This window comes from Enhydra lutris, unplaced genomic scaffold (assembly GCF_002288905.1).
Source record: "Enhydra lutris kenyoni isolate GAN:26980312 unplaced genomic scaffold, ASM228890v2 scaffoldscaffold39, whole genome shotgun sequence".
Lineage (NCBI taxonomy): Eukaryota > Metazoa > Chordata > Mammalia > Carnivora > Mustelidae > Enhydra > Enhydra lutris.
The window spans coordinates 27,753,727-27,825,506 of NW_019154123.1; the positions used below are offsets into that span (position 1 = coordinate 27,753,727).

The window sequence follows — 71,780 nt, forward strand, 5'->3', positions numbered from 1 at the left end:
AAATCATCCCATTTGAGAGGTGCATGGCTGGCTCAGTTGGTAGAACATGTGACTCTTGACCTTGGGGTTGTGAGTTTGAGCCCCCCATTGGGTGTAGAAATTACTTTTAAAAAATATAATCTTTACTAAAAAATAAAGCTTATAGCAGTTCATATCAAATGAAACTTTTTTTAAAAGTTATCTCCACAGCCAATGGGGGGCTTGAATTCACAACCCTGAGATCAAGAGTAGTATGCTTTACTGACCCAGCCAGCCTGGCAGCCCTGTAAGCTTTATTAAAGAAGAGAAGAGGGAAAAAAAAAGAATTTTGGTAAATCAGTAAATTCAGTAATGTCAGTGTATTGGTTTTGGCAAAATCGGCTAAAGACTTCTTAAAATGCTAAACTGTGGGAAAAATGGAAATTAACTTAGAAAGATATTCAAAATTAATCATTATAAATGAAGACATTTCCATGTGAAATACTAAAATTTTAATTACATTGATTTTAGGATGCAGTTACGAGAAAACAAAACCATATTAAAATCCATGTTTATTTTCAAATCTAGGAAAATGTTGTAAACATAGTGTAATACCCCTATACCCTTCACTAAGATTCACCAGTTATTAAAGCTTTGCCACATTTGCTTTCTCTATATAGACAATCCCCAACTTACGGTTTGACAGAATTTTTTGACTTTAGGATGGTATGAAAGTGATATGCATTCAGTTGAAACTGAACTTAGTGTTCTAAACTTTGATCTTCTCCCAGGCTATTGATACTCTCAGTAGATACTCTCTCATGGTGCTGGGCAGTAGCACAGCTCCCTTTCAGCTAGGTGACTTGGAGGGTAAACAACTGATGCATTTACGTCTGTTCTGCACTCATACAGACATTTAGTTTCTCACTTTCAGTATTCAATATATTACATGGGATATTCAACCCTTTATTATTAGATAGGCTTTGTGTTATAGGATTTTGGCCAGCTGTAGGCTAATAAATGGATATGTTCTGAGCATTTTTAAGGTAAGCTGAGCTAAGCTATGATGTTCAGTAGGTTAAGTGCATTTTTAAAAAAAGATTTTATTTATTTGAGAGAGAGAGCATGAGCAGGGAGGGGAGAGGCAGGCAGAGGGAGAAGCAGACTCCCTGTTGATCGGGTAACATGATGCAGGTCTTGATACCAGGACCCTGAGATCATGACCTGAGCTGAAGGCAGATGCTTAACCAACTGAGCCACCCAGGTGCCCCAGTTGAAGTCTATTGAGTGCAATTTCAATTAATGATATTTTCATTTCAGAATGGGTTTATCAGGATGGAACCCCATTGTAAGTGGAGGCAGATTAGTATACAGATACACTGATAGCTGTAATTCTTTTAATTTTTAAAAAGTTTTTTTTTTTAATTTATTTGAGAGAGGGAGAGCGAGCGAGCAGGGGCAGGAGGAGGGGCAGAGGGAGTCCAAAGACTTGCGGCTCCATCCCAGGGCCCTAGGATCATGACCTGAGCTGAGGCACACACTTAACTGACTGAGTCACCCAGGCGTCCCCAGATGGCTGTAATTCTTATTTGTTGTTGTTGGACAATAAGAGAGTAAATTCCAGACATCATATAGAATATATCTCTAAGGATATTCTTTTACATAATCACGCTAAAACGATCAAATTCAGAAAATAGAACATTGATGCAATTCTTTCTCCGATGTACAGTCTATATTTAAATTTTGCCAATTATTCTAATAAATAATTATCTTTTATAACTTTTTTTTTCAAACTAAGATCCAACCCAGGTTCACATTTTGCATTTCTTTGTCCTGCCTCTTTTGTCTCCTTTAATCTCATAAAATTTGTCAGCTTTTCTTAGTTTTGTATGATATTTATATTTTTGAAGATTGAAGGCATTTGTTAGACTGTCCTCCATTTTAATTTGTCTTATTGTTAGCCCGTGATTAAATTCAGGTTATACACTTTTATCACGAGTACTATGTATGTGATGTTGTGTCCTTCTCAGGACTTAACATTAGGAGGCACAAGATGTCATCTTGTCTTATGGGTAATTTTAACTTTGATCACTTAAGGCTATGTCTGCCAATTTCTCCATTGTAAAGGTACCTCTTTTCCTTATTTCTAGTGAGTAAATGATCTGTGGGGAGATAGTTTGAGACTGTATAAATATCCTACTTCAGAACAAACTCACTAATGGCTTTAGCATCCATCCACGATTCTTGAATGAACCAATTATTACAGTGATGGCTACAAAATAGTGATTTTTTAAGTCTATCATTCATCTGCATTCATTACTTGACATTCTACTGCGGAAAATAGTTTTCCCTTCCCCCCTTTCTTTCTTCCCTTTTCTATTTATTTATTATTTGCATACTTATTTATAAATGCATGTAAGTTTCCATAGAAATTCAGACTCATCCTGTGTTCAAAATTATCTTTTGAAAAGTAAAGGGGTAAAGAGTGTAAGGGCCATGCTTGCCTTTTAAAATACTGTGGATATGTATACATTTCATGGATTAACTCATTTTGATGCTCAAATTCATTTGACTTGGCCAGCGGGAGCCATTCCTTAGCTTTTAAAATTTAAATATTTTTTAAAATGTTGCTAAGAGTAATTTTAGTGAATATAATGAAAAGAACATATTCATGAATATAACTGATATTTAATATATTTAAGAAGACTACTTTTTTTTTTAAAGACTTTATTTGACAGAGAGAGAGAGAGAGAGAGCAGGCAGAGCAACAGGCAGAGAGAGAAGGGGAAGCAGTCTCCCTGCTGAGCAGAGCCCAATGCGGGGCTCAATCCCAGGACCCTGAGATCATGATTCTAGCCAAAGGCAGATGCTTAACCCACTAAGCCACCCAGGCGCCCCTAAGAAGTCTACTTCTTAAAGTGAGATGAAAACAGAGGGGGAGGCAAACCAGAAGAGATGCCAAACTCTAGGAAGCAAACTAAGGGTTGCTGGAGGGGAGATGAGTGGGAGGATGGGGTAACTGGGTGATGGGGATTAAGGAGGACACTTGTAATGAGCACAGGGTGTTATATGCAAACGATGAATCACTCAATTCTATCCATAAAACTAATATACAATATATGTTAACTAAATTGAATATAAATAAATTTTGAAAAAGACCACTTGAAACCAAATTTTGGCAAATTGGTAAATGTAATGAGCTTTAAAAATCCATTATTTGAATAATTGATTTCTTTTTTATTTGACAGAGATCACAAGTAGGCAGAGAAGCAGGTAGAGAGAGGACAGAAAGCAGGCTTCCTGCTGAGCAGAGAGCCCGATGTGGGGCTTGATCATGACCTGAGCCAAAGGCAGAGGCTTTAACCCACTGAGCCACCCAGGCATCCCCTGAATAATTGATTCTTGAGTGAATCTGGCCTTCTGCCATTGGTACTCTAGGATCTATTACTGTTTGTATAAAACTAGCATCCTGGTGATCTTGAAAACATTGATCAAGATCAAACAATATTCTTTAGGTTTTTTGACTTCTAAAATATTACCTCAGCAAGCAGTTCTAAGTAAGACCATTACATTTATGTGACTTATTGAACACTCATGCTAGAAATTTTTGCCAAAAAATTTTTGCCAAAATTTTTGCATTTGGGACTCAAATTTTTGCCAAAAAATATTTGACAATTTTTGCATTTGGGCCTCAGAAGCACAATATTGTACTAACAATCCTTGGTTCATGACATACCTTGGTCATCATCTTCCATGCATGGCCCATTTTTATTTGGTTAGTTAATTTTTTTTAAGATTTTATTTTTTTGTTTGACAGAGAGAAAGAGAGAGCGAGAGAGAGAACACAAGCAAGGGGAGCGGGGGAGGGAGAAGCAGGCTTTCCACTGAGCAGGGAGCCAGCCGGATGGGCGGCTTGATCCCAGGACCCTGGGATCATGACCTGAGCCAAAGGCAGTTGCTTAATGACTAAGCCACCCAGGGGCCCTGATTAGTTAATTATTTTATTTTATTTCATTTTTTTGGTTATTTTAAATAACCACTTATAATTAGTTATGACATCATAACTAATTAGTTATTTTGAAAACTGTGTACCTACAAACCCACCACTCAAAACAAAAGCTAGAATAGACAATAGCCCTATGACCTAGCAATTCCACTTCTAGGTATGTACCCAACAGAAACCTTTGTTTACATACAAGAGGGTACAGTAAGATAATATTAATAGCAGCACTGTTTACAATAGCAAAAACCTAGAAACAACCCAAATGCTTATCAATGAAAGACAGCATGAATGAACTGCTGTATTCACACAATGAACTATTATACAGCAGTCAAAAATCAATGAACTACAGTGACATATGATAATGTGAATAAACCTTATCAATGTAACATTAAGCAAAAAAAACCCAAGGCCTCAAAGAATAAATACAGCTCACTATACTTTTTGTGAAATTAAAACACAAAAATTTAAAAAAATAATAATTTCTAGGTATATAAATTGATACAAAGAAACTATATAAAAAGGGAAAAAGTGAAATCATAAAGCAAGGATTCAGGATATGGCCATCTGGGGTGAGGGAAAGCAGAAGGATAGGACAGGGGGACACATGGCTAATGTAAATCATTATCACATTTATTAACTGCTTTAAATATGTTTAAACCCAGACTTGGGTGTAACCTTTCTCAGAACTTTTACTATAGAACTGAGACATTTTGCAATTTTAGTTCTAGAATTTCCTGATAAAGTGGGCTTTCACGTAAATATGCTAAGATCATGTGGTGTTATTTTGGGATTATACTGCCTGCCAAAAATAAAGATCATAGGGGGCGCCTGGGTGGCTCAGTGGGTTAAGCTGCTGCCTTCAGCTCAGGTCATGATCTCAGGGTCCTGGGATCAAGTCCAGCATCGGGCTCTCTGCTCAGCAGGGAGCCTGCTTCCCTTTCTCTCTCTCTCTCTCTCTCTGCCTGCCTCTCCATCTACTTGTGATCTCTCTCTGTCAAATAAATAAATAAAATCTTTAAAAAAAATAAAGATCATACATTCGTAGAAATAGAAGTGAAATCCCAGTGATTAACACTGCCACTTTCTAAAAAAGTATAACCCTTTAGTAGGATAATATGAAAAAGTTTGAACGAGGTGTATTTTTTATATAAATGGAAGTTGAAAATCATAACTTGCATTAAAAACCTCCTTCATTTCACTTTTAATCCACGAAAAAGTTTTCTCAAGTTTGAAAATTCCTTTAAGTCATATATTATTTTTAATAGAGTAACTGGTTTTCCACGGAGCTAACCTAGAGATCCCTCTCACAGAGTAGTACTGATTCTATTGCTTTACCATTGCACTAATCCCAACCTTCTTATTCCCTACTGCCCCAGTTCAGGCCTGAACTTGCAAACTAGTAATCCAAAGGCACATTTAGCCTACAAACTTTTTTTTTTTTTTGGACTGTGTAATGTTTACAATAAAAAAAAAATTGTTACCGATTTTTTCTAAAAATTAAAAGTTGTACTTAAAAATGCAGACTCCAGCTTCTATTGCAAAATCAGAATATTAGGCAATTCTAGGCCTATATACCCATTTTGCAACATTCAATTGTAGAAAGGGTAAGACCTCCCTTCTTGGACGAACTTTCCAGTTCAGAGTTTCTGCCACTCTCCAACAACCAGCTCACTTTTCTCATTGGCATTACTTGCTTGGCCTCTATGGGGATTTTCAATCTCCTCTCATATCCATTTTTCCAGTTTTACCTCCAACATGGTACATTCCTCATTCCCTCTTCACATTGTCAAAAGTAGTTTTCTAAGCAAGTTTGGTCAAACCACTTCTTGATTTGCATATTCTTAATTTGCTCCTAATTGTTTTAAAGATAAAATCCAAATTCTTTAAAATGGCACTTCACGATTTAGGGTACTTGCTCACCAACACCATTCTGTTCCCCACCTCTTCCCAGGTCTTATTACTACTCAGAACCAGTACTTCCCAAACCAGCATGCTTCCTTATGCCCGGGCCACTGTTTCCACTTTCTCTTCTCCTGGCTAATTCATACTCATCCTTAAAAACTCTGCTCTGACCAGTTCTGCCGGAAAACTTCCCCGCAAAGCCTTTCCCTCCTGCTTTTCCTTTGCGATTCCAAAGCAAGCTGAGCTCTTCAGTTTGTGAGTTCTTCATTAAAATGCTTGAGGTCCCCAAACATCACCGATAGGTGTTAAACCCGGGTAGGCTGAAGAGGGGTTAACTGTACTTGGATTAAGATCAGCGTTATTTCCTAGTCTAAACTTCTGATCCCGTCCGGCCCCGAGGGCGAAGCACGACCTGGGTGTGTAAGGATTCGCACCCATACGTATTCCACAACCTAACACTGGTATTCCCCGCCTAGTGTGCGGTCGCGAGCACGCAGCCAGAGGCGGCATTCGCCGCGAGCGCGGCCTCGGATTGGACCGGGCGGAGCATGCCGGGAGCGGCCGAGTCTTCGAAGTGCTTGCTGGGAGTTGTAGTTCTTGGAGCCGGAAGTGGGGGTGGCAGGGCTAGAAACCGCAGCTGAGACAGCAATCACCGCTCCTGCTGTCAACCCGGGTGTAGTGCATCACCCTGAGCCCACCCACCGAGGGTGCCTTCCTCCGCTTCTTAGGGCTTCGGGAGCCCTTAGGGACGAAGCGGCAGGGGCGCCTCTCTTTAGAGAGGAGGCGACCTCGTAGCCCCGGATGCGGCCAGAGGGCGCGGGAATGGAGCTCGGCGGCTGCGAGGAGCGCCTGCCGGAGGAGAGCCGGTGGGTTGGGAAGGGCGCTGGGGGTCGGAGGCCGATGGTGCACCGAACCACCGGGAGGATTGGGAGGGCTCGGAGACCACCGGCAGAAGTGTCGGGCGTGATGGACTTTGGGCGACCTGTTTGGGAAGAAATTGTGAGAAGAAGGACTGGCAGGGAGTGAATAGGACGGGAACGGGTTTAATGTGGGTATGATATGCAGAGGGCAGGGGGAGCAGGAGAGGAGGTAGCTATTGAGAGGTGCTTTTGTGAGATTTTGCAGGCGAGAGTCTATAGATAGGAGTAGGGCACAATGTTGGTAGCCTGAGTGAAACTTGAGGTGACAGCATATGGGACCAATATTAAGAAGGTTGGTGTTGTGAGAATTTCTGGGCGCAAAGGTTAGGCACTATGGCCTAGAAAGAAGCTTCGGCGGAGATGACTGTGAGGAAGACGACGAGAAGGAGGGCCTGTGTATGAAAGTGGACGATTGTAATGGTCATGGTGTGGGGGAGCGGGCTTGCTAATGAAACTAGAAATTGTGTGCGTGCCTCTGTCAGAGTGGCAGGATCTCTCTGTCATTTCCTTTTCGTCTTCAAACCCTTCTCTCTTTCCCCACAATGCAATTTAGCAATTTCACATTTATTTATACGAAACTATTGACATCTTGTTCATACCCTTTAGAAATGGAGGATTTAAGATTTTACAAACTACTTTGATTAAATGGTGACTTGTTCTCTGTATAGGTGCTTCCCATATTTAGGTTTGCTTCAGTGAGAAAACATCAGCAGGGGGGAAATTAATGAGATACTGTGCCCAGGTGAAGACCTGGCTGTTTTTAAGTTTGACTCCTCTTTTATGTACACTGTTAACTTGTGGCCTGTGTACAAAATGTGGACTGACAAGCCTGGGTTCCTGCCTGAGATGTATGAAAGATGAATTCAGTGAAATTGAACATCTTACTTCCCTTTTCCACGTTTCAGTTTCTGCTTATGTATATTTGGCTATTTATTCTTCCTCCAGATGTCTGTGAAATGCTTCGTGTGAAAGGTCCCATATAAATTTTAAATAAGGTTTTGGTTCAGTTTTCTTTTCCTTTACCAGTTCATGTGGGAGAGGCTGGGTTGGAAATTTCAAATTCACATTTCCTCCACATCTAGCTGGGTTAGTTATTTATTTGATGTATTTAAATAAACACTTATCACATGCCAGGCACTACTTAGGAGCCTTACAAGTATTAATTTATTTATTTCTCATGACGGCCAAACAAAACAGGTATTATTATTATCCCTGTTTAATAGATGAGGAAGCTGAGACATGAACAGGATAAATAACTTGCCAATTTCCTACAGTGAATCCTGGTGGAACTGGGATTCAAGCCCAGGCAATTTGGCTCCAGAGTCTGAACTTTTAATACTTATGCTATGCTGCCTCATTATGTTAATATACTGGGACAAAGAAACGTATAAGATAATGAATTTTATAGTATTCTTTGCCTATCGTTCAGGACAGTAGGGACAGCTCCTTTGCAGGTATATTTTTCTCTCTATTATTTTTCCCATGCTTACCTTTTATTCTTTTTAAGATTTATTTATTCATCAGCGAGAGAGAGCACAGGAGGGGCAGAGAGAGGGGGAGAGAATTCCAAGCAGACTCCCCGTGGATTGTGGAGCCCAACATTAGGCTCAGTTGCAACCCCAGTTGGTCGCTCAACTGACTGAGCCACCCAGGTGCCCCTCTAATGCTTGCCTCTTAACCAAGCAACTCTAGTCAAAATTTAATTTCTGCAGTGGGATTATCCCCACGAGGTCACTAGTATTGTTGCTATAGCCTACTCTTTGTTGGTGGCTGAGTTAACTCAGAATGTGTTGTTTGATGAAGTTTCATGGCACCAAGGCCCTCTTAGCTCCAAGTAGACAACTGGCATATACATACTGGTGCCTGAGAATTGAGGCATTGTGGCTGGGTCACTCCTAACCTAACTTTCTATGGTCAATAAAATACCCAGTTCAGAAAAAATCTTCATGATGAGGTGGCATCATTTTTTATAAAAGATTTTATTTACTGGAGCGCCTGGGTGGCTTAGTCAGTTAAGCGTCTGCTTTTAGCTCAGGACATGATCCCAGGGTCCTGGGATCAAGCCCCGCATCCGTCTCCCGTCTCTCCGCTAGGCGGGGAATCTGCTTCTCCCTCTACCCCTCCCACTCTCTCTCTCTCTCTCTCTGTCAAATAAAAAAAATAAAATCTTTTAAAAAGAAAGATTTTATTACTTATTTGATAGAGTGAAAGAGAGAGCATTAGCGGGGAGGAGCAAAGGGAGAGGGACAAGCAGACTCTGAGCTGAGCACAGAGCCCAATGTGGGGCTCGATCCCATGACCCTGAGTTCATGACCAGAGCTGAAATCGAGAGTTGGATGCTTAACCAACTGAACCACCCAGGCGTTCTGAGATGGCATCATTTTTATATACAAAGGATAAACTTATCAATGTATTTCTGAAAATATCAATATATTTTCTGAAAGCAATTGATGTAGTGAAATGTGCATTATAACCAGGTAGACCTGCCTGTGAATCCTAGCTTTACTGCTTAATTTGGCTCATCCATCTGAGTAGGAAAAATAATGCCCTCCTGACTGGTAACTTGTGAGATTTTGAAAAGATAATTTGCACAAAACTCTTCATGGTGTGCTTGGTATGTGCTAAGTGCAAAAAGTGTCTACTTGCTGTCTCCTCCCCGGTTTTCTGGAAATAAGGTGGATATGTGCTTTTCTGGTTGTTGTTCTCAATTGTACTTCTTGTTCTTCTTCCTTCCATGGCTTCTCTGAGTTCAGCACTCCACTCTGAGGATGGGGAGTGTTAGCCTAGCTTTTCACTTTATCCTTGGAGTTTAGTTATTTCATAGGTTCCCTTAATTTTCATCTAGCTAGTTATCACTCTAGCAAAACACTATACTGCTTAGGGATAATGCTTCTCTTTCTTTAGTTGGGTAGTAAGTGCCAGTCATTTGGAGGTTGTTCGGTGAAACTACTAAATGATGAAAGGAATGGTTCTTCTGGCTTTACTCTGCCACCCTACACTGCGTTGGGCTGTGCAGTCTGAACTTGGAACCCAGCTATATGCAGTTTTTCTGGTGCAGTGATCCAGATAGAGTCAAAATTGAAGTATTGAAATCCTTTTTAGTGTCTCCAAACTGAGCTCAGTCCATTGGTTAAAACTGGTGCATCTTCTGTTCTCTATCTCAGTTAATAACATTTCCCACTCAGCAAACCCAGAAGCCTCAAAGTGAAATTTTGCTTTCCTCCTCATTCCCCTTATCCAGGTAGTTTCCAGGTCCTATGAATTTTGTTCCTGATTTTTCTCTGGGAGCTTTATTTCTTTCTCCATTTCCAAATATATTTGCTTATATTACTGAAAAATCCAGGGAATAGTATTGCTTCAGGCCTGACCAAGTATAGGTGCTTAAATAAGAATTTGTCCCTCTCTGTGGGCTCCTCTTCCCTATGTGTTGCCTTCATTCAGACTTTTCTACAGGATAACCCTAAGCAAGCCCAACCAAATCAAACCAAAACAACAAACAAACAAACAAACAAAGCAATCCCAATAGGTATAACAAAAACAAAAATTTGGAGGCTGAGTATTTTTGGATTGACCTGAGTTATGTTCCCCTTCTTATAATCAGGGTATGGAATATGCCACTTAGTCAGGCCCAAATTATGTGCCCAACTCTGGATCCTGAGGCAAGGGTATACTTTCTTGGAACTTCATGGACCAGAGTATATGGCAGAGGGGTGATTCCCCTGTGGAAAAGGAGAGTTCTGTTACCAAAAGAAAGGGACATGAATTCTGGGCACATATAACCAATATATTCATCAAGGACCCTTATGATCTCTCATTGTGGGCCGTCTCAGTAGCCTCCTAACTGACCTTCCAGTCTGAACTCTGGCCCTAATTCCAGACAGTCTCCGCATAGCCACCACTTTAATCTTTTGGAAGCAAAGTTATTATACTATTTTACTCAGAAATGTTTAATCTTTTCTTCTTGAAAAATAGAAAATAGTCAAAACTCGTCCCTGACATTTAATCCGTACTTTAATCCCTGCGACATTCCCAGTTACAAAACCATGGCATTCACTCCCTCCTACATGTTCTTCTTCACCACTCTCATCCTTGTGTCTCCACATTCCCTGCAGTCCCTCCTCCTTCACCTGGAAGGCAATTAGTCATCTTTTAAATAATGCTCCTTTAGAAGGCATCCCTGACCTGCCCTTCTCCATCTCTCTTTGTAACACTTCTCTCTGCAGAACATAGTTATGTAAGTGCCCATTTCCCCCATTTCATTCTGAATACCTTGAGAGATGGAGACTCTTTGTCTTTAACCACCAAAAGCCCAGTGCCTCCCCCAGTGCCTAACGTAATCGACATTCTGTATTTATTCAAGGAATGGAAACGTTAACAGTTTGGTCACGCGTCTTATAGTTGGGCAGCTGCCAGTGGTACTGTTGCCTTTGGAAGGGCCTCTTTTTTCCCTTTATCCCTATTCATTTTCACTTTTTTACATTTATCTTCATTTTCTATTTTCTTCCTTTCTTTCTCTTTTTTCTTTGACCGAGGTAGGGGTTGGCAGTTTATATAGAACTTGTAGTAAAGCAGGAGGATCAAATAATTTTTGAGCAATCCATACTGCTAGTCCAGTTATTAGTACACCTACCCCCATTGTCCACTGTCCCCCCACCCCCAACAACATACTGTTGAAGCTTTTGGGGGAAATGCTATTGTGCAGAACACAGGAGAGGGAGGCCTATCAGCAAACAGCAGGGACCCTAAGCTGAAGCTTATCCCAGTATCTATCCTCCCCACAGCTGGTCTGCTTTTTTTTTTTTTTAAAGATTTATCCATTTATTTGAGAGAGGGAGAGAGAGAGAGCACAAGCCGGCTGGGGGAGGGGCAGAGGGAGAGAGAGAATCCTGATGCAGACATCACGCTAAGTGTGGAGCCTGACATGGGGCTTGATCTCAGGACCCTGAGATCATGACCTGAGCCAAAACTAGGAGTCGGCTGGTTAACTGACTGCACCACCTCGGCACCCCTGTTCTGTTTTTTATAGCTCCTTTATCACTTCTTTTATTAAATGAAATCTTTTTGTATGTGTTTTGTAATCTTTCCTCCCTAAGTTTCACCAGTCTGCCTATCTGGGTGGTTATAGACTAGCTCTGTCCAACATAATAGCCACTGGCCACATGTGGTGATTTAAGTTTAAATTAATTAAAATTAAATAAAATCCAACATTTCAGTTCTTTAGTCATACTAACCAGATTTCAAGTGCTTAGTGGCCCCTGGGGCTACTGGCTGCCATATTGGACAGCATACATATAGAACATTTCCAGCATCATAGAAAGTTCAATTGAACAATGCTGTTACAGATTTAATTCTGAGTTTTTCAGGAAACAACTAGGTCATGCATGTTTTTAGTTCCTCTGCATCAGGCTGACTTGAAGTTTAACCCACACTTGATTGAGAGGAGAGAGGATTATTAAAGGAAATCATAAATTATTAGTGACTAAATAGGGACTTGGCAAACTTCCTTTGTAAGGCCATGAAATTTACAGAAATCCTGCTAGATCATAGGAGTGAAGAGATAATGATTTTTTTACTAGAAAATAGCAGGATCCCATAATTTCTAAAAGATTCTAAGACAGTCTCCCTATGAGCTTTCTCACTTGGATGCTTTGGCAAAGAAAGCATTCAGAGCCATAACATCATTCCCTCTCCACCCCCTTCAATACCATGATTTTATTTTTGCCTCCTCAAGAATCCTTTGAAAGTTTTAAATTTTCCAAGTTTTTTTTTCCCCCTCTTTGTTCTACTTTTGTTATCTGCTTATTGTCTTATTGCTTTGTGGACAGAGAATATGCCTTGGAGGATTGATTAACTTTTTTTTATTGTGTGTACTTTAGTACAAGGCTAGTTTTTGTGATTGTCCTATGCTTAAAAAAAATGTTCTTTAGGATGTAGTTTTCTAGATTTAAAGAACAACCTTATTATATATAATATTATTCATCTCTTCTAATCACTTTTTTACTTTTGATTTTCATGATCTCATAATTAATCTCCCATTACCATTGTTTTTTCTTTTCTATTTTCACTTTTTTAAAATTTTATTTTTAAGTAATCTCTATATCCAAGGTGGGACTTGAACCCACAACCCTGAGATCAAGAATCTCATGCTCCACTGACTTGGCCAGCCAGGCACCCCTCAATTTTCTTTGTATGTTTTCTGTAGTTTTTGCTTCATGTGCGTGTTTTGTTTTATATATATATGTATATGTATGCACATATATGTAAAATCATATATGTAATTTTTATATATAATTTATATATTTATATATTATATATTATTTATATATATTTTATATATTTTAATCTATATTTTATATATATACCTTTTAGATATATATACACATATATAAAATTTAAAATTTAAAAATTTTTTTAATTTTAAATTTTAATTAAAAAAATTTTTTTAAAAGATTATTTATTTGAGAGAGAGAAAGAGAGAGAGAGTGCATGAGTGCACAGGATGGGGAGGGGCAGAGGGAGAGAGAGAGAGAGAATCTTAAGCCAACTCCTTGCTGAGCATAGAGCCCAAAGCAGGGCTGGATCTCATGATCCTGAGCTCATGACCTAAGTTGAAATCTAGAGTCAGCCACTTAACTGACTGAGCCACCCAGACTGCCTTGTTTTATATTTTGGGGCCATGTGATTAGATACATAAAATTAGTGAGAGCTATATCTTCATTATGGCTTCTTTGTTTTTTTAAATGATTTTTGCCTTAAATGCAGTCTTGATGTAATATCATAATTTCTGCCTACCTTTTTGTTTGATTGGTTCTTTGGTTTTAAATAGTTGAGTTTATTTCATTGACTTTTATTTTTATTTCATGTCTGTTTTATCTTAATTCTGTCATCTTTTAAAAATGACTTTTTATTATGTTCTTTTGCTTTTTCTTTGCCTTGGCAATATTTAAGATAATCTAGTTTTAGTTGTAATGATGATTAGCTTTTACTTTAAAATAGTGTCCCTAAAACTGGAGGCCACTGAAGCACTGTCTTTCCTCCCCTGCTTTTGCTATCGAAGGTGGGGGGGGTGCCTCCTTGCTCGTAAAGCATTGTGCTACCCAGATGTGACTGTAAGGTAATGAGATTGGCTTTCTTCTATGACTCAGGAAATTAACCTTACTGTTTTACAATAAAACCTTCTATGTTTCTACCATTCTATTAAGTAAGCAGATTGAATCTCTGTTATATACAAGATACTTCCAAGAGACTTCTGAGGAAGTCTTCCTAGCTTTCCTGCTTAAGCAAGAGTACCCTGAGCATGATCAGGCCTTGGAATCTGTGCTTATGAAGTGGAGATTTAGCCTGGTTTAAAATCGATTGAGATATTCTTTAGATGCAGAGCATAGTGACAAATCTTAATTTGTGTTACAGACAGCCCTATCCTAGATAGTTTTCGCAGATTTTTCTCTGAGGCAGAATAGGTAAGAAGGCTTTATTCAGGTACCCCTTCTGATGTAGTTTGACTTACTATATTTATGCACTGGAAATTCGAAGAGGGAAAAGAACAGAGAAAAGAAAAGGAATATCATTATCTACCCTATGATGGTGCTTTCTGTAGATTATCAATCACACTGAGGGAGCTGAAGCTTAAAAAAGTTAAATGGCTTACCTAAGACTGCTTGGCTAGTTTGTGGAGAGCTAGGATTCAAATTCAGGTTGGCCTGACTGTGAACCTTGCTCTCTTTCTTCTGCATGACATTTTCTCCCTCTTTCTAATAACAGCACATAAGAAATAGGAAAGACACGGTCTCTATCCTTAAGGAAACAAATCACATACAGCAACAATTAAATAGCATATTTTTAAAGGATCATCAGGAGGAATGGTATATTGACAGCATATATTATGGGGTTTCCAACAAGGGAGTTATAGCTGGTCAAATTATTTAGAACTTCTTAGGAGAAGGTTGAACTAGAGCTGAACCTGAATCCCTAAATGAGACAAGAGGAGAAGTATTTTAAGTGGAAAGATCTGCTAAATAAAACCATGGAAGTAGGTATGAGGTTGGCATGTTTATAATAGAGTGTGGTGGGGAGAGACTGTTTTCAAATTAAGGAGTACTGAGTGGGAACATTGGTATTTAGACTGGGGCTACATGATGGAGACTTTTTGAATTCCATACCAAGGAGTTTATATACCATCAATGGTTAGGTTTCTGACATAAGGGATTTTCCTTTTGGTAAATCTGCTCATTGTTGAAATTCAATAAATTTAATATTCAAATGTAGTGTGATTGGTGAGGGATTTGTTGAATAGATTTGAAATTATAGGCATGCCTAGGAGGACCACTTACTCCCCTCTAGACATTAAGATTCTGCTGTCAGCCATTAAAGAGCTGGAACTAGCCAATGGTTAGGTTCTCCTAGGTGCCCCAGAGCTGAGAAACTATAGTAAAGTCAAGGATGTTTTTTTCTATGAGCATTATTTATTTAAAAACATCATAAATATTAACTGCATGCTGTACTCATTAAATACTATATAATTGAAACCAGAAAGTATGGAGCCAGATAAGAAAATTAAACAAATTAAATGTAGTAGTCTATTGTTACTTAAGTGTTACCAATAATTATTTCACTTAACGATATTTTCCTCTATTTTAAAGATCACTTCTTTTCAGGGAGTGCTTTTTGGTATTAAAAGTCCCAGGTGTTTTTGCCTGACCACAATCTTTCAACCTAAGATGCCCTTGCCACTTTGGGATTTAAAAATCCTTGATGGTACTTTCCAGCCTCTTGTTTGCTAATTTTGTTCAGATTCTTGATCTTTCATTAATTGCTAGAATTGTTTAGGAAGGGCTAAACAGGGATGACTGGGTGGCTCAGTTGGTTGAGCATCTGCCTTCAGCTCAGGTCATGATCCCAGAATCCTGGGATCGAGTCCCTATCAGGCTCCCTGCTTGGCAGGGAACCTACTTTTCCCTCTGCCTGCCACTCTGCCTGCTTGTGTGCTCATGTGCTCTGTCTCTCTCTCTCTCTCTGACCAATAAATAAGTAAAATCTTTAAAAATAAAAAGAAAAACTAAAAAGAAGGAAGGGCTAAACAGTTTCTCTCCTCTGTATTTCCCTCACAGAACTAGAGGTAACCATTATTACATATCTCCATTTCTCTCAATATTTGTACTTGGGATCATAAATACAATTTTATATTCTGCCTTTTATACTTTAATATATCATTAACTTTGGGAACTTTTTCTAATCAAAGATTTTAATGGTTTCATGATATTCCATCATTTAGATATCACATACCTGTCTTCACATTTTAGGGATCAAATCATAATCTGACTTGGGACAACCTGACCTTCAGTCTTAATTTCAGGTAGATACCACAATTCATTGCAGATAAACGGCACACTGTGGAGGGGGTATGCCAATAAGTTGAAGCTATTTCCTTGTCCTTCCTAAAAAGGGCACTGGGGATTGAAGATATGCTTATATGTATTTCTTGGATTGAATCTCACTTTACAATCACTTATTATGTATATATTATTTGTCATATATTTCACTTATTTTTAGTGATTATGTGTTAGTTATATGGCATAGCACTTTTCATTTATTTATTTATTTATTATGTTTTCATTTAAATTCCAGTTAAATAGTGTAATATTATTTTCAGGTGTACAATATAGTGATTGGACACTTCCATATATCACCTGGGGCATTGCACTGTTTTAAAAAGATAAAATTTGTGGGGCACCTGGGTGGCTCAGTTGGTTAAGCATCCAGTTCTTGATCTTGGCTCAGGTCATGAGATCAGGGTCATGACATCCAGCCCTGTACCAGCTCTGCGCTAGGTTGCATATATCTTTTCAAATTAGTGTTTTCATATTACGTAAAGAATATGGGTAGTAGAATTACTGTATTATAGGGTAGTTCTATTTTTTAATTTTTTGAGGAAACTCCACACTGTTTTCCACAGTGGCTGTACTAGTTTGCATTCCTACCAACAGAGCAGGAGGGTTCCTTTTTCTTCCACATCCTCACCAGCACTTGTTGTTTCTTGTGTTTTTGATTTCAGCCATTCTGGCAGATGTAGAGTGATACCTTATTGTGGTTTTGATTTGCATTCCCTTCGTGATGAGTGAGGTTGAGCATCTTTTCATGTATCTGTTGGCTGTCTGTATGTCTTCTTCTTCTTTTTTTTTTAAAGATTTTATTTATTTACTTGTCAGAGAGAATGAGCACAGGCAGAGGAAGAGGGAGAAGCAGGCTCCCTGCTGAGCAAGGAGCCCGATGTGGGACTCGATCCCAGGACGCTGGGATCCTGACCTGAGCCGAAGGCAGCTGCTTAACCAACTGAGCCACCCAGGCGTCCCTCTGTATGTCTTCTTCTTTTTTTTTTTTTTTAAATAGATTTTATTTATTTATTTGACAGACAGATCACAAGTAGGCAGAGAGGAGGCAGGCAGAGAGAGAGGGGAAGCAGACTCCCTGCTGAGCAGAGAGCCTGATGCGGGGCTCAATCCCAGGACTCTGGGATCATGACCTGAGCCCAAGGCAGAGGCTTTAACCCACTGAGCCACCCAGGTGCCCCTCTGTATGTCTTCTTTATAGAAATGTCTATTCATGTCTTGTGCCTGCTTTTTAATTGGATTATTTATTTTTTTGATGTTGAATTTTGGAAGTTCTTTATATATTTTGGATACTAACCCTTTATCAGATATGTCATTTGCAAATATTGTCTTTCATTCTATAATTGTCTTTTAGTTTTGCTGATGGTTTCCTTTGCTGTGCAGAAGCTTTTTATTGTGATGTAGTCCCAGTAGTTTATTTTTGCTTTTGTTTCCCTTGCTTCAGGAGACATATTTAGAAAAGTATTGCTACAGCTAATGTCAGAGAATTACTGCCTGTGCTCTCTTCTAGAGCTCTCAGGTTTCAGGTCTCACATTTAGGTCCTTAATCCATTTTGAGTTTATTTTGTGTATATGTAAATTGGTCCAGTTTCATTCTTTCGCATGTAGCTGTCCGGTTTTCACAACACCATTTTTTGAAGAGACTGTCTTTTTCCAGTTACATCTTCTTGCCTCCTTTGTCAAAAATTAATTGACCATATAATTCTGAGTTTATTTCTGGGCTCTCCATTGTGTTCTATTGATGTGTGCATCTGTTTTTGTGCCTGTATCATATTGTTTTGATTACAATAGCTTTGTAGTGTATCTTGGAATCTGGGCTTGTGATACTTCCAGTTTTGCTCTTCTTTTTCAAGATTGCTTTGGCTGTTTGGTGTCTTTTGTGTTTCCATGCAATTTTTAGGATTGTTTGTTTTAGTTCTGAGAAGAATGCTATTTATACTTTGCTAGGGATTGCATTAAATCTGTAGATCGTTCTGGATAGTATGGACATTTTAACAGTATTTGTTTTTCCAATCCATGAGCATGGAATATCTTTCTATTTGTTTGTGTTGTCTTCAGTTTCTTTCATCAGTGTTTCATAGTTTTCAGAATACACGTCTTTCACCTACTTGGTTAAGTTTATTCCTAGATATTTTATTGTTTTGGTGTAATTGTAAATAGGATTTTTTTTTAATTTCTCTTCCTGCTACTTCATTATTAGTGTATAGAAATGCAGCAAATTTCTGTATATTGATTTTGTATCCTGTGATCTTACTGAATTCATTTATCACTACTAACAGTGTTTTGGTGGAATGTTTAGGGTTTTCTGTAAATAGTATCATGTCATCTACAAATAAGGAAATTTTTACTCCTTTTTTTTTTTAAACCAATTTGGATGCCTTTTATTTCTTTTTGTTGTCTGATTGCTGTGGCTAGGACTTGCCCTACTATGAATAGAAGGGGTGAAAGTGGACATTCTTGTTTTGTTCCTCTTGTTCCTGATCTTAGGGGAAAAGCTCTGCACTGAGTATGATGTTCGTTGTGTTTTTCATATAAGGCCTCTATTATGTTGAGGTATGTTCCCTCTAAACCTATTTTGCTGAGCGTTTTTATAATAAATGGGTGTTGTACTTTATTAAATGCTTTTTCTGCATCTATTGAAGTGATCATGTAGTTTTTAATTCCTTCTCTTGTTGATGTGGTATATCATACTGATTGATTTGTGAATATTGAACCACTCTTGTATCCCAGAAATAAATCCCGCTTGATTGTAGTGAATGATTATTGTAACATATCGATGCTTTTGGTTTGCTAATATTTTTTGAGGATTTTTATATACATGTTCATCAGAGACCTTGGGCTATAGTTCTCTCGCTCTCGCTCTCTCTCTTTTTTTTTTTTTTTTTTGTAGCATATCTGGTTTTAGTATCACGGTAATGCTGGCCCCTTTAGTGTTACTTCTGATTGTGACATGACATGACATGACAAACTTAAGACTGAGCTGGCATTTAGGAAAACTTTTTCCGTGAATAATCTTATTTGAGTTGCTTAAGCAATTTCTGTTCCTTTTTAAAGGAGGAATGAAGTCAAAATTCTCCCCCCCCAAAATATGTGGGACTTTATTCTGAGGTTTTTGATGAAAGTGATTCGGGTAGGGATGGATTATGCTGTCCCTTGCCACTTAGGCCTGATTCTTCCTTGGCACAGGGTGAGATGTTAAGAAAGACTTTTAATTTATGGTGATTAAGGGAGAGCACTCTGTGTACTTGCAGAAGTGGCTCTGCAAAGAACTACTTTGAACCTAATATACTTCAAAGACCTTACCTTTGCCCAGGTAAAGATTACATATGAATCCAAGGTGATACTATTCAAATAATTATTACCAAGCAGGTTTACCCCAAGAAAGACTGACCTTACTTGCTGAAAATGTGATTCAAGAATGCAGAGTCATATTTGATTTCTCATGGTGATCTGTTTACTTGCATCCAAGATTCAGGTATGAATAGATTAGTCCCACCACTGTGTATGGGCTTCAGTTGAGTTTAGCATTTCAACTCTCTGAAAGGGTAACTGTATCATTAGGGTAAAGGAACCTCAAAAGGTAAAGATACTAAATAGACTATGTAAATCAAAAATTTTAAAAGCTTACTTTTCTTTGAGCATATACCAAATGTAAGTGATTTGGTATATCTTAGAATAAGAGCCACATTCTTTTGTAGCTTTGGTACCTTAGGGACACTGTAGTGTGGGGAAGGAAAGTTCCTTAGCTTTGTCCAGAAGTTGGTAGTAGATGTGAATGCTCAGGTTTCTTGGATTTCAGGATTCTTTATATAATTTTGGAATCACAGCCTAGTAGGATGATGGGGTATTTGGTGTCTGCTTTCAGAATTTATCACGATAGTTCTTTGACAGTTAAGCTTGTAAGATCAAGAATAAATCAGAAGTATTGCTCAGCCATCAAAAAGAATAAAATCTTGCCATTTTCAATGACATTAATAAAACTAGAGGGTATTATGCTAAATGAAATAAGTTAGAGAAAGACAAATACCATATGATTTCACTCATATGTGGAATTTAAGAAACAAAATAGATGATCATAGGGAAGGGAAGGAAAAATAAAGTAAGATGAAAACAGAGAGGGAGGCACACCAGAAAAGATGCTGAACTCTAGGAAACAAACTGAGGGTTGCTAGAGGGGAGGTGGGTTGGGGAATGGGATAAATGGGTGATGGGCATTAAGGAGCGCACCTGATGTAATAATGAGCACTGGGTGTTATATGCAACTGATGAATCACTAAATTCTACTCCTGAAACTAAAAATATAGTATATGTTAACTAAACTGAGTTTAAATAAAAAATTTTAAAAAGATTAAATCAGAATAAATCAGAACATAGATATGCAAAGTTGCTTTAGTAAACAAACTGCTCTCAGGCCTACGAGACGTGATTGTAACCTGTTGGAATGTGAAAACCGTGTCTATCTGAATAGATCAGATTAACCCTAAGGAAGCATAGGAGATGGAGAATCACTGAAGCAGAAGTTGGTAGTCAGTTGGCCTCTGTGATGGTAGTTTCTCACAATGTAACAATAAGTGGCATTTTAACGGCCATCTAAGTCCTGTGTGCATCTTAGTTATCTTGAGATATCTCTAAGGACTGGTATGGAAATAGAACAGGGCAGTGGCCAACAAGTACATGGAGGGGTGCTCAGCATCATCAGTCATCAGGGAAATGCAAATCAAAACTGCTATGAGTTATCACCTCACACCTCTTAGAAGGGCCGTTATCAAAAAGATGAATGACAAGTGTTGGTGAGAATGTAGAGAAAAGGGAATCCTTGTGCACTTTTGGTGGGAATGTAGTGGTGCAGCCACTGTAGAAAACAGTATGGAGATTCCTCAAAAATTAAAAATAGAAATACATTTGGTCCAGCAATTTCATTTCTGGGTCTATATCCAAAGGAAACAAAAACAGGATGCTGAAGAGATATCTGTACCCCGGTATTCACTGAAACATTATTTATAATAGGCAAGGCATGGAAACAACCTTAGTATCCACTGATAGATGAATGGATAAAGAAAATGTCACACACACACACACACACACACACACACACACACACAGGAATATTATTCAGCCCTAAAAAAGGGCTGCCATTTTTGACAATATGGATGGACCTTTAGAGCTTTATGTTAAATGAAATAAGTCAGTTCGAGAAAGACAAATACTGTATGCTCTCACTTATATGTGGAGTCTAAAAAAGTCAAACTCATAGAAACAGAGAACAGATTGATTGGTGGTTGCTAGAGGTGGGGGTGTGGGGAATGAGGGTGAAGGTGGTCCAAAGATACAAACTTCCAGTAATAAGATAAATAAATTCTGGGGATGTAATGTACAGCATGGGTGACTATAGTTAACAATACTGTATTGTATATTTGAAAGTTGCTAAGAAAGTAGATCTAAATGTTCTCATCACAAAAAAAAATTTGTAACTATGCTCGGTGATGAATGTTAACTAATTTTATTGTGGTAATCATTTTACAATATGTATATGAAATCCTTATGTTATACACCTTAAAGTAATATAATATGTCAATTATATCTCAATAAAAGTGGGGAAGAAAGAAATGGCACAAGTGAGTTTGGTGACTTGAATGTTGAATGGTGTAAGGTTGTCTCCCAGTTTGAATAAATTCTTGGTCTTAGGTCTTGAGAGCGGAAGACCAGATTGAGATTCATCTGACTTTCTCTTTTTAGATGACACTTTTATACTGGACCTAGCTTTGTTCATCTTTTTTTGTCTTTACTGTACTCATCCACTTTTAAAAATGACTCAGAAAGTGTACGAATAAGTTATAAATAGTTTTGTATACATAGTTTTGTATAAATAGTTTTGAATAAATTTGTATAAATTTTGTATAAATAGTTTTTGTATAAATAGTTTTGAATACAGATAGAAAAGATTCAGAATGCTTCTACCCCATAGGTATTTAAATGATGTAAAATAGTATGATGAAAGTTACCTGAAAAAAATTATTCCTGTGACTGTCCTTGGAAAGTATTAGGAGTAGTATTCTAATGAGAAATGGAAGGGCAAGGTAAAGTGTGCAGTATAACAATTTTCAGACTTTTCATCTTCAGTACTTCAGATTGTTCAGAATAAGCCAAAAGTTGACTGATTTGGGGGCATGTCCCTAAATGACTTAGTGCAAACAAAACATTTTTGTCTTTATTTTAGCTTAAAAAACTATGGGGGGAAGTCATGGATAATTTATATTCTTAACCATAATACTTGTGTGCAGGTATATGTACTCAGTGCATGGAAATATAGTGAATAAAAATTCATTTTTGACTTTTTTACTTGGAAAAAGATTTCTGGTTTTGAGCAATGCCCTCATCTCTTTATATGTTGCTCATGTACTATCATTTCCAGAAATGGATCTTAATGGGTCACACTCCTAGAAACATGGGTTATAGGTTATTTATGTGAGAATTAAATGAGATAATAGATGAAGATCACCTTACAATGCATAATATGCCACATTAAGATTGAGGGAGTTTTCTTTGTTTTGTCTTGTGTTTTTTTTTTTTTTTTTTTAATCTTAGTGTTCTTTACAACTTAAGTTCTTTCAGAATTGGGTTTTATGCCCAAGTAAAAAATTAATAGGGGATAAAATGTTAGGATATAGGGCAGGAGGCTTCTTGGCTTAGACTTTCTTTGACATGATTAGGATCAGGTACAACAAAGTTAACTAACCATTGGTATAATTGATGCCCTTGCAGGAGGGAGCACTGGCAATTGCTGGGTAATTTGAAGACTACTGTGGAGGGTTTGGTGTCAGCCAACAGTCCCAATGTCTGGTCCAAGTATGGTGGCCTGGAACGGCTTTGCAGGGACATGCAAAGCATCCTTTATCATGGGCTCATCCATGACCAGGTATGTGAACTTCTTCTTTTCCGCCAGATTGACTACACCACTTGTTGGAAAGACAAAATTGCATTAAGGTGTTGGCAGGGAGAAGATGAAGGCTTCTAGTCTGAGAGTCCTTGAGGGTAGGACTGTAACATGATGATCATGAGGAGGACAATAAGGACAATAATGACAAATAACTAGGATTTTTCTCTTAGGAGCACCCTAGGAGAAGTATTTACAGAATATTGTCATTTTTAGAATATCCTTTGAGCATCATTTTGTAGGTAACTGGTTGATTATTGGGAGTGGTAGTTTAAGTTATAGCTTAATTTTTTAAAATATAAACTTTATTAATGTTGAGTTTCTTTTCTGTAATATCCTCAAACACTCTAAAAACTTGGAGTATTGATAATGAGTGGAATGTAATAATACTTAATGGTTTTTGCTTCGTCTTTGGCAGTTACTCCATTTGCAGTGTTTTAGATAAGGTTCAGATCTGGGTATAATTGTCAAGTGAGTCATTGGCTCTGGTATCCTACTTTAAAAAAAAATCAGGGGACGCCTGGGTGGCTCAGTTGGTTAGACAACTGCCTTCGGCTCAGGTCATGATCCTGGAGTCCCGGGATCGAGTCCCGCATCGGACTCCCAGCTCCACGGGGAGTCTGCTTCTCTCTCTGACCTTCTCCTTGCTCATGTGCTCTCTCTCAAATAAATAAATAAAATCTTTAATAAAAAAAAAAAAAATAATAATAAAAAATAAATTAAAAAAAATCAGACCTCACAAATATGTGCATAATCATGTATTTCCAAACACTCATGCTCATCCCATGTCAGGGTCTAAGTACTCTTCCCTGGAACTCTCTCCCTTCAGCCAAGCTTGTCTTTTTCTTTTTCTTCTTCTTTTCCTTTTTCTTTATCTCTCTTTTTAAAAAAAGATTTTATTTATTTATTTGACAGAGAGAGAGATCACAAGTAGGCAGAGAGGCAGGCAGAAAGAGAGGGGGAAGCAGGCTCCCCGCTGAGCAGAGAGCCCAATGCGGGGCTCGATCCCAGGACCCTGAGATCATGACCTGAGCTAAAGGTAGAGGCTCAACCCACTGAGCCACCCAGGCGTCCTGTCTTTTTCTTTTTTAATCAGAATTTATTCTCAACTAGACTAGCAGTCACACTGAAAAAGAGCTAATCAAATAATTAGTGTTAAGGAATTCATAATTGATAGGATTTAATATGCTACCCTCCCTTCTAAAAATATGTGTATATTCTGAACAGTATCTTTAAACTAATGTTCTTACTGGATATTTTCAGAACTCAGTGGAGAAGTTGGCTTAAGTTAGATTTTCTTTATTCAGAATAGGTTCTGAAAGTGAGGCTCTCTCAAAGGGTTTCTTTTTCTTCTTTTAAAGATTTTACTTATTTATTTGACAGAGAGAGACAGATCACAGGTAGGCAGAGAGGCAGGCAGAGAGAGAGGGGGAAGCAGGCTCCTCTCCAAGCAGAGAGCCTGATGCGGGGCTTGATCCCAGTGCCCTGAGATCATGACCTGAGCTAAAGGTAGAGGCTCAACCCACTGAGCCACCTGGGTGCCCCTCCAAGAGTTTCTTAATGGTTACTGTTATTCAAACACCGTTCTAGGAATTTGGAAGCAGCATTGTGTGGTAGAATGATAAAAGTCTTTGGAATCAGATAGAACCCAGATTGAAATATAGACACAATGCTCAGGTCCTTGGGGAAAAAAGTGAAATAGTAGTTACCGTTACAGATTTCTGAGTTGGACTGTTCATATTTTAATCCCAGCCTCAGCACTATGTGGTATGGATAAGTTACTGCTTTATGCCTCTGTTTACTCATTTGTAAAATGAGGTAACACTGGTACCTACCTCATAGGATTATTGTGAGAATTGAATGAGATGATATACATGAAAAGCTTTAAAAAAACATAAGAAATTGACAGTTGATCTTAACTATTAGGTAATATTAATTTTTTGAGCCTTGTTTTTCTCATCTATAAAAATGAGGATAGGGGCACCTGGGTGGTTCAGTGGGTTAAAGCCTCTGCCTTCAGTTCACGTCATGATCCCTGGGTCCTGGGATCAAGCCTCACATCAGGCTCTCTGCTCACCAGAAAGCCTGCTTCCCCATCTCTCTCTCTGCCTGCCTCTCTGCCTACTTGTGATCTCTGTATGTCAAATAAGTAAATAAAAATCTTAAAAAAAAATGAGGATAATATTATTTACATCATAATGTTTGATGGAAAGATTAAATAAACTAGTGTAAAAATTTGCATAGTATAGTTTGTGGCACACAGGAAATAATAAATGTTTCTTTCATTTTTTAAGTTTCAAGTTACATGTAGTCTGATGGGAAAAAAAATAGTTATAGTTATGAAGACGGGAATTTATAGAACAAATTAGTTAACCCACTACAGTCTGGTTTTTGGCCATACCACTGGTGATTTTGCTACTGAAATTTAGGTAAAATGATGTCCATGTTATTAGATCCATGAACGTTTCTTCTCCTTTGAACCCTATCTGATGTTCTTTACTGTTGACCATCATCACACCTTGACTTATACAGCATTATTATCTTCTAATGTCATAGAGTCTTCCTACCTCTGTGACCATTCCTTCTTAGTTTCTTTCCCTGGAATCTCTTCTTCTTGGATTCTAGCTTTTAATGGGATTCTGTCCTACATCCTTATGTTATCTTACTTTGTACATTTTCTGGAAACGGCCTCATCCACTTGCATTGTTTTAACTATCACCTATGTACTAAAGACCCCCAGCTCAGACACCTCTGCTGAACTCCAGATCCATAAGACTAGCTGTCTGCTATGCGTTACATCTAGCAGTCTGTCGTACAGGCCAAGCAGAACATGACCCAAAACAAACTTATTTTCCTCATGAGATTGCCCTTCCTCCTGTTTTTAACACTGATTTGTGGTATTGCCAACCACTCAGTCTCCCAAGCCAGAACCTTGGGAATCATGCCACATGTTGTATAAAAACTCAATATAAGTTTCCCAGGCTGATGACCAAAATAACTACCAGATTAGTGTCGCTACCATTTAGTGGTTAAGCACTTGCATCTTGATAGCAAAAAGGTTCTTTTCTTGGCTCTGTTACTAATTTTACTTTGTCGTCTAGAGTAATCACTTCCCCATATTACAAGACAGTTTTCCCATATGTTCCAGAAAGAGAAAATGTCATAATGAAATAGTAAAGTAATGGGATTCCAAATGAAGGATGCTTGGTAAATGCGAAACAGTATTAGCGTATCTTGTTAGAATTATTAACGAGTGATATCTGTGAAAGCATGTGGTTATCAGAATGAAAAATATTAAAGTATATGGTCATGTGCAAAAAAGCATTAGTGTTAATAAGTGAAAACAGAGTAAACCAGGCAAAGCTGTCATGCACACACTTTTCAACTGCAGACTGTAATGGAAAGAATCATGACCAGAAGATCCATACCAGTTTTCACTGCTACTCTCTTCTGCTTTGTGAAGACCTAACAATTAATGGCTGTGTCAGGGACTTATTTTTCCCTCTCATTTCCTCCCAAAAGATTAAGGCTTTCAAAGGCTTCTGGCTGCTGCGTCATCAGGAAGCTATTCTGGGTGTTGTGCCCTTGGAGAGGGGGAAGGGATACAGTGATTCATGCTGGTCATATCTATTCTGTGCTTTCATAAGGATGTGTTATGGAATGTGAACTTTATTTTTTAAATCACTCAGGGCCTTATGAAAGCTATAACATCATGATCATATTTTTAGAGAGATCTCCTTTTTCTTGACAGCCTGCATCTGGGCTATCTTTTAGTTTTCCCGTAAGGCAAGGCATATTTGATCTTTTCCTTTCTACTGCTTAGAAATGTGGAGACATTCAGTCCATAAGATTCCTCAGCTAAATACGAGAAATAAAAAGATCCCCCTCTTTTCCACCGCCAAGAAGAAGCCTCTTCTTGGCAATATAGGTGGTCTAATTTTAAAAATAACTGTAACAACACAAAGACTTCTGTGTGTTTTTTTTTCCCTGAATATATTAGTTACATATTTTTATTTGTTGGAAAATAGCAGAAAAGAATTTGAAGAAAGTAAATATCACCTTCAAGTCAACACCAAGTATTATTGCTTCTTAACATTTTGGTAGATCTTATTTTTTTTCTACACATTTATGTGCTTTTTAAAATATTAAGATTATATTATACATATCATTCTGTAACTTGCTTTAAAATATTTAATTTTTTAAATAAACAATACATTTATATGGTTTTAAAAAAGCATATAACTATAGTCAGTGAAATATCTTGTTTCCTTCCAGTCCTGTAGGTAACTACTGTTTACCAGTTTCTTTCCAGAGAATTTTTATGTTTATAAAAGACTTTATGAATAATTTTCTTTGCTACACTTCCTGATTTTTTTCACACAAATAAAAGCATGCTATAATTACTATTCTGCATCTTGGTTTTTTCTCTTGATATATCTTGTGATTCATGCCAAATCATTATATAAAGCATTTTTTTTCTTTTTTACATGTATCATTTTATAATATTCCATTGTATGTACCATAATTTATGTAGCCAGTTCCCTGGTAATGGACTTTTAGATTACTTCCAGTCATTTATAGTTAGTAACAGTGCTATAATGGATAAATCCTTTACCATAGGATATTCCTAGAAGTAGAATTTTTAGGCTAAAGGTTATGAGCATTTCAATTCTGATAGATACTGCTAAATTGCCCTTCAGGAAGTTATGCCTATTTACATCCTCACCAACAAGGTATAAGAGTATTTGCTTCACCAGTATAGCGTGTTATTAAACTGTAAACTATCCCCAATATGATAGGTAAAATGTTACATTTCTCTCATTATGAAAGATGTTTATGAGAGCCTTATTTTTCTGTGAACTTTTTCCAATTTTCCCCCATTTTCCTTAGATTGTTAGTCTTTTCCCAGAGATTTGTAAGAGTTCTTTATTAATGGTATTAATCTTTTGTCTGTAATGTGAATTGCAAATATTTTTTTCCTGGTTTGTCTTTTGCCATTTCAAATGGTGGCTTTTATATGCAGAAATATCTGATGGGGGGGCAGAGGGAGAGGGAGAGAGAATCTTTTATTTATTTATTTATTTGTTTGTTTGTTTTTTTAGAGACACACACACATATGCACTTGTGGTGGGGAGGTGCAGAGGGAGAGAGAGAATCTCAAGCAGACTCCCCACTCACTGATCATGGAGACCCACACGGGGATTGATCTCACAATCCTAAGATCATGACCTGAGCCGTAATCAAGAATTGGACACTTAGGGACACCTGGGTGGCTCAGTCAGTTAAATGGCTGCCTTCAGCTCAGGCCATGATCCCAGAGTCCTGGGATTAAGTCCCACAGTGGGCTGCTTGCTATGTGCATGGAGTCTGCTTCTCCCTCTGCCTGCAGCTCCCCCTGCTTGTGCGCTCTCTCTCTCTCTCTCTCTCTCTCTCCCTGACAAACAGATAAATAAAAATCTTAAAAAAAAAAAAAAAAAAAAGAGTTGGACGCTTAACTGAGCCACCCAGGCACCTCTCTGATTTTTAGTAAGTCAAATTGATCATTTCTTTCAGGGCTTCTGGGCTCTGTATGATGCTTTGAAAGGGCTTCCCCACTGTACGATTATTAAAAACATTTCTCCATGGTTTCTTCTATTAATGACCCAATTTTTTACATTTAAACCATTTCATCTGTAATTTATTTTGAATATACTTAATTCTCTTGACACACATCTATTTCTGGTTTTTTATTATGGTCTCTTGTTCTCTATTTTGTGTCATCACCACTCAGTTTTAATTATTGTAGCTTTTCATTATGGTAGGAATAGCCCCTCACTTGTACAAAGACATATGTTGTTGATTTTTTTCCCCCGACATTCAAACATTTGTCATTCTATTTACCCCTTAACTGCTTCATCATTTTTGGATAAGGACAGGAAAATCTTATACAATGTGATCTGAATCATTTTCTGATTAAGTGAGGGCAGTTAAGGAGTCACTCACACATTTTATTTTATTTTAAAACATCTAAAATTACATTTGTTCAACAGTCTTTAGATAATAGAGCCAAAACCTTTTCTGGGAGTATGGAGCCACTGATGAAGTTTCATATCATCTTTCTTGAATACCTTGTACTCATAATCTGTGATACAGGACTTACGATTTTAATTTCTTTATGCTGGACTGGCAATTTAAATATCCTATAATGTGAGTATAAAACCAACATTTTTAGTTTTTTTTCCTTCTAACTTTGAAAGTCATTTTGCCTCTACATAATTTGACATCAAGTTTTTATAGAAGTTTTTGTGTGGCCATAAATTTTCAGCTCCTTTGGGTAAATACCAAGGAATGTAATTGCTGGATCCTATGGTAGGAGTATGTTTAGTTTAATTTAGGTGTTTTTTTTTTTCAAAGTTGGTAAGTATAGTTATTTTTTTCCTTTTTTTATTAACATATAATGTATTATTTGTTTCATGGGTACATGTCTGTGATTCATCAGTCTTACACAATTCATAGTACTTACTATAGCAAGAGTATGTTTAGTTTTGGAAGAAACTGCTAAACTGTCTTCCAAAGTAGCTAAACTGGGTCGCCTGGGTGGCTCAGTGGATTAAGCCTCTGCCTTCAGCCCAGGTCATGATCTCAGAGTCCTGGGATCGAGTCCCACATCGGGCTCTCTGCTCGGCGGGGAGCCTGCTTCCCCCCTCTCTCTGCCTGCTCTTCTGCCTACTTGTGCTCTCTCTCCCTCTGTCAAATAAAAAAATTAAAAATGAGGAAAAAAAAAAAGTTCAAAGTAGCTGTACCATTTTGCACTGTCACCAGCAATGAATGAGAGTTCCTTTGCGCCATATCCTCACCAGCAATTAGTGTTGGCATTGTTTGGGGTTTGGGCCATTCTAATATAAGTATATAGTGGTAGTGTGTTGTTTTAATTTACATCTCCCTGATGATATATGATGTGGCATGTCTTTTCATGTGCTTATTTACATATCTGTATATCTTTGGCAAGGTGTCAAAGTCTTTGGCCCATTTTTAAAGTCATATTGTTTGTTTTCTTATTGTTGTGTTTTTAAGAGTTCCTCTTATGTTTTGGATAACATCCCTTTATCATATGCGGCTTTGCAAAAATTTTCTCCCAGTTTGTGGTTTGTCTTTTCCTTCTCTTGACATTGTTGGTCACAGAGCAAAAGTGTTTAATTTTAGGGAAGTCTGCCTTATCAGTTCTTTGTTTCATGGGTCATCCTTTTGGTCTTGTATCAAAAAAGTCATTACCATACCCAAGGTCATCTAGATTTTTAGCTGTGTTATCTTCTAGGAGATTTATAGTTTTGCATTTTACATTTAGGTCTATGGCTCCTTTTGACTTAATTTTTGTGACAGGTGTAAGATCTGTGTCTAGATTCATTTTTTTGCATGTGGATGTCCAATGTTTTAGCACCATGTTGAAAATACTATCATTGATCCATTGTGTTGCCTTTGCTCTCTTGTCAAAGATTAGTTGATTTTATTTATGTGTCTGTTTCTGAGCTCTCTATTCTGTTTCACTGATCGGTTTTTCTGTTTTTTTCCCAATACTACATTGTCTTGATTACTATGCCTTTATATAAGTCTCCAAGTCAGATAGTGTCAGTCCTTTTTTTTTAGATTTTATTTATTTATTTCACAGAGAGAGAGATCACAAGCAGGCAGAGAGAGGAGGAAGCAGGCAGAGAGAGGGGGAAGCAGGCTCCCTGCTGAGCAGAGAGCCAGACGTGGGGCTCGATCCCAGGACCCTGAGATCATGACCTGAGCTGAAGGCAGAGGCTTAAACCACTGAGCCACCCAGGCGCCCCATCAGTCCTTTTTGAAGAAAAACTTTGCTCTTGTCTTTCAATATTGTTTTAGCTATTCTGGGTCTTTTGCTTTTCCATATAAACTTTACAATGAGTTTGTTGATATCCAAAAAATAACTTGCTAGGATTTTGATTGGATTGTATTGAATCTATAGATCAAGTTGGGAAGAACTGACATTTGACAATATTGAGTCTTCCTATCCATGAACATGGATTATCTCTGTATTTATTTAGTTCTTTGCTTTTATCAGTGTTTTATAGTTTTCCTCACACAGATCTTGTACATATTTTATTAGATTTATATCTAAGTATCTCATTTTTGGGAGTGCTAGAGTAAATGGTAATGTGTTCCTATTTTCAAATTCCACTTGCTCATTGCTGATATATAGGAAGGTGGTTGGTTTTCATACTAACCTTGCATCCTATGATCTGGCTATAATTACTTACTAGTTGCAGGAACTTTGGGGTTGATTATTTAGAATTTTCTACTTAGATAATCATGTCATCTATGAACAAAAGCAGTTTTATTTCTTCCTTCCCAATCTGTTTGTCTTTTATGTCCTTTTTTTCCCCCTTAATGCATTAGTTAGGACTTCCATTAGGATGTTAAAAAGTAGTGGAGGGGAGCCTGGGTGGCTCAGTGGGTTAAAGCCTCTGCCTTCGGTTTAGGTCATGATCCCCGGGTTCTGGGATTGAGCCCTACATTGGGCTCCCTGCTCAGCGGGGAGCCTGCTTCCCTCTCTCTCTCTCTGCCTGCCTCTCTGCTTACTTGTGATCTCTGTCTGTCAAATAAATAAATAAAATCTTTTTAAAAAAAGAAAGATGTTAAAAAGTAGTGGAAAGAGAAGACACCTTTGCTTTTTTCCTGATCTTAGTGGAAAAACTGTGAGCTTCTCACCATTAAAGTATAATGATAGCTATAGGTTTTTGTAGGCTCTTTATCAATTTGAAAAAGTTTCCCTCTATTTTTAGTTTATTGAGAGTTTTTATTATGAGTGGGTGTTGGGTTTTGTCACATGCTTTTTCTGCATCTACTGATATGATCATGTTTGTTTTTTTTTTCTTATTTAGTTGTTGATGTAATGAATACCATCACATTCCATTGATGTGATTTGATGTGTTGATTTTGGAATGTTGAACCAGCCTTGCATACTTGGTGTAAATCCTGGTTGGTCATGGTGTATAATTCTTTCTGGATTTGATTTGCTAATTTTTTTTGAGAATTTTGCATCTATGTTCATGAGAGATACTGATCCATAATTTTCTTGTGTTTTTTTTCCCTGGTCTTGGTGTTAAGATAATCCTGGCCTCGTAGAATGATTTGGAAAAGTATTTTCCTCTGCTTGTATTTTCTTCAAGGGACTATAGGGAATTGGCATGATTAAATGTTTAGTAGAATTCACCAGTGAACCTATCTAGGCCTGGTGCTTTTGGTTTTAGAAAGTTATTAATTGTTGATTCCATTTTTCTTAGGAGATATAGGCCTACTTAGGTTATCTATTTCTTCCTGGTAAGATTTGGCAGATTGTATCTTTCGAGGAATTGATCTCTTTCACCTAGGTTGTCACACTAGTGACCGTAGAGTTGTTGATAGTATTCCTCTGTAACGTCCATAATATCTATAGTGATGTCCCCAGTTTTATTTCTGAGTTAGCCTAGAATTTTATCTAAAGAAGGGAAACCAAGTGTAGATCCTATTCACATAGATGTAACTAACCAGAGGACATGCTGGAGTTGATATTCCACTGCTGCCCATCCCTGGCCACTCAGTGTTCACTAAGCCACAGAACAGAGATCAGAACACTGCCACACTGCTGCCAAGATCTTAAAGATATCCATGACTCCAGCTGGCAAAAGAGCCTGTACATTTGACACCTCTTATTATCACTTTTGCTTTACCAGTCTAGGTGAGAACCCACCCATTTGAGATGACAATTCAGTTGCTTTTTGGGTCATATATTAAGTTTCAATTTAAGGACTCTTTCTAGGCTGTTTGTTTTGTAATGTTGGTTAGTCTGTCTCTTAATGCTTGTGCTAGGTTTGTACTTCTCAATTATTTAGATTTCAGTTTTAATCTGTGCCCAGTAATCTTAGAACGGATTCTCAAAAAATAAGAATTAGATTTTCCTAGTATAAACATTTGCCTTCTCCAGTTCAGGCCTTCTCCAGTATGAGACTATTTTATCTAGCATCGATCATTTCTTTGACTCTAAATACAGCCCTTTCCTGATCTGGATAGCATGGGAAAAGCAGGTCTTTCCTTACTTGGTTTTGCAGTAAGAACTGAAGACATACATCTCTGATTTTTAACAAATAACTTAAACTCTTCACTAGTTTTAAGATTTACCTTCTAGGGCTGAATGGTGGAGAGATAAGGGAGAAATCAGGTTATTTTCATTGTGTGACCTTCTATGTTATATACATGCATTAGCTGATCAAAAGAACAATTAAAATGATTTTGGGGGCGCCTGGGTGGCTCAGTTGTTAAGTGTCTGCCTTCAGCTCATGTCATGATCCCAGAGTCCTGGGATCAAGCCCTGCATTGGGTTCCCTGTTCCATGGGAAGCCTGTTTCTCCCTCTCCTACTTCCCTTGTTTGTGTTCCCTCTCTCACTGTGTCTCTGTCAAATAAATAAATAAAATCTTTTTTAAAATGGTTTTAACATTATCCTTAAAAAGGGTGAACAGGTGTTTATCTCCTGATTGCTGCTGAGAACCTTAGTTGAGGCAGGGAAGGTTAGACTTTTTTTCCCTTCTGTCTTTGAATGTCAACACCAGAACTAGATTTGGTCTAAAGTGGTAGTGATTTCTTCACCTTGTATGTTCCCACAGCAGGTTTGTTGCCGCCAGACTGATTACTGGCAGTTTGTGAAGGACATCCGCTGGCTCAGTCCCCACTCAGCCCTTCATGTGGAGAAGGTAAGAAAGGAAAAGTAACCACAAGGCTTTGTTGTTTGATGTTCTGTCTGAAGAGTCTCCTAGGCTAGAAAGATGGTGTGTGTCAAGGTTCCTATTAACTGAGGAAGTTATTCCTGTAGGACTAATTTGGAAGGGAGGATTATTTGCCTTAAAAAATAAACCCCGTTAGACCCGTTGCCCGAGACCCATTTTCTCTCCTCTGGGGAAGGGGTGAAAAAGCTTTGTTATTTTTAAAAGATCTGCATATTAAGATCAGAATGAAGCTGTTCAAAATCCTAGGAAAATGTCAAGAGGTTCCCTGAAATGGTTGGGGAAGCGGGACTGAGATTTCTGATCAGGGTAACAGCTCGTGGAGGTTAGTGACTTGGCCAGCTAGTTCCAGAGCAATCACTGCCTAATGTATGTATATATTTACTTAACTCTTCATGATGGAAGATTTTAAATATATACCAAATTAAGAGAACCCTGAAATATCTATCTGTTATACTTATCAATATCTAGCCAGTTTTGTTTCATGTATATCCCACCCACTGCCAGGTTCATTGCTGAGATGATGTCAGGAAGAATAATTTGTTTTTAAAAGATTGGGGAACCAAATCACAAGGTGTCAGACCGGCCTCTTTTTGTGAGAAAAATCCAGAGCCCAGTCGTTTTCTTACATAGACTGTCTTTGTCCTTTTCACATAATTTTTCTTACCACCCCTCCCCTTCACCTCCAGCTAACTTCCTTTTCTAAAATATATTGCTGTGGTTGTTTCTTCTTAGAAGCTGCCTGTGAGACCTTACTTTTAGAAACAGCCAAGTAGAAGGAGGTTCCAAATAGAGAATGCTATGACTAGAGCCAAACGAGATGCTCAGATGGCTTCTCTTTGGTGGCGAATCTTAGGTGACATCCTCCCAGATCCTTTCCCCCCAGGTTTTTGTTGCATTATTTTCCATAGACCACCTGAAACGGAGGACTCTGTGAGAGCAGCCAAGAGGTCAAGTTTATCCTTCCTCTGAGTACCGCAGGCTAGATGTCTCTTCAGATCTAGAACATAAAGAGACATATGTAGCAGCTTTGTCCTCTCCTAGAGCTGCATATCAGGTCACAACTGCTTCAATCTTCTCCAGTGGTCTAGTCCAGCAGTGGGGCCGCTAATCCCTTCCTCCCCTGTCCTCCCTCTGTAACTTTTAGATGCTCCCTGGAGGCAGAGTCCCTCTGATCGCTGCCTCTTCCCTGTCTCCATTTAGTTCTCGGGTCCTTAGGCCTCAGTCTTGCCATCTTTATCAGGATGCGCCTTTTGACCCATGCCTCCTTGCCTCCCAGTTCATCAGCCTGCATGAGAACAGCGAGAGCGGTGCGGATGGTGAGAGCGGGGACAGTGACAGCGGGCGCGCCGTGGCTGAGCTGTGGCTGCAGCACAGTTTGCAGCGGCACTGTCTCTCTGCCCAGCTCCGGCCTTTGCTGGGGGACAGGCAGTACATCAGAAAATTCTACACTGGTACGTGGAGGCCCCTCACCCAGGATCCTCGCACACTCTTCTCCATCTCTTCCACTTTACTCTTCCTCGAGAGGCTGACTCTCCCCCCCAGGGCCCGATACTTTCACTTGGTGAAACAGAGATTCTAATCAGAAGGATGCATCTGGTCTTCTCCTTCTTGTGCAGAACACAGTCCAGCTGGAATCCAAGGTCTTCCCCGACTCCCACAGGTGCAAACCGATAAGAACCACCACCATTTACTCCGAGTTTTCTAGGTGCCAGCCACTGTAATGTTGGGTTGATACATGCACCCCTCCCAACAGCCCTGAGAGCTGGGTATTCGTACCCCTGTTTTCCGACCAGGGAAGCAGAGCCTGGGGAGGCCAAGTCACCTACAGCCAGGATTCAAATCTGGGACTTTGTGACTTTGAAGCCTCTGGGCATGGCCTCTCCTACACTGCGTGTGTATCACTTAGCCTCTCCTGTACTTATGTATCCCTGATTCCTCTTCTCCCTGCAGTGGCGTGATTCTCCTTAAGTCATTTTCACCTGTTGTGTCTTTCCTTCCCTGAGCCTCTCCCAGGCTGTACAAGGAAGCTAAAGATCTCCCTGTTGGGCTCCATTGCAATGGTAGCATTTCTCTCCCCAGACACTGCTTTCCTGCTAAGCAATGCCCACGTCACGGCCATGCTCCAATGCCTGGAAGCCGTGGAACAGAACAACCCCCGCCTCCTGGCTCAGCTTGATGCATCTATGGTAAGGGGGCAAGGAGTGATCTCTGTCTGTGCTGGGTCCCTGGGCCTCCCCATGATAGAACCTTCTGTAGCAAACTCTTTCTTTGCTTAGGCAGTTGTGAACTGAAAGGCTTTTGTTAAAAAAAAAAAAAAACTTGCAGAAGAAGGGGAGGTACCATTAAGTATCTACTGAAGTAAAAAGTCTAAGCATAAAGTCTGTTTAAGGAAGGAGGTGTCTATTTTTTTCTAAATCCTTTTTTAAAATCCGTAGCCTGAGTAAGCGCTTCCGTAAGGGCAGGCTTGACAAGCCAGGGGAAGAGGATGATTTTGAATGAGGGGTAGGATTGAATCCAGAGTAGGATTGTAGAGTGTCCTACCTGGTAGGACCTAGTGTGACACAGGACCATTTTCATCCTTGAAGTATAAAGAAAATTTTGTTACTTGATATTGCTTATTGTTAACCGTCCAGTTCACTTACCCCATCACTAATATCAGTGCCTCAGCTAGAATGGAATCACAGTCCCGGCTCCTTTTCAGGAGGGAGCCCCTCTCTCTCGTGGTTTTTAAATTTTGATTCTTAGTTACCACCTATTAAATGCTTTCTGTGTGCCTGGAACACATGTGTCATCCACTGAATTCTCATGACTCTATAAGGGAGATATTAATCTTATTTTATAAAGGAAGCCAGCTGAGGGACAGAGCAGGTAAGTCACTTGCTCCAAGTTGGTAAGCAGTAGGGTCTGAACATGAACACTGATCTGATTTCTGACTCTATGTGCATAGTCTGAAGAATTTTGTTGTATTGCTTCCATGGTAAAGCGCTCCCCGTGTCCCGCCTGGGGTTCCAATTTCAGAAGCTGTGCTGTATCACAGGACTTCAAGGTTTCAAAGTTGTGTGCTCGAATAGAGCAGTAGGGCTCTATGTCCAACCTGCGGGCTCTGGCTGTAGTTCCAAGCCTGCCGCCAAAGATCAGCTTCTCCCAGCATTTCTGTGGGGTCGAATGTTCCTCCTCACAGGGCCTCTGTCCTCAGCTCGGACACGTTCGTTTTGTAGTTTGCCCGGAAGCATGAGAGCCCGCTGCTGGTAACCAAGAGCCAGAGCCTGACAGCTCTGCCTGGATCCACGTGCACGACTTCAACCAGCTACGCTCAGCATCCCTACTTTGGGTCCTTCTCTAGCCTCCACCAGTCCGCACCCAACCACGGCTCAGGTATGGGGGCAGGAAGGGGTAGTCAGGACATGCATGCCCAGCCCCGGAAAGGAGGGAACTTTGTGGGTGCACAAAGGTCTAGATAGAGCTGTGGGTTGGTGCAGTTTGGTCACATTCCATGTGTTGATAGTGGATATCTTAAGAAGTTGTATAGTAACTAGCCTAAGGTAATTTAGCAGAATCATGAAAGTAGTAGAGGAAAGAGAGATGTTTTTAGATTCCCCTGGATTTCTAATCCCCATTGCCAAGAAGGTATTTCAGTAATAATAGCTAACACTTACTGAGGGCTCGCCCCATGCGAGGCTCTGTTATAATCAATTTATACGTATTACTTCATCTGATCCTCAGAACAGTCCTTTGCCGTGGGTATTGTTGTCATTGCTCATTTTATAGGTGGGAAGTGTACACTAAGAAGCACCGAAGCCACTGTGTCAAGAGCCCACGCTCTTACCTTACCTTACCCAGCTTACCTGCTTCTAAGCAATTTCTGCTTATTTCACATGGTGCGCCTTTTCTAAGGTGGTACCGGTGTCCCGGGCACCCATTCACGATAGGGAGTTTGGCCCTTAGTTGTCGAGAAGTCCTTCCTATGTACCAGAGCTTTCCAGCTCACCTTTTTCTCCCCTTTTTATATCCTAGAAAGAAGATCCACTTCCTTTTCACTCTCTGGCCCTCCCCGGAAACCTCAAGAAAGCAAAGAGCATGTCTCACCAGCGCAGGATCAGACCTTCCAAGCCCCCCTGCTTGCAGTCTCCTCATTAGCTGGGGATCCCCCCTCAACCCCAAATGAGATGAGCTCTAGCACTCTGACCAGCCCCCTAGAAGCATCCCAGGTCAGCAGCCAGAATGATTCTCCAAGCGATGCCAGCGAGGGGCCTGAGTACTTGGCCATTGGCAACCTGGATCCCCGAGGCCGGACTGCCAGCTGTCAGAGTCACAGCAGCAATGCTGAGAGCAGCAGCTCCAACTTGTTCTCCTCCAGCAGCTCGCAGAAGCCGGACTCTGCTGCCTCTTCCCTAGGCGAGCAGGAGGGAGGTGGGCAGAGCCAGCTGTCCAGCGTCCTTCGCAGGTCCAGCTTCTCCGAGGGGCAGACACTCACTGCCACCAGCGGAACAAAGAAGAGCCACACTCGCTCCCATTCGGACACCAACATTGCCTCCAGAGGAGCCCCAGGTAATGATCGTCACCAGCCTCTACTTAGTAAGTTATGTTTCTGATGACATGGTGGGCTGTCCTGCTTATAAAGAAAGAGGAAAGTTGATAGTGTGATATGAATACCCAGGAGATCTCTCTGAGAACATTGATGTTTGTTCCTTTATACATTGCCAAATAGTAAATGTTTCCCTGGACTCTTTTGGCAGTTCCTTAGCATCAGGGGATAGTGCGACTTGTCACAGTTTGAGTTTTTAATGTTTCTCTCAGACAGAGGGAAATTCTTAGGAGCTTTGAAAATAATCCCATTACATTCCTCCCCTTTCTGTGATTCCTGAGAAATGCGGTCAGGTGTAATATGAGAGAGGCAAAGTGATCTTGGGGTTTCCTCATTAAAACTAGGATAGATGAGTGTGGGATGATGGGACCGAGGAAACCAGTTGCGGGGGCTAACTGTTGCATCACTAATCCAGGTTGGAAGGCAGCCTGGTAAGGAGGCCCTGGCCACTGAGCCCATCCTCATGCAAACGCCAGCTGCTAGCAGAGGGCACCCTCAGCAGGGGAGACCTGGGGCTCGTTGCTTTGGCCATCTCCCTGCCATCGGGCTCGTTGCTTTGGCCATCTCCCTGCCATCTTCTGTCATGGGTTGTTAGTGTCTGGCAGGCTTTGATTGGGTTTCATTTGTAGGAAAACTTCCATAACAGCAAGTGTAACATGGATCTCTGTGCTCAAAGCCAGTTCTGGGTAGGAAAGCTCCAGAAATAAAATACAAAAAAAATTTAAAAAGAGGAAGATTTCCTGTAGCAACTGGAGCTGCCATTGATTTCTCATTATAATTTCTAGAAAGGTGAGATCTGAGGCCCTCATCTGAAACTTGTGAGTGACAAACTTTTTTCTGTTTTCCATTCAAGATGTAGTTTGCCTTATTGGAACTCTCTAGGAAAAAAAAAAAAATCTCCATATCAAAGCCTGTCTTCCCACGAACTTTCTTAGATGTGAAGAGTACTTGGGTTAGCTCCTCGCTTCACATCTCCTGCTGCAGGCCTGCTGTCTGTGTAGCCCAGGCCCCTGGTCTTTGAGCATGGAAAACTTCCCTGCCCCCGTTCTTGAATCCACATGGATTCCAGAAACCACGGTAACCTGCATTGGAAAGGGGAGCCAGAGAAAACCTAAGCAAAAGGGTCTGAGGGAGAGAGGGTCGCACGTAGCTTCTTTTGAGTCAGCTGCCTCAGTTCGGTAGCTGAGGATTTCAGCACTACGGTTCCCTCCTGGGGGTTAAGTCCCCACCTCCGCTAGATAAAAGGACGCTCTTTTTCTCACTCTATTCTCATTTCCTCTGTTTGGACTCTTCTCTGCACCTGTCTGTCTACGAACAGGAGGCCCCAGGAATATCACCATTATAGTTGAAGATCCCATTGCAGGTTTGGGAGCCAGTCCTTTCTGTCTGCCACCTCCTCCTCCTCTGTGCCCATCTTGCTTAGTTCAGAACCTCCTTTTCCGTTCTGGTGTCAAATCAAGTCTGGCGAGGCTGGGTAATCCTGCTGCGGTTCTTGGACCTGTCTCTGAGATGCCACCGATACTTTGCATCCTACATTTTCTGCCCATGACTTCCAGACGCCTCAGTCAGTCTCCCAACAGCTTCTGGGAGGCAGAGTCAAGATTTGTCAATCCTGATTTGCCTGAAGGTGAAACCGAAGCCTGCTATTTGTCTAAGGCATCATGATGAATCGGTGGGAGAATTTTTTTTTTAATAACTGAGTACTTACTATGGCTTACTTTATTTTCCTTGAATTAACACCAGAATGTGTTTTCCCCCCTTTCTGTGGTCTTGGATGTGGATGCATGTTTTCTGCCTCTCCCAGAGTCCCATTTCCTTTTTCTTTCACCTGTTTTCCTTCCTCCATAAGTCCCATCCCACCCCCATTCCCGTTTTTGCACAGGCGTTTTCTAGTGACTTAAGTCTGTTTCTTTGGTTTTCCTGGTGGTGTTCAAATTAAATATTGTGTTCAGTTCTGGGTTCAGGGAGATAGTAGTAGTAGAATATGTCTGCACGATAGAGTAGGGAGGGAGGGCTGAGAGCTGTGGCCTCCTGGGGAAGCCACAGAGTAAATTAGCTTGGAAAGGGGAAAGTTAAAGAGGAGGAGGTTGATAGGACCACTATTTGGAAGAGCATTGTTGTGCTTAAGGAGCTGAGAAATTGTAAGAAGACTCAAGTGAGTGTGAGGACTAAGAATCAGAGCTGCTCACTTAAAGGAGCAATGTCAGGAGGTAGTTAGCTCAGGAAGCAAAGGCTGGATGGCCTTTACATGTTGTAAAGGAATATGGTGCTGGTGTTGGAGTTTGTGTTGGGCACTAAATTTTATTGGGGACCCCAAAGGTCCCCTCTAAGTCATAGTTTCTTACCAAGGCATCCTGGTGACTGCTGGTCTGTCTTTAGTAGTGAGAAGGAGAGCCCACTGCCAGGACCAGCAGAAATCTTGGAGACCCAAGGAAAACACAAAGTTACCTCTTATCACATAGTAGCTTTTTTTTTTTTTTTTTTTAAATAAGAGGAGCAGCTGACAAGCTGGCACCATCTCTGGGGGATGTGGGTTGGATACAGCTCAGTCATTCCCTCTCCAGAGCATCCTGCCCATTTCCCAGGCACCCACCTGCTTTTCTGCCTGCTCTTCCTTAGGTAGCACTGGGAATTTTGTGTTTTCCTTTGGAGAGTATCATTTTCTCATTTCTGCGAGCCCTGCCTGCCTCTCTTTCTCTACTCCAACCTCTCATTGTTCCTTGAAAACTTCTACCCCACCACTTCCGACTTTGCCAGGCTTCTCTTGAAACCTCTCCCTTCCTTCTCCAGGAAGGCTGGGCGTGCAGCCCTGTGGCCAAGCCGTTTGGATATAGGGCCATCGTCCTTGGCTTCTCGAGCATTTTCTTGATGCTTCTTTTAAGGAAATTGCTGGATTTTATTTTGTTTTTCTAATTCAGAAGCGGGTTAAATACATAGGTATGACAAATTTCAGGTTCATTTCTGGTTCAAGAGAGGCTGTGTCCTAGTCTTCCTAGTGTAACCATTCTGAGATTGTTTAAAAGCCCAGTGTCAAGGTATCAGAAAAGTTTCAGTGTACCTACCTTTGTTTTACCATATGAGGACTGTTTTCTACATTGGTTCTTGTCAAGAGGATGGAAATTGGCCAATATTCCTAGAACATTTGGTAAGAAGGTGGAAGAAAAAAGAACTGAATTCATGAGTCCATTTTGATTTGATTCTTTTTTACCTTTGTGTTGCTGCATTCTGGGTCATGTTTTCTCTTCTCCTCTTAGAATATACTGAGTCCCCATCTCCTTTCCTCCATGTGTGTTCCTGCATTCTTGGACTGTTCCCCATTGGTGTGCCACCTCTCTCCTGCGTGGGAGGGCATTGGGAATGGGAGCAGTTAAATGTGGAAACTCCTAAGTTGGGAATGTATGTGTTGCTCACCTCGTATGTGTGTTTTTACTCCCTGGTGGTCACTGACACTAGAATCCTGCAATGATAAGTCGAAGTTGAGAGGCCCCTTGCCCTACTCTGGCCCAAGCAGTGAAGTCAGCACACCCAGCTCTCTGTACATGGAGTATGGTGAGTACTAGGAAGGCCAGGGCTGCAGCTGTGTCTTTCCTTGGCTCTCCCCTCGTGCCTGCTAAGCTCTGAGCTGTCTGGCTCACGTCGGCTCCGTGGAGGGTACGCACCGTACAGTCTCACCCTTCCTTTCATCATTTATAGCCACCATGCTAGAAATCACACAGCCCTGCCATTTCTCTTGCTCCTTTCTGACATAAGGGGTACCACCCTCTCTTAGGCTGTGGGTGTTATCACTATGAATGTCTGTCGCTCCAGATGGAATGGCTCTCTGAGTGGGTGAGAGGGACCTTGAAAAGAAGCTTTGAGTGTTGAGGCTGAGTTACCAGAGGATAAGCTCCCCATGGAAATCATCCACAGGAGGAAGCTATTTGTTCCCCTGTCTGATTCTCAGCACAGGTTTTTTTGTTTCCTTTTTTGTAGGGTAGGAGGCCAAGTGTGTCATCCTTACATTTTGATGGCAAAAGGATTGTCTCTGGGCTCTCTTCATTTATTCTGTTCTTTAACCAAGAGGCTTAGTGCTTGGGGATTTTGAGATTCCTTTAGAAATTCCTTTAGAAGGTAGACATCTTCTTTCCAACCTGTTACCCGGGAGAACTTGGGAGTGTCTCTAGTGGTAAAATCATCAGACTTCTTAAGAAGCTTGTCTGTTACTGATTTGCTTTCCAAGTCAGAGCTTTTCACATCCACATTCTGTTTTCCCACAGAGGGTGGTCAGTACCTGTGCTCTGGGGAGGGCATGTTCCGAAGACCATCAGAAGGACAGTCCCTCATCAGCTATCTGTCTGAGCAAGACTTTGGAAGCTGTGCAGACCTGGAAAAGGTGAGGAGTCTAAGGGACACTGAAGAGCTCGTGAGTTAGGGCATCTGGCTTGAGGGGCTGTGGGGCCATTTGTTCTAAAGAGGTTTTGGATACAGAGCAGGAAGATGAGCAAAGACCACAGGTAAAAGTGAGTTCAGAGTAAAGATGAGCTCAACAAGTTCAGTCTCTAGAGAACTTTGCAGGGAGTATCTGCTCCTCCCTAAGTCCAAAATACTACTAATTTTGTGTTAGAAGCTGCCTTGGGAAGTATTGAATTTTAGCCACGTGGTTGTCATTTCCTTGACCCTGGAACTTAGGTCAAAGCTGTTTCCAGAATCAGCTTCTCTATTTTGTTCTAATATGTTCAGATATGTAATGAATAATGTCTCTGTAGCATTTTAGAACTTATAAAGCACTTTATCCTGAGCTATTACATTTACCTTAATGCTTTGTCTATAGGGGTATGGCTTTAGGGAAGACCTAAAAAGAAAGATACCAAATTCTGGATGTCTTCTCTGTCATAGTTTTATGTAGAAAGTAGGACAGGAAGGCCAGGCATAGCAGGTTTGAGAGCAAAGAGGAAGTAGAACAGTTTTTTGGCGTGTTTGTTCACCCTGAGTGTTTTGAATGAAAGCAATGTGTGTGTTAGAAGCTCTGCTTTCCAGCATTCCAACCAGTGAGGGGTTCAACACATCAAGCCCCTCACTCATCAGCTTCTTTGGTGCTCTCCTTCCCCCAGGAGAATGCGCACTTCAGCATCTCAGAGTCCTTGATTGCCGCCATCGAGCTCATGAAGTGTAACATGATGAGCCAGTGCCTAGAAGAGGAGGAGGAAGAGGAGGAGGACAGCGACAGAGAAATCCAGGAACTGAAGCAGAAGATCCGCCTTAGGCGCCAGCAGATCCGCACCAAAAACCTGCTCCCCATGTACCAGGAGACTGAGCATGGAAGTGAGTGGGGCTTCGAGCACCTTATTTCCGCTGCTGCAGGGCTTCAGGCTAAGACTTGGTTCCTTGTGTGCTTCCTTTCTTGTCTGTCTTTGAGATGTAACCAAGCCAAGGGTTCCTCTGGTGTCAGAAAGATTTTTTTTTTTTTTTATGTTGTTCTAATTTTTTTTCCTGTCAGACCCAGAGTCCTAGAGTTCATCCATTTCCTACTTCAGAAATATCTTCCAAAAAATAGGTTTCCAGTATAAGAACTAAGATTGCTGGTCCCAGAGCCACTTCTGAGACAGTAGTATCTCCTGTTTCTGTGAAACTTTCAAAATTTGGGGAATAAAATGGGGGACACCTAGCAAGAAGAGCTGTTTCCATTTCCCCCAGCATCACTCCTGGCCAAGGTTCTATTTCCTTTGCTGTTGAAGGCATACCAGGTGCCTTTCATTATGACCCTTGGAATAGGTAACCTCCTTCTGTCCCACTTATTACCTTTCTTTCTTTTTTAAACATAGCAGGCTTTCGGGTCATTTCTAGCAGCTCCCAGTTTAGTTCACGTGATTCAACGCAGTTCTCTGACTCTGGCTCTGCGGACGAGGTTGATGAATTTGAAATCCAAGGTAAGGAGTGACGCTATTTCAAGCCACATTCATTACCTGTTTCTTTCAGTTTGAAGTCATAGACTGAGAAGCTTTCCCTAAGTATAGAGAATCTTCAATATGGCCCATCTTGGAACGTTGTCAGTAGTTGTAAGAGACAGCCTCTCTTGCCAAAAACAAAACCCTTTTAGTAAAATTTAAGCAGCAGAGAACACTGAAAGGAAGTGCTTCAGAGTGGTCTGGCTGCTGGAGCCACCTTGATGGGTCTCAGTTGCACCTTTCTCTTGGATTTTCACTCTGATTTCTCCTATTTACAGCCTAGGGCTGGCCCATACCTGCTTGAAATTAGAATCCTATTCTCTTGTGTTCCAAAACACAATCAAAATTGTTTCAAAGTGTTTAAAAGGAGCTTTGTTATAATCCCAAGAGAAAAGGACAAAAAGAGTCATTGTGGGGGAGAAAGCAAAACGGGGAAAAAAATGAAGTTTAGGAAGTAGAGCTTTATTCTGTTCTATCAGTGCTACTTGCTTAGCAGAATCACAGACCCTCATTGTCGTAGTAGTAGTAGTTGTTGTAAGTATATGCACAGAGAAGGGGAAGGGGTCTAATCTGGGAAGGCAGTTGCATTAAATCAGGTTAGCCCATGATTAGTGGATTAATCCATTACTGCAAATCATAAATTTCTTCAAGTTCCCATCAGTGCAACAAATAAACCAAAAAGCAGTTCTGGGACATAAGTTTTCCTCCATGAGTTATTTTCTTATAGAAGTGAATTGTATCTGTAATTCCCCATTGTAAGATGATGATGAATAGATCTTTTTTTATAGATCTGTTTATATCAATCTAGAGAATTGAGGTAATTTACTTTTCACCTGCACAGTCTTCCAATAGTAATATTGGAAGTACCTAGTGGTACTTGGATTTCCTCCCCATTCAGAAATACAATTTTTAGACATATTTTTCCAGGTCTCTAGGTAGTCTTCCTTCTTTGTTCTCTTTAATATATCTGATTTCATGACAATAATCACCACTTAAAACTCCATTTTGGGGTTTTTTTTTGTATGTGGTTTTCCAATATTTCTCCAGTTCTCTGACACCAACCGAGTATCTTGCAATTTAATTCTGACATGAACACCTGGAGGTACTATAGACCCCACAGTTTAAGGGCTCAATCCCATAGAATACTCCCATTGCAGATGTCAACCACAAATGGGTTCACCAGGTTACCTGCTCTTTTCCCTAGCCAACTACAAATTCAGGGGTTTTCCACGACCCCCAGTTTCCATAATTTGCTAGAATGACTTACAGAACTCAGGAAAACACTACAGTTAAGATTACTTTTTATCATAGAGGATACAAATGAGCAGTCAGATGGAGAGGTACTTAGGGCAAGGACCCAGTTTCCCAAGCACAGGAGCCTCTGTGTCCATGCACTCAGGGTGGGCCAGACTGCCAGTCCATCAGTATGTTCACCAACCAGGTAGCTCTTCCACTGACAGTCACCAGTGTCAGTGTTTTATCAAGATTTCATTCCATAGGTAGGCATGAGTGCTTAAATCATTGGTTATTGATGATCGAACTCAATCTGCAGTCCCTCTCCCTTTTGGGGGTAATGGGGGAGGGACTAAAAATTCTAATCCTCTAACCTGGTGGTTGGTTTTTCTTCCGGCAACCAGCCCCATCCTGAAGTTATCTGGATGCTCCCCAAGCTTACCTCATTAGCATAAATTCAGATATAACAGAAAGGGACTCATTATGAATAACAAAAGACATTCGTATCACTCTGGAAATTGCCAAGATTTTAGGAGCTCTATGCCGGAAACTAAGCAGAGACCAACTCTATATAGTTTCTTATACCACAATCTGTGATTGACTTGATCTCCAAATTAGAAAAAAATAAAGGGTTCTGCCCTATCTCTCGGATCAGCAGATTCTCACGAGGGTAATATTAAGGTAAATTCAAAACACTGCTTCATTACGTGTGGAGCAGCCCACTTGACTCCTAAGTGTTCCTTGCAGCAAAGCAGGGAGCCCCGGGAAGCTGTTCAGTCTGGAAGGAACCCCATTCGAAACAGCCTGTGGCGGAGGCATGGAATGCATTCCTATGGGAAGCTGTTGTCACACTTGTGGCCCCACAGGAGTTGTTTAGGCAGCTAACTCTGGTCAGCTCAGGATGGAAATCCTTAAAGGAAAAGACTTTAGGGGAGGGTCTCTCAACCTCTAGGCCAGATAATTCTTTGTTGTAACAGACTGTCCAATGCATCATAGAATGTTTAGCTTCCTCCCCGGCCTGCACCCAAATATCTGCAAGGGTGCAAAATCTCCCCTGGTTGAGAACCACTACCTTCGAGGTCTTTAAGGCCAGGCTGATTTGGGGAAGCTGCAATGACTGTGTTCCAGGATATACTGAGTGCCCACCTGTGGATGTGATCCTATAAGCAGTTCATTTTTTGGAGCAATGTTAAGTCCTGATTCTAGGAACATGTGGTACAGAACTGTCATTCTCATCAATTTACCTCCTGTCTGAATACTAAAGGGCCCCTTTTATAATCATTATCACAGATGGTAGCGAAGGATCTAACCTGACTCACATGTCAAAGAACGGACTCTCAGTGTCAATGGCCTCGATGTTTTCAGGTAGCCTGTGCTGGAAGTGTGGGTGTGCTCATACGTGCATGTGCGTGAATGTTCGCATCAGCTTATGTACATCCTCTAACTTGTGACACCTGTCTATAAGGGTTAGAGAAGTAGTTGGGGAAAACCAGACTTGAGCCAGCAAAGAATATTTCAAATGCTCATTTTCTTCTTCATATGACCCCCAGTAATCCTCCTTCCTGAGATCGTCCTTGTTGATCCTTCCCTACAGCGATATTTATAGTCTGAGTGGTCATTACGACTGATGGAGGTAGTAGACAGTTTAGAAAGCAATGGTCAGGTGAAGAGGTTTTAGTTCAAACCACTAGCTAAGCCACGGCTACATGTTCAGACAGCAAAAGTCAGATAGAATGGTATGGAAGCGGAATGTGTCTTTAGAGTTTTTAATTTGCAGAGTCAGTTTGCAGAAAGCTATCTCTTCTTGGTATTTTGTGTACGATTAGGATTTACTGTTGCTTTATGTTTGGCCTTAGTAATTGATTTATGATTCAAACGGGTAGGCTTTCTGTAGGTGGGGTTAAATGAAAGGAGCAGTTTTCAACTCAAAGTGCTTTTAAACACACACCAGCAAAACTCAGGACTTTTTATTAAACAGTTCATTTAAAAAAATACTTTATTTATTTGACAGAGATTACAAGTAGGCAGAGAGGCAGGAATAGAGAGAGGGGGAAGCAGGCTCCCTGCTGAGCAGAGAGCCCAAAGCCGATGCCAATGAGGGCTCGATCATAGGAGCCTGGGATCATGACCTGAGCCGAAGGCAGAGGCTTTTAACGCAGAGCCACCCAGGCGCCCCTAAACAGTTCATTTTAACTGTTGATGGTGTCAGCCACTAGAATTTGAAATACTTATGTAAGATTAGGTAAAGATTTGAAGAAATAAGGGTATTTAGGCCCATTTTTCTCTATCCCCAAACAGCTGTAATTTATTCCAACATCATCTTCCCTTGCTTGAGAAGTAATTATCCTATCACTTGTTTAACTGCTTTCTTATGTGTTTACAACCACAGTCCATTTGTGGGTACATTGATTGACTGCCTGCCATTTGTCAGAGCGTGTTCCGTCTGCTTTAACCATAAGGCAGACTTTTATTTGGTCTTCCTGGCATCTTTTCTTCCCCCGTTTTGGGAGCTTTAAAGTTTTTCATACATTTTTATACATTTATACATTTTACATATATGAAACATTTTACAACTAAAAAACTACTTTTTCTTGTACCCGCAATCCTAGCACATTATGGGAGTTACAGGGAAAGCAATCAGAACAAGTTCTCTCGAAAGTAGTAGCTTGTTTTACCTTCTTTCTACATATGGATTCTTATTTATGAAAATATCATTTATATTTCATCTTTCTTTACTCTAGACTTCTTTATGCTTTCTCTTCCTTTTCATCTATTTCTGGTTTATTAACAGTACAAAATTCTTTCTAAAAAGTGTCATTATACTTCTTGTTAGCAGTCTTCTGATTATATCCGGAGGTTTACAGATGTGTATCTTTTTGATCATCCAAAGTGATTTATGCTATTGAAGAACCTCTCAGGATACTTTCAGAGGAAGGTCATTAAAATCTATAACACCCTTGGAAAAATTTAAATGCTTAAGCATCATTATGGATGGTAATTTCTTAGATCCTGATTCATTGAGTAGAGCATATGGAACAGAAGTGTTTCTGAAGGAAATAGATTTGGAAATTACTTCCTCCCAGCAATAAAGTAGATATAAACCTTGTGATCACAGAAAGCTTATTCATAGAAAGCTATATATTCATCAACCTACTCCTTTCAGTAATTTTTAGTAAATTTACCAAGTTGTGCATCCATCACCATAATCCAGTTTTAGAATATTTATATCATCCCAATAAGATTACTTGTGTCCATTTACAGTTAATTTCTGTTCCCACCCCAAGCCCCAGTCCGTTGTTAATCTGCTTTTAGTATCTATAGATTTGCCTTTTCTGAACATTTCCTATAAATGGATCCTACAACATGTGATCTTTTGCATCTGGCTGCTTTTATTTCATCAGTTCCTTCTGATGGTATCTGCCACACTGGTATCAGGTCATTCATAAGCTCCCAATCCCAGACAGTCTTTTCAGCCTCTTGAGGTTTGGGGTTTTGTTCTCCACCCCACTTTCCCCTTTTATCACAGCTTTATCAATTGTTCTTTATCTTCCTTTGTTGGTTCTTCTAGAATTTCAGTCTTCCACATGCACGTATCTGGTCATGGTCCAATCAGGAAACAGAAACCACAGAGTAATTTGAATAGGGAAGATTTAAAATAAGAATTATTAACTGTCATGGGGGACTGAAGTAATAGGAGACTGGCTCATAAGGCATGAAAAGAACTCTAAAGAATACAGGAATAGCAGATACAGGTAGCAGTCAGTATCCCTGGGCCCGAGGGAGAGCACCCAGGAAGGAACACGTGTAGAAGGTACCCACATCCCCAAGGCTGAGATCCAGACCTCCTGGCTCCCTAGAGGTGGATACGTTCGTTCTCTAAGGCTGCAGAGCTGCCCTAAGAGAGGGCCTGGGGATGCTGTACCAGGCCAACAGCACCAGGAAACCCTTCTGTGGGGAGCTGGCAGAGGCAGCCACTAGGGAGGTGCCAAGATACTCAGAACTGAGCTGAGAGACGCTGGGGAAGGTTGTGCATGGGAGGTGCCAATCCTGTGGCACTTGCCTGAAGCTTTCCCAGGAGGTGCCGGGGTAAGCTGTTTATGAGAAGTTCCGCCGGTGACACTCTGCTAGAACTCCACCTTCATGAAGGTGTGCTTCCCCAGGGGAAAGTCATGTGTCCTACATGCAGGAGTCTGCCTAGAGGAGCACAGCAGACTCGGCAAGAGAAACCCCTTCCTCCTCAATGTCCCCACAGTGCCGGCTCCTGACAAAGCTTAACATGGTGCCGTCTGGTGGAGGGCCACTGTATGAGTCCGGTTCCATCATCATGGAGCAGACAAAAAGGAGGGCAGGTTTGGAACTGAAAGGCAATAAGTTGATAACTGGCATAATATATAAAGACAGAAGTTCATAAACCATGTTTTCTGACAAGTTTTTCAATTATGTCCAATTTAGGTAATCAATTGCTTCTCTCCACACTGCCCTTCTGAATATTTTTTTTCTTTTTTAAAAAGCAGAGTAATTGTGATTCTCTATTTTAAAATGTTTCCTATCTCGTCAGCAGTTACAGAAAATTCAATGGAGTTAGACCTTCAAGTGCGTTGGGTATCACCTTATCTGCTGGAAGGAAAGCAGGAAGGAAACCAATGTCAGACTGGCCAGTAAATTCTGAAGTCGAATCTCTTCCTGTGCCTCACTTTGTTTAAAAATTTGCAGATTTTGCCGAGGTTTTAACCAGTTCTTTCCTGATCATCCCAATACCAGTGTCTGGGCATGCAAAATTTCTTATAGCATGTCATTTTGAATTTTTTTCAGTCAGTAGTAATAACCTTATCTAAAGCATCAGGAGCATTTGAAATCAGTTCTCTTAGGAACAGATCCTTGCCAAAGAATCAATTAAAAGTTTCATAATTAAGTTAATATCTGTCCAATTGAATGGCCTCCTCTGCTCTTTACTTCTTAATTTTCTGTCTTGGACCCTGGAAAAATCCTTAATTTTCATCCAGATCTTCAACTAGTGTACAACCACATTAATGTGATTACATGCTTGAACTGGCCAGAGAGTCGGCAGAATGCAGCAGAGGCCCAGGACCCACAGGGCCTTCACGGTACTTGGCCAGTGTCAGGTGGGATGTCTCTTTCAATGTCAGGGGCTACTTCTCCCTCTCTGCTCCCAGGGTGAGTGTCACAGCCAAACCTGTGTGGTCCTCCACGCTCTTGGAAGTATTCATGATTAGGTAGGAAGCCATCATACCTCTGGTAAAAAAGAGGAAATGTGGCAAAGTAGGACTGGACTATGTATTCCAAAGAGCAGAGAATGATTTTTTTTTTTCCTCTCAAAGAAAAAAATAACTTCTTCTCTGTGAGGTTGAAGAACTACTAAATAGTTTTTCGAAGACAATGGTTTCCTTAGCAACCATGAATTATCACCACTTCTCTCTGATGTGCAGAATTTTCTTTAATAGCCTGGGCCTACAGTAGCAATATTGGCTAGCTCTTTATTCAAGGATATCCAAGATTTTCTCTCGTTTTTCTTTCTGTCACTCCCTTAGCAGGCTGGTATTTGCTTTTTTCTTTTAGCCAGTTAATCATTGATTTAGGAAATATTTTCTGAAAACCTATTATGTACAAAACAGTCAGGCTTATAAGAGCAAGACAAGACTTATGTACAAATTCAAAGCAGTATAAGTATTATTCATATAAATGCTACAAACCAAATGGTCTGTGAAGGTCTGCTGTTGCCTAGAATTGTTTTTTCCTTCACTAGTACTATTTAGAATGGAATAGGCAACTAGCAATGTATTGACATCTGGATTTTGGTGGTATAAAGTCAGATAGAAAATGTGATATAGGTGAACTTTGTTAAATAAAATAGAATTTGCTATTTACTAGTCAAAAGTTTTGTTGCTGTCTTAAATCTTTTCTGTGCTTAGAGAGCATATGAAAATTCATTGACAGACATCAATTCTGCTCTCTTGTGTATGTAGCTTTGAAAACATTGATTTCTTAGGAATATTCTTTGAGTATACAGGGCTTATATAGAGAGCCCTGTACTAAATATTTTGGGTCAAGCAGAAGAATTAGACATGCTCTCATTTCCTCACAAGGAAATTTTATGATCTAGTGGCACATATAAAAATATATATACAGAGGAAGCATGAAGAACAGTTGAGCTACTTATGGCCAATTGCCAAATGACAACTAAAGCTCTACTGAGGGGCTCAAATGCAGCAAATTAATCATTGTGTAGCTTTAATTAGGAAAGGAATGTCTTTCCAGCAGGCATCAAAGCAAACAAGGAATGAGACTTACCACAACAGTCTTGTTTTCATGACTTGAATACACTCTATCTGCCTTTCTTGAACATGAGTGTTCTCTTTCACATTTTCCCCATCAAACATATTTGGGAAGACAAGGTCCTTGGAGGTTCAGGCATATCGTTATTAGGAATCCTCTTCAAAATCCTTCAGCGGAAATGGGCTTTGGAAAGTCTGCCATAGATTCCTGCCATTATACCTTAGAGTTCTGTAGAAAAGATCGTGTTGAGTATTTCCATGAACATTTGTTGATTACCAGGCATCCAAGGAGCTGCAAGAGAAGTTCTATTCCCGTTCCACCAGACAGAAAGGAAATCCTCCCATGAAGCTTTTATAAGGATACAGAAGACTTCGCACATTTGGAAGCAGTAGCAATAGTAGTCAGACGTTAGGAGCAAAGCTCCAGTTCCACCTAACATCAAATGAGTTACCTCCGTGATCCAACTTCTGCATTAAGTCCGATTTTGATATAAAAAAGAGCTAGACAGAGTTCTTATCTTGAGATTTTATCATTTAAGAGGGCTTGAGATTTAGAGAATGAGGGAGAGATTGGAATAATTTCTTTGTGTTTCTGCTTGATAGAGGGTGTGTCCCTGTGTGCCTTAGGTTGCTTCCTTTTCTCATTCACTGTTTTGCACCAATCTGAGTTTGTGTTCCCACCTTGATTTGTAGCCATTTTGACTGTCTCCATGCTGTGCATAACGTCACTAATTCAGCCTTGTTGTGACTTGAACAGAGCCAAACTATAAATTATGTGTAGAGCTTCACTTGGTCTCTGCTCCTTATCCTGTGTAGAATGTAGCTTGTAGTCCCTACCCTGAGTGCTGAGCTGTCAAAAGCTTGGAATGGTTTCCATTACTATCCCTTACCTCCTCCCTTCCCATTTCCTGCTCCCCTTATCTCTGGTTTCCATTTAGATGCTGACATCAGAAGGAGCACAGCCTCAAACAGCAAATCCTTCACTTCTTCTCAATCCTTGTAAGTACTCTCCCTGCCCCCAATAAAACCTTAGGTATATGGAGAAACAAACCCAGTTCTTGGTGTATGGATGGGAAAGGCCATAGATGAAGTAGCCACATTCACAAAGAGACAAGGTAAAAGTTAAAGTGATGGGCCTACCTGATGGTGGCAAGCCCCCTGGGATCATTCGTTTAAACGGGGTGGTCTCTGGTGGAGGAAAAGTTTGCAGTATGGATTGTTTCTTCTCTGCTGACTCTGATGATACCAGAGGCCCCCAGAAGATCAGGTCCCCAAAGAGAGAACAGTGATCATGATTTCTGATTATGAAATCTAATTGAACAGATTTCACATTGTAGATCCAACTAGGGGAAATAATGGGCCATTTGGGAGCAACAAATCGTCCTTTATTGTTCGCAAGACAGTTTTACTCCATTGATTTTGTAAACAGGTCTTATAACCCCCATTTTGCAGTTAAAGAAACTGAAACTTTGAGAAGGGAAGTGATATAGAATCCTTAACTAACAGTGCTGTATAATGCTGTTAAGTGGGATTTGAGCCAAAGTCTTCAGACCATAAGATCAATATATTTTCCTCTCTATGTGTGTCTGAAGATGATGAGAAAAGAAGCCAAGCCGAGGGGGTGCTGGGAGTGTTTTCAGCCTGGAAGTCACAAGGCATAATATCAGATCCTGGAGGGAAGGCTCCCATCTTCCTGTCTTTTCTCTACACTCAGCCTTCCTTGAATCTCCTTTCCAGCTCTCACTGCTTTCTTCACTCCACGTCTGCGGAGGCAGTGGCCATGGGACTCTTGAAGCAGTTCGAAGGCATGCAGCTCCCAGCTGCCTCAGAGCTGGAATGGCTAGTTCCAGAGCACGATGCCCCTCAGAAGGTAGACTGCATCAGCTTTTTTTTTCTTCTTTTTTTTTTTTTTCAAAGGATTTTATTTATTTGACAGAAAGAGAGAGTGTGTGCAAGTATGAATACGGGGAATGTCAGAGGGAGAGGGAGATGCAGACTCCCTGATGAGCAGGGAGCCTGATGTGAGACTCCATCCCAGGAGCTGGGATCATGACTTGAGCTGAAGGCAGATGCTTAACTGACTGTACCACCCAGGCGCTCTTCTTCAGCTGTTTCTTTCTCCCACTGTCCAGCCCCAGGAGCGTGTGAGCCTTTCTGATGCTGTTCTCTTTTGTCACATACCCCTCTTCTAGAGTGAGTCTATGTATTTCTTTCCTTACTCATAGAAGCCATTTGTTACAAGTGTGTTGAGTGAATGAATGAATGAATGAATGAATACATGCTTGCCTGGGTTTTCCCTAGCAATATTCAAAATAAGAGATAATGGCTCCTTCATTCTCCTTATTCCATATGACTGCTTACCAGACCCAGAGGTGGAAGTTCTGTGCTGTGACCACCTTTGAGACACTGAAAAAGTGAACTGTTCATATTCTTCTTTGCTCTACAGGTTGCATATAGCATAGCAAGGGCCCTGGGGTAGGTTCAGGGACAGCATCAGCAATGGGTACCACCGCACTGGAATGCCGTTTCTGTTCCTTTTGCTTCGTGGAATACAAGGCCCACCCTTCTAGTAGCCCGGTGCCTTCATGGTTTGTTTTGAGGGCCAAGGTTCCTCTAACACCTTTACCTGAAGTGTTCTTGAAATGTCTGTCATTAACTGTGTTTCTGTGATGGCCAACGGGTCAAGTCAGTGTTCCCCCAGACTATCTGTGTTCGATCACCCTGTGCTTTTCTCCTGCAGCTCCTGCCCATCCCTGACTCTCTGCCCATCTCACCAGATGACGGGCAGCATGCTGACATCTACAAGCTGCGGATTCGTGTTCGTGGCAACTTGGAGTGGGCCCCACCCCGGCCTCAGATCATTTTTAATGTTCATCCAGCCCCGACGTGAGTAGCCAATGTCTGTGTCCTTTGGGAAACGGATACATCCTCTGGGTTATCGGGGTAGCCTCCTCACCTTTTTGTCTCTGCCTCCGCCCGTAACTCCTGCACAATTCTGTTTACTCAGTAGCAGAGGGAGGGGATTGTCCGTCTTGTCACAAGTCTTACTCCTGCTCCTCCTGTTGCTTCCCAGAGCTAACCGGAGATGAGGTCTGGTATCACTGGCCTTCCCAACTGTTGCCTTCCTCCCAGTAGTTTTGTGAGATTTTCTTGGTTTTCTTCTCTTAAGATGGATGCTTTTCTTTCCTCTTGTTCTTTCCCTGTGTCCTATTCTCATCTCTTACATTTGTACAGGAAGTGTGGTTCATTATTGGGGGCTGTCCCTGCCTAGACCTAAATCCTCACCTAGTAATCCTCAGTTTGAATTGGTTCTCCCAGTGGGTATGTTGGGTCCAACTCTAAAACACAATATGTGAGCTCCCCCTCTCTCCATACTTACTTAACAGGAGCCCTGTCTTTGCCTCCTTATCCTTGACATGCCAGAGGCGTTGTGTAGCTGGTATCTGCCAAAGCTGTCCCCTCCCCCTCTCCTCAGGAGGAAGATCGCGGTGGCCAAGCAGAATTACCGCTGCGCAGGGTGTGGCATTCGGACCGACCCTGGTGAGCATCTTCTCCCACCCCCATAGCACCCCCATACCACTTCCAGCGGCTGTACCACCTCACACACTCAGCAGAGGTGCTGGTCAGGGAGATAGTGAGAGGAGGCAGCAGAGCAGAACTAGGAAAGGGAAAGAAGGGGCCTGGACCTGGAAGATAGGTCTAGGCAAGATCACTGGCAATCAGAGAGAAGTTATTTCTGGGGGCACATTACCAACATTGTGCACTGAAGAAGACCGGGTACTTCAGGCCAGGTGCTTGGAAGTTGGATCTTACCATCTCTGGCAAGGTTTGCGTCCTCAGTGGCCTTCGGGGGGACAAAAACCACAGGCCCCACTCTGTGGGTTTCTGCTAGCTTTGGGAGCGCATACGGAGGTGGATGGAGCTGGGTGGTCATCTCTTCCTGTGCTTTGAAAAGGGGCAGGGGTGCTGCCTCACCGGCTTGTAGATGGGAAAGCCACATCTGACCTTTGATTTTCTGGTTTTTCCAGATTATATCAAGCGGCTGCGGTACTGTGAGTACTTGGGCAAGTACTTCTGTCAGTGCTGCCATGAAAATGCCCAGATGGTCATCCCCAGCCGGGTTCTGCGCAAGTGGGACTTCAGCAAGTACTATGTCAGCAACTTCTCCAAGGACCTTCTCATTAAGATCTGGAACGATCCTCTTTTCAATGTGCAGGACATCAACAGTGCCCTCTATAGGAAGGTCAAGCTGCTCAATCAAGTCCGGGTGAGAGCCTTGAAAGGCAACATCCTAGATTACCCTCCTCATCCCTCATCCCCTCCCTCTGTTCATACAGGCTTTGCCCGGGTCACCACACCCCTCTCTGTCATCATGTCAGAGCTGGAACCATCTCCTCACTCATGCTTTCTCTGCATACATTCTCAGTCCCCGCCCTTCCCCACCTCCACTCTGAAGCCATAGATGGCACTCAGTGACATAAAAAGTTCTCCCTGCACTGAACGTATACTCAAGGGAGGAGAGGGTAGCAGGTGGGAAATTCAAATTCCGGATATCTCAGTGGCTCTCAGTTGTGTATGTGATTTGGGAGCCCAGCCAAGCAGAGGGGGGCGCCTCTCTGACGGGAGGTCATTTTAAAGCAAGTTGTTGAGTTACGGATATAGAGAAACGTTGGGCTCTGGCTGCTGCATGCAAAGCTTCTGGGTCCCCATAGTTCAAGGGTCCTGGTCATTCTAATGGTTTTTTCTCTCGTCTCCATACCTGGTCTTACCCCCCACTCAACCACCACCACATCTTCCTCTTCAGCTGCTGCGGATTCAGCTGTATCATATGAAGAACATGTTCAAGACATGCCGACTGGCCAAAGAGTAAGTCTTGTGTGGAGGCCAGAGGCTTCTTGCTGGGTTAATGTCTCTGAAAGAGACATGCCACAGCAGTTGTCCCTTATTATGTGAAGAGAGAGAATAGAGAGATTTGCAGACAACTCCAGAAATGGTAAACAAGAAACCTATAGGAGGAACTGTGTCTCTGTTCTTCTCTCTGGAAGGGGAAGTCTCTGGTTCTTCTATCCAGGGCAGACCTACCACGCTTTGCAAGCTGGCATGAATCACTTGCAGAAGGGCATAAAAGGCCCTTCTCCTATCCAGAAACCTAGTAGTGTGGAGGGTCTGGGGTGGTCTGGAACACCTAGGCTGGCTGAGTGTTGCCCACCCTCGTTGCCTCTGCCTGGGACCCTTCTCTTCCCTGTCCTGCTTCTCTGTTTTGATGGGCTGCACAAAATGTTCATTTTCTGTGCCTGCTTACTTCCCCACTTCCTGTAGGCTTCTGGATTCCTTTGACACAGTTCCAGGCCACCTGACTGAGGATCTTCACCTGTACTCACTGAATGACTTGACTGCAACCAGGAAGGGGGAATTGGGGCCCCGGCTTGCTGAGCTCGCCAAGGCAGGGGCTGCCCACGTAGAGCGATGCATGGTGAGATGGTCTCCCTTTAGCACGGAACTGGGTCTTCCTTAGGGATATGGAGAGTAGGATGGACTCAGGTTCTTGCCATGCATTTCTAGGAAGTTGACATGGCCTGTCAGCACTATGACAGAAACTGGGCAGGATTGCTATTCCCTGGGCTGGGGAAGGGCTAAATCATCCAGATCTGAAGAACCTGGAATTCGAAGAGCATGTGGTGCTGGCATAGCCCCTGGGTAACGGGCAGGACTGAGTGGGGCCTTCACTATAGAATTGTCCTCATGTGGGAGGAGAACCTGGAGCTAGAATCTGGACCGGGTCTCTGCTTTATCATTTTCAATCGGTGTGGCCAAAGGAAATATGTTGCCCTCTCTGCAGTAAGCCTCAATTTTCTTGTCTTTAAAGCAAAGATAATAATACCCCTTGTCCTTTCCTCTCAGGATTTTTGAGAACTGATGACATAATTACATGAAAGCATTTTGTACTCTTCGTTCTATAGATGCAGGTTATTATTGTCCTTGATATACCCAATGTGCCAGAAATTCAGAAGTTCCATTTTTAGAATTTCACATCTTAGAATATGCCTGGTGTATGTTCCTGTGACAGTCCCGGAATTAGAGCCTAAAACAGGGCATATGTAGAGATCCTGTGTAGCACGGGGAATGAGACTTCGCTCTAACCTGACTCAAGGCTGGGTGTTATTTTGGAGAAATGCCCTTGTCTTCACATTTTATCTTAATTGGCTGTGGTTCCTGTTTCAAAATAGAATCATCACCCACACTGGAATTTTGACTTCAGCAAGCCCTTTGTAGCACCATTCCTTCCTTTTTGTCCCCACGTCGCAAACCACTCTTGTGGCTGGAGTTTCTCAAGCTCTCTTGTAGCCACTTTAAAGCTCTGTCTCACACTGCCCAGTCCTGGCCCCAGTTTGGCTCTCAGGCTCCCGAGTCCAGCTGGCTCTCTTCCCAGAAGGCACGAGAACCCCTGAGAACCCATTCAAGTCTTATTTATATTTTGCTCTTTCCCTCATTTGTGTTCATCCCCTGGTCCCCGTCCCTGGTATGAGGCCTCTCATTTTGCTGCCTGTCCCTCTCCTCCCCAGCTCTGCCAAGCCAAGGGCTTCATCTGTGAGTTCTGTCAGAATGAGGATGACATCATCTTTCCTTTTGAGCTCCATAAGTGCCGGACCTGTGAAGGTAAGGGCCAGTGCCCGCTGTTGAGTGGGCAAACAAGACTGAACCCAAGGCTAATTGATTTCCCTCAGCCTTCCCTGTTAACAGGAGTTGAATTCGACTCCACAACTCCCTGTTTTCAGCCCGGGCATACCAAGCCTTGGTGGTGAGAAGGGGCTGTGACAGTGACTTACTTCCAGCCTGAGATAATACAAGTTGTTCTCTGTTCTCTTCCCAACCCAAATAGAATGTAAAGCATGTTACCATAAAGCTTGTTTCAAGTCTGGAAGCTGTCCCCGGTGTGAGCGGCTGCAGGCCCGGCGGGAACTGCTGGCCAAACAGAGCCTGGAGTCTTACATGTCAGACTACGAGGAGGAACCCACGGAAGCCTTGGCCCTAGAGGCCACCGTCCTGGAGGCCACCTGAAGAAGGCGCATTAAACCCTCTTTCCAGGGGCCAGGGTCACATGTTATGCAGAACTGAGCCACCCTTTCAAGGACTTTCCCGACTTGGGTTTTTTTTTTTCCTTTAATTCTTATCATTATCATTATTTTTTTTTTAATGACTTGTCTAACGTCCATGTAAATCAACCTTTGTTAGGTTGGTGGGGTCCAATCTGTTGTGATAATTTGTAGGTACCGGGTATTTCCATCAGAACTGACACATGAGTCCTTATGTGAAGCTTCTAGTGCCTCTGTCGGGAATGGACGGTGAGACCTGATTCTTCTGACATCCGTGGCCTTCTCTACTTGGACCAGATCTGGTTTCAGCTGCATTTCAAGTATCATTTCTGGTTTTATTTTGTTTTAGTTCTGGAGCTTCTAAGTCAGGCCTTTTGCAACCAACTGACTTCTCCTTTGCTGCTGAAATAGGAGGATGGAGTTTTCTCTCTCTGTCCTGGAATGGAGTCAGACTGGGCCCTGAGGAGAAGCTGCAGAGAATGGGACTGCATCGTGGGCATCCTGTCCAACTTATGTAGGTCTTTGTGAGGCCGTGAAAATAGCATTCTTACCTGGAATCCTCAATGACCCTGAGGCCACCTTGACCTCCTTGTTTGAGACTGTCTAGGCATCAAAGATGTCACAGACTGACTTTCTTTACCCTGGTGGGGTTGAAGCAAAGAAACAGAACTGTTACTTAAGCCAGGCCCCTTCATGGCCTTCCACCAGTCAGAAGCGAAGCTGCAGCTCTGTTGCTTCAAGAGCATTTATTCAGTCAGAGGAGCTGTTGGCCTCCTCTTACGTGATAAGGTCTCTTTTAGTCAACCTAGCTCTGGTGCAGATATGATCTTTCAAGCTCAGGCAAGTCCCCGATGCCATCCTAAGCTGCAAACAGAAACTCCATCCACCGTCTTATTTGTGGGTCTCTTGCCACTGTGTTCTCTGTTAGACGGTCATTTTGGTTCTGAGTGAAGGTATGGCCCCACTCTATTCTCATCCCCTTCCTGCATCAGAGCTGGGACCCTCCTTGGTGGCTGAACTCTTGCCTTAGTTTCTTTTGTTAAAATCAAGGTGGGGGCAGGGAGATTTCTGCCATTAGTGGGGTGAGAAAACTTGGCCATTTGTGGGTGTGAGTGTGAGTGTGAATGTTCCTATTATGCACTGAATTCTGTAGTCTGGTGATAGCCATATGTTCACTCATTCTTTTCATATTACTAATTTTAACAAATCTTTAACATACCTTTTCTTAAAATGTGCATTTTGATGGGACCGTGAATATGTTTGTGGTGTTTTTTACGTTGCCGTAGCCCCGACCCCCACCTAGAATGCCGGTCAGGGCTGCTGTTCTGAGGGCTGGTAGCTCTGTGAACAAGAGCCCACAGCACTTTTTCCCTGGGCCTGACTTCTTGTATACCTGTCTTTCCACAATTGGCTGCTGGTAGAAAAAACTTGGTTTGGATGCTGCCCCAAGAAGCTGAACAGAAAGCAGCACACAGTCGGCTGAAGCTGATGAGTGACTGAGCTGGAGACAGCCGGGAGTCTCACAGGAAGTGGAAGGGGCTGTAGGGTAATGACCAGAGCTGAGGCTTCACCTGGGCCAGAGGTAGCAGGGAATAAGTGACCCATGGCATTGGTCTCTCTTCCTCAGACTTAGGATCAGGCCAGAAGACCCTGAGGCTCTTCTCCCTTCAAGTCATAGAGGAGGCTCTGAGGCCAAGTCCTGTAGCCCAGCCTGGTTTTGAGGGGCTAACTAGGAGCTCCGTTGCCCTTCAAAGAGCTTTGGGAATGGCCTCATACTACTCAAGTCTTACTAAGGGTTAGGCCTCAGATTCAAACTCAGGGGTTTGTTAAAGAAAAAAGCTGAGCTCTGTGTCCAGTTTTGGTATACATTACACATCTAGCTCCTTAGTCTTAAGTCACTACACTGGAGGAGAGAGGCACTGTCATTATTGTCCCGCCTGTTTTGTATTAGCAGAGGACCAAAGGATGGAAAACTGACAGTTTCCAAAGTTGAGCTCAACGATCTTACAGACTCCTGGTTTTTCACTTATTTTTCTCCACCTTCCCCATTCCATCTTCTTAGATTGCATAGCTGTTTTAGGGACCCTGACACTCTGCTGTCATTACTATCCAAATACCCATTTATTTATTTATTTGAGAGGAAAGAGAGAGAAGAGTGAGTATGGGATGTTTTGAAAGCACTTTGCAACTTATAGCAGTATCTAAAAACCCCCAGCTGTTGTGGGGAAAAGTTTGAATGCACTGAAGAGCATTCCTTCTAAATGAAATGGGAGGGAAGAAGTTCTTTTTTATAAATAAAGGGGAAAAAGTTACAAGTTGGCTTACAAGGTAGAGACAAGGTTCAAGACATAGCAGAAGAGTGGAAGGCAGGTATTTTCCACTTTAATGAGGCTGTTATTGACTTTCTCTGCCAAGGCTTTAGAGCTTCGGTTAATTAACATAAAAGGAGCAGGAGTCTAAATAGAGATGTTCTGTTCATGTACAACTCGTGTTCTGAACTGGATTTCTACTCGCTGTAATTCATACACAGCCTAACAGTCTGTTGTCATCTTCAATAAACTAAGGAAATGAAATTCCCGCCTTTTATTTGTCTGCTTTGACTATCAGGAAATGGTATTGAGTGTCTGCTGTAAAGCGGGCATGTTTGAAAATTCAGGAGGTTTATGAATTCTGATGCAAAGAAAACTGGACCTTCCAAGTCAGGAAAAGTGGGTGTGAGAATGTGTTTTCACTGACTTGCTGTGTGACCTTGAGCAGATCACTTTGCTTCTCTGGATTTCTGTTTCTTCATGTATCAAAGATACGGGTGCTAGTCCTTACCATTGCACGAGGTGTGCCCCCTACCCATCCTTTTGATGTGAATATCTTATTTTAAAATGAGGTAGGGGCACCTGGCTGGCTCAGTCAGTGGAGCGTGCGACTCTTGATCTCAGGGTTGTGGGTTCAAGGTGCAGAGGGTACTTCAAAATAACAAATTTTATTAAAAGAAAATTAACAATAAGTGAGGTAAATCTTTCTTTGATTCTCACTTCTGTGAACAACTTGCTCTGAGTTTCTCTCTTATGCTTTTGGCCCACTGGAGCTCCAGCTTCCCCCTTTGCAACTTTCTAAACAATTCTGCTTTGATGTCCCTTGGTCATCTCCCACTAATATGTCCAAACCCAACATAAATATCGTATTCCCCCTAATCTAACCAATAGTCACCCCAGCTTCAAAATTTGGTTTTCTTCCACTCCTTCCTCTCCAAGTTAGCTAGCATGTTTAGCTAACAAAGCATTATCTCCTTCCTACCACCTGTCATCAAGTTCTGCTGATTTTTCTCTTGAAACTAAATCTACCTTGTCCTTTTCTATCATTAGCACACAAATTCAGGTTCTTATCTTACATCTCAACCATCTCTAGCCATGCCAATCTCTTCCTATTTAATCATCTGTCAAATATTTGGGTACCTGCTGTCTGCCAGTTTCTGTACTAGGCTCTATGGCTATTGCTGGGAGAAAAATGGAGGCACTAAAATGAATATTGTAATTACAAGCTCCAATAAGAGCTGTGAAGGAAACGAGTAGATGCTACTACATTAAAAAACATCATAATTTAAATTGGAGACAAGTCCCCTGATGAGGCAGGATAGGGAGAAAAGGATTCCAGATGGGGACTGTCATATGTGTTGGTGCTGACACAGGAGGAGTTTGGGCAAGGAACTGCAGGAAGGACCAAACTGCAAATTTTAGCTTTTATTCTTAGAACACTGGAAAGCCATCGAAGAGTTCTAGTCAGAGGAGTGACTCAGCTGGTTAAAATGTCAGTGTGTACTTTCCAGAGAATAAATAGAGTAAAGCAAGAGTAGAAGCAGTGGGATCTTCTAGAGGGTTGGCTCTAGTGACTCAAGAGAGGAATTATGTTGATTTGGACGAGGGTGTGGAATATTGTCATCACTGTCCGCTCATTACCCCAGACCTCTGAAAACAAGACGCATTCCAAATGTTCTACAATGACTCGGGCATTTTAAATCAGTGAACGAAAAGGCTGAGGATCAAGAGATTGGAAAGATAGTGGGAGAAATGACAGAACCCATGAAAATTAGCAACTAAGTGTCAGAAAGCACAGAGACCAGGACAACCCTAGGAACCTCCGCTGCAGGATTTGCAAACTGCTTGAGCCTGGCTGCCAGTGAGGCAGGCCAAAGGGTAACAACTGTGCTGGGGACTCACTCCCAAGTATTAGGACACATCCCAAAGAAAGGGGAGCTATGAGTTGGGGAGTCATCCACTGGGGCCATGACTATGTTATCAATCCCTGTAGCCCCAGGAGTGTATACATTTGCTCTATCCTCTAATGGTACAGAATAGGCATAGTTTTTATAGCATCTTGGTTAAAGTGAGGCCCAAGCCTGCTTCCTTTTTCCTATGAACTTCTGGCTTAGAGTATGGGGAAAAGGGATCACTCTGCCCATCCCATCCTGCTGACTTTTCTCCCCTGGTCAGCTACAGTCTTCTCCCATATTCAGTCTCCAGGATAGCCAACTGCTTGCTTAAAGTATTAGGGATAGCAGCTGCCAGATGGCCTACGCTTACCCATTGCAAGCTTGATGTTCTCAGGATCAAAGATGAATGTGATTAACAAGGAAAGAGAATCTGCTTAGCACTACTCCTTTAGGAGTATGGAGAACGTTAGGCTGTGTTTTACCTTTACCCTTGCCTCCTTCTTTTCTGTGAACTACTTCTGGAGGCTTTGGAGGGACATCAGAGACTTAGTCATTAATTTGCCATGGATTCTGTCATTTATCCCAATATCATGACCATGTCTTCATATCAGACAAGCGAGGTGAGGGTTAGTGGGTTAAAATAAATCTTGAGTGGTGGGAGGGTTCTTAGGTAGGTGGGAGTTTTAGGGATCAGCCTTCTGAGAGGCTGCAGCAGGCCAGTAAGATGCAAGACTGCGACCCAGCAGTGCAGCCCAGATGACCTGGAATCTTTTAGCCACTTTGTCACTGTAGGTACATCCTGTCATTTTTTCTCAGTGCCCTGGGAATATCTCACTTGTTTTCCTTTTAAACAGTGATGCTTGTAGTTCTCAACTTGCTTTATCTCCCTACTAGCCCATAGCAGGAACAGAAGCTAGCCTCCAAGCTTCTCCCCCAAACCCCTGTTTCCACAGCCAGCCCCCAACAGCTTCAGCACTAGCAGTGGCAGGGGGTGGGAGGACAAGCAAGTAGAAGGTTCTTTCTCTCCTTTCCCTCCTTACCTCCTAGCCTTTGCCACTTAAAATCTGAGGAAAGGAATTCAGCCTAGATGCCAGCCATAGGTCTCCCTGCGCCATGGACTAAAAGATTTGTAATCTCTGACTTAACCACTAGAAGCCCCACAACCACAGATCTACCTAAAAGAAAGTCCTGACACAGAGAAAAGCAGGAATGAGCCTACAGAGGAAAAGGGAATGAAAGAGAGCTGCTTCTCTCTTTTTCTCTTTTGTTTGTTCAATAGTTACATAATTTCCAATACATTCACATGCTTAAAGTACACAAAAAAGTATACAGTGAAAAGCCTCCCGTGTCTGTAGCCATCCATGTGCCCAGTTTTTGCCTCACCCCCTTTAGTAGCCCCTCATTACTTTTCCATCTATTCTTAGAGAGTTTCTTTATGGAAAAATAAGCAAATAATATATTCTTTTTATTCTGGGGCTCCTGGGTGGCTCAGTTAGTTAAGCGTCCGACTTTTGTTTTCGGCTCAGGTTATGATCTCAGGATGCTGAGATCAAGCCCCATGTTGGGCTCTGTGCTCAGTGGGGAGTCTGCTTGAAGATTCTCTCCCTCTGCCCCTCCCCCCAATAAATAAATCTTTAAAAACCCCAAAATATATACTTTTTTAAAAAAGTTTTATTTATTTGAGAGAAAGCGTGAGGGAGAGAGACCATGAGTGGAGTTGGGGGAGGGGAGGGGGGGAAGAGGGAGAGGGAGAAGCAGACTTCCAGCTGAGCAGGGATCCAGGCTTGGGGCTCGATCCCAGAACCCTGACATCATGGCCTGAGCTGAAGGCAGACACTTAACTGACTGAGCCACCCAGGCGCCCCCAAAATATATACTCCTTATTCTTCACCCTTTAAAAAAATTTGGCCTATTATATATACATTTGGGTACCTTGCTTTTTTTTAAACAATATCTTAAATAATTTTCTGTATCAGTACATGAAGAGTTTCCTTATTCTTTTTTATAGCGGCACATTTTCCATTGTATGACTGGACAATACTTGGTTCAACAGTTACCTATTGATGAGCACTTAAGTTGTTTCCTATCTATTGTTGTTACAAACAATGCTGCAGTGAAAAATCTGGTCGTACATTATTTTATATGGGCGCAAGTATTTGTAGGATAAATTCTCCAAAGTGGAACAACTGGCACAAAATACAGGTGCATTTGTAATTTTGGAAAATATTGTCAAATTGCTCTCCAAAGTGGGGATGAGGAGATTGGAGCAGGGGAGAGGATGGAAAACATTACAGTGAGGTCACACTCCTTTGGCTAAAACTCACCACTATTTCTGTCTACAAGATAAAGTTTGGTTCCTTCCCCTGGCACATGCAAGATCTTAAAAACATGGCCACACTTTAACTTCCTAACTTCACTTCCCGCCATTCCTTGAACTACTCGTGGTTTCCCAACTATGCCTTGATCTTTCTTTCTTTGAAGAGCTAATTCAGCTATATGCTGGTTTTCTCTGATTTATTCTCTACCCATCCTCCGAGAGCCCTTAGCACTCTCTCTGGGCCTCTGTTAGAACACTTCTCACGCGGTCTTGTCATTTAGCATTTTCTCTAAGAGCCCAACAGACAAGTGAATGAACGGGATGAAAGCATGAATGGCCAGGTGGCCATCGGAATGTAAGGAACTGCCTGTTCTACATGGGAACAAGAATGGCTAGAAGTACACTGTGGGACAAAGGACAGGAATGTTCTGACTTTGGCTCTAACTACCACCCCTCTTAGCTCTCTTATTTCTTTCCTTAGGACCAAATCTTTGCGGTGTTTACTTTCCTAAATCTTAAAGTGATAAAAATACACTCATCTCCCTTCTCTTCCCTCAGCTGCTTTGCAACTGTTCATGTGTTGTTTTGTCCAGCAGCCATTATCAGGGAACGTAACATTCCAAATGCCCTTTACTCACCTTATTATTAAACAGCCAGCCTTTCCTTGCCAGGGACTAAACTGGGAGACAGGATGATATTTAAATGCCCTAAAAACACCCTAGGGATTTAAAAAGCTTCATGTCTACACGTTAAGCTGAGAGAATGATAAAGCCACATGAAAAACTACTGAAGCTGTTAAATGTCCAAACGTTTTCCACCTAGAGATAGAAAAATAGCTCATAGTACAAAATCTTACTTGTTCTAAGAAGCGTAGTTTATTGTTACAAAGTAGTTGTGATTCACACGAAGTCAAAGTCTGATTCCCAGCAAGTTCTCAAGCTTCTCTTCTCAACATTTAATTTAGACTTCTTGAGATCTGCATAGGCTAAGCTCAAGAACACTGTTTAAAAGGTGTGGGGAACACCAGACCAGCAACCAACCAACCAACCAACCAACCATCCATCCATCCATCCATCCATCCATCATGCTGGACGTGGAGCCTGCTGGAGACTCTCTCTTTCCCTCTGCCCCTCACCGCCCACCCCCAACCCCACTCTCTCTCTCTCTCTCAAAAAAAAAAAAAGTATGGAAATAGAAAAGAGCTAGTTTACAATGGAGAAACCTAGCCAACACTACCTTAACTAAGTGATTGAGGTTAATACCACCAGTGACATCATATGGATATTATGCATTCTGGATATAATGTGAGGGGAAGGGCATATCACTTCTACGGTGTTCTTTCCAACAACCCATAACCTCAATCTAGTCATGAGGGAAACATAAGACAAAGCCGATTTTGAATTCTACAAAATAGCTGACCTATACTCCTCAAAACTGGCAAGGTCAGGAAAAACAAGACTGAGAAACTGCTGCACACCAAAAGAGCCTAAGGAGACATGATTAAATACGGTGTTATATCCTGAATTAGATCCTGGAACAGGAAAAGGACATTAGCAGTAAAACTGGTTAAATCTGAGTAAAATCTGAAGTTTGATTAAATGTAATGTAAAAATGTTGGTTTCTTAGTGTTAAAAAATGTAAGATGATAACATTAGCGAAAACAGAAATTTTCAAGAACTCTCACACTATCTTTGAAACCTTTCTGTAAGTCTAAAATTATTCAAAAATAAATTCATATATAAAAAATATATAAGGAGTGCACTTGTGATGAGGCAGGTGTTGTATGGAAGTATTGAATCACTAAATTGTACACGTGAAACAAATATTACACTGTATGTTAACTAACTGGAATTTGAATAAAATTAAAAAAAATATATGTCATTATTACAACTATGAAAAAATATCCCTGGAAAGGAAAAATACATAAAGGAAGAGAAGGAAAGAAATTTAAAAAAATACTAAAATAAATGAGTTTCTATTGAAATGATGGGATTATGCAGTAATTTTTTTTCCCTCTTTGTGTACATATTGAAATATTTGCAAAGTGGTCATTTTATGTTTTAGGATGTAAAGAGCTAATTTTGGTTTGGTTTGGTTTGATTTTAAGGAAAAAAATTCTTTCCCATGAAATGCAGAGGGAATGTACAAAAAGTATATAGATATTAAAGGACAGTGAAGACAGCTATTGCTTTAAAATACTACCTAAACATTCTTTAGCACAAGATAAGGTGACCCAAATTGGCCCAGAAAATATCCAGGCCTCCTCCCTTCTTGATCTTCCAGTCTTTTGACCAGTCCCTCTGAGAACTGGTGTCTCTCTCTAGGCTTTCTGACCCGAGAGCACACCAGGAAGAGGACACCTTGGAGTTTCCAAAAATGATTTGCACATCCAGACTTAGAAATCTTGGTTTCTATCCTTAATAGTTTGTAGGGTCCCCATCATTACCTTAATCCTGGAGGAACTTTGGCTTCTGGGTTCGTTCCAACTAATTATGGTCCCTGTGAAGGCTGGGACAGGATGAGGTAGGGGCAGAGACAGGACTAGTGGGATGCAAGAGAAGTTCCCCTTACTGCCAAGTTTTAGAGTGGAAGGCCCAGGCAATTTCATCTAACCAGTTTTCCACAGACTTCTCAGATTCTAGCTATTTCAGACTACAAACAGCACTATTTGACTCTGGCATGGGGCTCTCATCGTAAGCAGAAACTAATATGGGCAGAAACTACTCCTTCATTTGCACTTACTTGCCCTTACTATGCCCCCTTTGGACTCAAACAGAAGTAAAATCTTAACACTCAGGATGAAGAGTTTACCAGTCAAACAAATATTTATGCAGTCTGCATTCTTTCCACAACGTACCAGTCAACTCAGGAGCCCCAGAGAAAGACTAGACAGAGCAAGGCTTCTTTTTAATCCTTAGTGAATATCTTTCCCCACAAAAACCTTACCAGATTTTTGTTTTTAACCCTCTGACCAAGGGGTGGGTACCTGAATCAATCTGGATTGCCTGAATGCTTTCCCTAGACTATGAACCTTAACAAGTTAACCAAAGACCAAAAAAATGGATGGGCACTTATGCAGTCTAGCATGACCATGAGACTGTCTGCCTGACTCTCAGATTCTGGGCTGCCAGGTTCTTATCCTGTTCTGAGTCTAGTTCTTTAGCCTTCCCTACAAATCTTTTTAGTATATTTCTTTGTTTCTTAAATTAGCAGGAATAGGCTTCTGTTTCTGACCAAGAATCCTGGTATTGTCAATGAACAGGTGAGAGAGAAGGCAATGATTGGAATAATCCACAAATTATGCAATCAAATACTGACTTTGATTTAAACTGTTCCAAATTGAAGATGGTGGAGAAGTAGCAGGCTGAGACGACATCAGGTAGCAGGAGATCAGCTAGACAGCTTATCAAACCATTCAGAACACCTACAAATCCAACAGGAGATCGAAGAGAAGAAGAGCAACAATTCTAGAAACAGAAAATCGACCACTTTCTGAAAGGTAGGAACAGCAGAGAAGTGAATCCAAAGCAACGGGAAGATAGACTGTGGCGGGGAGGCGGCTCCTGGCAAGTGGCAGAACAACGGAGAACTTTTAAAAGTCTGCTCCACTGAGGGACATCGCTCCAGAGGCTAAACCGGGGTGAAGCCCACGCGGGGTCAGTGTGGCCCCAGGTCCCACGGGGTCACAGAAGGATCAGGGGTGTCTGAGTGTCACAGAGCTCACAGGTATTAGAGTGAGGAAGCCGGCTACAGAGACAGAGCCGAGGAGTGAGCTCTCAACTTGGGGGTACCTTGAGCCGTAATTCGTGGCACAGGCCACTGCTCTGTGAGTGGAGACCCCGGGGAGACCCCAACCTGGAAGAGCTCAGGTATCTGTGGGGTTTGGAGACTCCAGGCGGGGCCATGTGCCAGAGACAGAGATGCTTGGTCACAGGCTGGGTGAGCTCGGAGAGCGGCCAGAGGCCAGGGAGAGAGGAGTGATTGAGCGCTTTTCTCTGAGGGCGCACTGAAGAGTGGGGCCCCGAGCTCTCGGCTCCTCTGGGCCAGAGATTGGGAGGCCGCCATTTTCATTCCCGTCCTCTGGAACTCTACGGAAAGAGTTCAGGGAACAAAAGCTCCTGAAAGCTTAGCCCAGCCCCTGATAAGGGTGAGCAAAGACACTTGAGAATCACTACAACAGGCCCCTCCCCAAGAAGATCAACAAGAAATCCAGCCAAGACCAAGTTCACTTACCAAGGAGAACAGCGGAATTCCAGAGGAGGAGAAAGCAAAGCATGGAATTCATGGCTTTCTCCCCATGATTCCTCAGTCTTGCAGTTAATTAATTAATTTTATTTTTTTTCTGCTAATTTTTTTTAACTTTTACCCTTTCCTCTTTTAACGTTTTTAAATTAGTTTATCTTAACAATACCTTTCATAAAAAAATAATCTTTTTTGAACCTTCATTATTATAGTCATATTTTATCCTTCATTGTATCTAACTTTATTTTTTGTATACACATAGGTTTTTTCTTCTAAAAAATTTGGGGTACAATTTCTTCTAATAGATCAAAATATACCCTAAATCTAGCTCTGGGCTTGTTCTAATCTCCAGCCTGAGTAAATTCTCTCCACTTTCTTTTTCTTTATTCTCCCAACCAACTTACTTTATCAACTCCCTCTTTAGAAATTAAAAAAAATTTTTTTTCATCTTTATAGGCATATTCCATCCCTTCATTGTGTTTACCCTTATAAATGTTTTTCATTCTTTAAAATTTTGGGAGGTAGTTTCTTCTAAGAGACCAAAATACTCACAAAATTAAGTGGGTGGCCCTGTTCTAGTCACCAGTCTTTTATATATATATATATATTATATATAACATATATAATATATAAAAGTATATATTTTATATTTTATATATTTTATTTTTTTATATGTATTTTATATATTTTATATATAAAATATATATTTCTTTTTTATATTTTTTCTTTATTTGTTTTCTTTTTCTAATTTTTTTTTCTGAACTTCTTTTTATCCCCTTTCTCCCCACCATGATTTGGGATCTCTTCTGATTTGGATAAAGCACATTTTCCTGGGGTCTTTGCCACCCTTTTAGTATTTTATTTGCTCCTTCATATATTCTTATCTGGACAAAATGACAAGGCAGAAAAACCCACCACAAAAAAAAAAAAGAAAGAAAAAAGAAAAGGAGGCAGTACCAAAGGCTAGAAATCTAATCAATACGGACATTAGTAATATCTAGAGTTCAGAATGACGATTCTCAAGGTTCTAGCCTGGCTTGAAAAAGGCATGGAAGATATTAGAGAAACGCTCTCCGGAGAGATAAAAGCCCTTTCTGGAGAAATAAAAGAACTAAAATCTAACCAAGTTGAAATTAAAAAAGCTATTAATGAGGTGCAATCAAAAATGGAGGCTCCTACTGCTAGGATAAATGAGGCAGAAGAAAGAATTAGTGATATAGAAGACCAAATGACAGAGAATAAAGAAGCTGAGCAAAAGAGAGATAAATACAGGACCATGAGGGGAGAATTCGAGAGATAAGTGACACCATAAGACAAAACAACATTAGAATAATTGGGATTCCAGAAGAAGAAGAAAGAGAGAGGGGAACAGAAGGTATATTGGAGAGAATTATTGTAGAGAATTTCCCTAATATGGCAAAGGGAACAAGCATCAAAATCCAGGAGGTGCAGAGAAACCCCCCTCAAAATCAATAAGAATCCACACCCCGTCACCTAATAGTAAAATTTACAAGTCTTAGTGACAAAGAGAAGATCCTGAAAGCAGCCCGGGAAAAGAAGTCTGTAACGTACAATGGTAAAAATATTAGATTGGCAGCGGACTTATCCACAGAGACCTGGCAGGCCAGAAAGAGCTGGCATGATATATTCAGAGCACTAAACAAGAAAAACATGCAGCCAAGAATACTATATCCAGCTAGGCTATCATTGAAAATAGAAGGAGAGATAAAAAGCTTCCAGGACAAACAAAAACTGAAAGAATTTGCAAACACCAAACCAGCTCTATAGGAAATATTGAAAGGGGTCTCTTGGGTCCCCCAAAATTGGGTACCCCAATAATGGGTCCGTGATTAAAGGAGTGAGACTGATACAAAGCGAAGGTCAAGCAAAGCTTTATTTCACGCCAAGCATCAGGAATCAGACCGACCATCACACAGACCGGTCGGGGCCGCCCCTACAGAAAGGACAACCCCTCCCTGCTTTCCAGACTAATTTTTATAGAGCAAAGGCCATGTGGTTGGGC

At 41.2% G+C, this 71,780-nt stretch overlaps 1 protein-coding gene across 5 annotated transcripts; it reads left to right on the forward strand.

The window, feature by feature from the left end:
* The first annotated feature begins 6,556 nt into the window (after positions 1–6,556).
* LOC111154945 (RUN and cysteine rich domain containing beclin 1 interacting protein) lies at positions 6,557–59,058 on the forward strand. Of its 5 annotated transcripts, XM_022514907.1 has the most exons (22): positions 6,557–6,729; positions 22,932–23,085; positions 33,749–33,832; positions 35,142–35,316; positions 35,945–36,051; positions 37,084–37,240; positions 37,880–38,413; positions 39,769–39,813; positions 41,904–41,999; positions 42,707–42,822; positions 43,541–43,751; positions 44,255–44,356; positions 46,898–46,972; positions 52,839–52,899; positions 53,638–53,770; positions 54,641–54,786; positions 55,376–55,440; positions 55,929–56,167; positions 56,705–56,766; positions 57,220–57,373; positions 58,464–58,557; positions 58,781–59,058. In XM_022514907.1, the coding sequence occupies exons 1-22, from the start codon at positions 6,665–6,667 to the stop codon at positions 58,957–58,959; spliced, it is 3,054 nt and encodes a 1,017-aa protein (XP_022370615.1). In that variant the 5' UTR covers positions 6,557–6,664; the 3' UTR covers positions 58,960–59,058. The 5 variants fall into 5 exon arrangements, with proteins under 5 accessions (XP_022370615.1, XP_022370614.1, XP_022370618.1 ...); XM_022514906.1 differs by lacking the exon at positions 39,769–39,813 and having other exon boundaries at positions 33,746–33,832; XM_022514905.1 differs by lacking the exon at positions 39,769–39,813 and having other exon boundaries at positions 6,558–6,729; positions 33,746–33,832; positions 44,252–44,356.
* The last annotated feature ends 12,722 nt before the right edge of the window (positions 59,059–71,780 follow it).

Excerpts from the sequence above, each read along its gene's own strand:
- LOC111154945 (XM_022514907.1), top strand. The coding sequence starts at position 6,665 with ATGCGGCCAGAGGGCGCGGGAATGGAGCTCGGCGGCTGCGAGGAGCGC. Across the intron at positions 35,317-35,944 it reads CATCAGAAAATTCTACACTG|ACACTGCTTTCCTGCTAAGC; the intron begins GTACGTGGAGGC and ends TTCTCTCCCCAG. Across the intron at positions 58,558-58,780 it reads TAAGTGCCGGACCTGTGAAG|AATGTAAAGCATGTTACCAT; the intron begins GTAAGGGCCAGT and ends CAACCCAAATAG.